The sequence below is a fragment of the Oncorhynchus mykiss genome, chromosome 8 (genome assembly GCF_013265735.2).
Source record: "Oncorhynchus mykiss isolate Arlee chromosome 8, USDA_OmykA_1.1, whole genome shotgun sequence".
Lineage (NCBI taxonomy): Eukaryota > Metazoa > Chordata > Actinopteri > Salmoniformes > Salmonidae > Oncorhynchus > Oncorhynchus mykiss.
The window spans coordinates 78,805,712-78,876,657 of NC_048572.1; the positions used below are offsets into that span (position 1 = coordinate 78,805,712).

The 70,946-nt window shown below is 45.2% G+C and overlaps 4 protein-coding genes across 5 annotated transcripts in view; 2 read left to right on the forward strand and 2 right to left on the reverse strand.

Moving 5' to 3' along the window:
• LOC110530999 (potassium/sodium hyperpolarization-activated cyclic nucleotide-gated channel 2-like) overlaps positions 1-1,691 on the reverse strand; it is a 98,233-nt gene extending 96,542 nt beyond the window's left edge. The window contains exon 1 of the mRNA XM_036986365.1: positions 466-1,691. Within this exon, the coding sequence (XP_036842260.1) occupies positions 466-1,634 (1,169 nt within the window). The 5' untranslated portion in view covers positions 1,635-1,691. The remainder of the gene's footprint in view (positions 1-465) is intronic.
• A 4,433-nt stretch (positions 1,692-6,124) lies between these two features.
• Positions 6,125-11,199, reverse strand: LOC110530705 (E3 ubiquitin-protein ligase RNF126). 2 transcript variants are annotated; one of them, XM_021613952.2, is made up of 10 exons: positions 11,182-11,199; positions 10,386-10,471; positions 9,077-9,135; positions 8,830-8,890; positions 8,473-8,711; positions 8,143-8,211; positions 7,967-8,036; positions 7,772-7,865; positions 7,259-7,374; positions 6,125-7,137 (listed from the first exon to the last, which is right to left on the reverse strand). In XM_021613952.2, the coding sequence occupies exons 2-10, from the start codon at positions 10,458-10,460 to the stop codon at positions 6,985-6,987; spliced, it is 936 nt and encodes a 311-aa protein (XP_021469627.1). In that variant the 5' UTR covers positions 10,461-10,471; positions 11,182-11,199; the 3' UTR covers positions 6,125-6,984. The 2 variants fall into 2 exon arrangements, with proteins under 2 accessions (XP_021469627.1, XP_036842261.1); XM_036986366.1 differs by lacking the exon at positions 11,182-11,199 and adding an exon at positions 11,002-11,081.
• LOC110530704 (SURP and G-patch domain-containing protein 1) lies at positions 10,409-18,611 on the forward strand. The gene is made up of 14 exons (XM_021613951.2): positions 10,409-10,644; positions 11,299-11,470; positions 11,601-11,710; positions 11,877-12,143; positions 12,350-12,473; positions 12,590-12,693; positions 13,206-13,329; positions 13,512-13,879; positions 15,535-15,641; positions 15,904-16,081; positions 16,750-16,856; positions 16,986-17,131; positions 17,316-17,445; positions 17,534-18,611. The coding sequence occupies exons 1-14, from the start codon at positions 10,626-10,628 to the stop codon at positions 17,558-17,560; spliced, it is 1,983 nt and encodes a 660-aa protein (XP_021469626.1). The 5' UTR covers positions 10,409-10,625; the 3' UTR covers positions 17,561-18,611.
• A 6,362-nt stretch (positions 18,612-24,973) lies between these two features.
• LOC110530706 (serine/threonine-protein kinase STK11) lies at positions 24,974-56,198 on the forward strand. The gene is made up of 12 exons (XM_036986367.1): positions 24,974-25,128; positions 26,507-26,627; positions 26,779-27,485; positions 32,327-32,410; positions 34,150-34,239; positions 37,540-37,672; positions 38,327-38,463; positions 38,747-38,874; positions 45,513-45,570; positions 47,010-47,203; positions 48,608-48,823; positions 55,617-56,198. Exons 3-11 carry the CDS (start codon positions 27,202-27,204, stop codon positions 48,799-48,801), a joined length of 1,302 nt encoding a protein of 433 aa, XP_036842262.1. The 5' UTR covers positions 24,974-25,128; positions 26,507-26,627; positions 26,779-27,201; the 3' UTR covers positions 48,802-48,823; positions 55,617-56,198.
• Positions 56,199-70,946: the final 14,748 nt, after the last annotated feature.

Sequence of the window (70,946 nt, forward strand, 5' to 3'; positions counted from 1 at the left end):
GAATGCGATCGATGCGAATTTGTTCACGGATTGAAACAAACGCGAGGCTTGGTTTGGTATCCAGGATATTCAACAGACTACCTAGTGTTTACAACCTTGAAAGGGCACGATATCATCGTTATTCATAAAGCCTATGCAGAGAGCTTTGCGCACAGGTTGTCTTTGAAATCCTCTAAAAAGCATTTCTAAAAAACCTGCTTTGTCAATGGCCCCTTGTTTAATGAAAATCACTGCATAGATGGGCTTCATTCATTAAAATGTGATATACATGTATTGGCTAAAATACCAGCCAGAACTTATGGAACAAAAGGGGTAAATGTATATTTTATAATAACTAATGACAATGGATGTGTTACACAAAGTACAATGACAATAGCATTCTACTGCTGGGCTCCTGGATTCTCAGTATAACTTGTTGATGAGACATTGTCAACATGCACATACATACATAGCATCATTTTTTACCTGAAATCACTGTAGGGGTGGATAATCCAATTGCCCGCTGATTTAACCCGCTCTTGCTCCCTCTCCACCGCCTTTTGACTCCCATACATGCGTAAGGAGAATTTGTTAACTCCAGGCTGCAGCATGGCACTGAATTGTCGTTGCATGAAGGTGCTTCCGTCAGCATCGGCATCCTCGGCCTGGATCTGGGGTCCATCCTCCGGCTTCTGGAAGGTGACAGAGTTTCTAGGCTGCTGGGTCGTCTGGGTCTGGGTCGATCCGTGCAGCGATGAGGAGGCTTTCCTGCTTGGCGCGTTGGAGAAGGACACCCTGGAGTCCTTTTTCTCGGGGACGCCGGTGGAAACAGGGGTGACGCTGGGGTTTGCGCTACCTTCCCCCTGGCCCTGCGTCATGGAGCCTGTCGCGGAGCCATCCATGCTGGCCCTGGCTGAGTTACAGGCACCACGCCTAAGGGACGCGTCCTCGGCCCTCCCCGCCCCGGCAGTCTTGTTGGAGATGATCGAGCGCAGGCTCCCGGTGCCGGAGTCCCTCCTGCATTCTCCGTTTTTGTTGCATTTCATTCTTGAAATTGGAGCGGTGCTGTTGTTACAAGCATCACCTGCTGTCGCGTTTAAAACCTCTACTGCGACCGCTGCTCCAGACGCCTCCGCCCCTGCCGCTCTGTTGGTCTCGCAGCGCCCGGCAGCATCTCCCGGACAGGTTGTAGTATCAGTCGCTTTGGATGCTACAGTGGGCTTAGTAGCAGCAGGCGCACCCTCTGTTTGCAGTAGGATGGGCTCGTTGTTGGTGGAGTTCTTTCTGGTAGCCGTGGCCGCGGCTCCCCCTCCTGGCGTAAAGTTCTTCATCCTGATACTACCGCCTCCACCACCACCGCCACTGCCGCTCCCCCCGGTCCGGCGCAGCCGCGGATACTGAAACTTGGACTCGTCCTCACCGTCTTCCGCACCGTCTATGACAGCGTTACTGGCCACGCCGGGCTGCTTCACATTCGGGGCGCTCTGGCTGGCAGCTGCAGCGGGGGCAGACTCAACACAATTGCTGCTTTTGCTTCTCGTACAATTGGACGTGGCAGCTTTGGGCGCGCTGATGTGGCTACATCCGCTACCGCCTGCCGCCTTCTTTTTCATGGTCGCAGCAGATGAGCCTGGTGAAACCTCATTCTTGTCCATATCAAATGTTGCCTCCAATTATCTTTAGTGAAAACCGATCAGGACAGAGGAGTGGGGGAGAGAGAGAGTGGAGAGAGAGAAAGGAGAGAGAGGAGGGGGTGGACGTGACTTCTTTGCAAACTACAAGAGTAGGTATCTGTACTCACTTTCAGAGATCATGTAAGCTTCACTTCCCCATTGTTTATATTTTATCACATCTAATAACACGTTTAGTGGCAGTTGCTCTGTGATTAAGTCCCATTCAGCAAATAATAGGCTAATGTAAACCTATTGCCTTATTAAATTAACTTTAAATTACATTCTAATCAATCCAACTCCCAAAATATTCAACAAGATATCATCTAAATTCATGTGAAATCAGGTAGGGTCAATGACTCATACAGCTTTCAAACGCTCAATTAAAACGGCATGAAAGTAATGAAGCAATGATGTCATTTTTTAGAGGGTGTTTTCAATGACAAGATGTCAAACAGGCGTGTATAGCGCCCTCTACTGTCCATACAGGTGGAATACAGAGAATGAGATCTCAAAGCAATAGTCTGTTTCCTTTACCTCATCATCTGCACTGATGTGAAATAGCTGAGCAGGTAAACTTCCACAGCAACAGTAACTTTCCAATAGGCATCCACCATACTCTCCCCTGTGGCATTTTTCCATATCAGGGGATGACAATGAAGATATGAAGGGAGGAGGCCACAACTATCGAAATGGACCTTTTATAAGCATCATGTCCTTGAATCGAACTGTTTGGATTTTCATCAAAGATTCTCCTCAAAGATAGAGCTTTCAATTTACACCAAACATTCCAAGAATTCAAATGGGACTGTAATAAGGATCAAATTATGTTTTGGAATTGTTGTCACCCAAAAGTTAGATTAAAATATTAGACAACAGATACAGTAATGTGTGCAGGTAAGCACCAAATGATTCTTGCTGGTAGGGTTCCATTCTATCTCCGGTTTTAGTCTGCTGTTACCTCCATCAACAGGTACATGTAACTTTTTGTAACCACATGCTTATTTCAGGACCCCTTTACAGGACAGAAACAATGTTTAATCCATCACTAAGTGTACCCAAGCATTTGCAACCGGTGAGCATACTGAAATTGAATCAATTGAATCAAATCAGACCAGCAGTAGGATACATACGAACAGCCCTGACAAAGGACCCAAAGTCCCAGACACACTGTTGGATCTGATATAGGACAAGGATGCATTTGGTTAGGAAAAACGTGCCTAGTATTTTTTTATTGCCAAGTCCTATTTCAACCATATCTACGTCATACACATGATAATCCAGGCCAAACTGTATAAATGATCTGATATTTTACCTTGTCCACTGAACCAGTGAGACCTACATGAGGACACACACACACGCACGCACACGCACGCACACGCACACACACACGCACGCACGCACGCACACACACACACACACACACACGCACGCACGCACACACACACACACGCACACACACACACACAGCCTTCAGAATCACTGACGCTGATTGCACAGTCTGTGTCAATGACATTCAGAGGTTGTCTGCAATCACTGAACTTGTCTTAAACATCCATGCAGCAATGTTAAACTACGTTTCCCAGGGGTCAATGGGGTTGTCGTGACTGTTCTGAGTCTCCTTGCCGCAGGTCTCTTACCTTTTCACAGTGAGATGCCGGGTCCAGTCTGAGCTGGCAGATGGAGTGTGTCTCTCGCTCTGCAGAGGCTGCCTGCCTCAATTCCACTTCCTGGTATGATGACACATTAGAAGAATGATGCTCTGGGTTCATTTGCATAAAAGGCAGAGTTCCAGTTCCAAAATATAAAAAAGGCTAATTGATCTTGGACGAGGTCCAACGAGCTACGAGGAACCCCAGAGAGACAGGCTGGTTGAACAGATGCTGCTGTTGGGTGGTCTGGTGGAACTAACCTGAGAGCAGCGTATACTGGCAGTGTCAACATTCATCATTGCTGTATGAGAATTTGAAGTTGCAGCTATAACCACTTACACAGGGTCAGTTATTCGTTCAACCCTCTAATGGTTTAGGTTAAAATTGGGGTTAGCGTAATCTGGTCCTAAATCTGTGGTTGTCAACCTTATGCTAAAACCTCAGCTACCCTTTTACCACAATGACATCCCAGGTGTATGTGGAATGGCTATAACATATTTATAGGGTAACAATAAGCATTTCAGTCATGCACAGAAGGTTTAGTGAAAGATACACAGTAACCGCCTGTTGTTCTCAGAAAGCTAATCAACAAAGCCAGGTTGTCTCTTTCTCTGTTTTGGTTCTCTCCCCCACCCCTTTCTCCCCTCTCTTATTTTCTCTCCCACACACACACACACACACACACACACACACACACACACACACAAAGACAAGGCAGCTCTAAATGGGTCCTAATGTGTTTAGGCTGATAGGGCTGCAGCAGTCGAGAGAGAAGGTCCAGTGACACTGATGAGTCTCACCAGCAGGACTGATAAGGACATGACTTGGGTGAGGGCCCCACATAGACTAGAACAGAGTAGAACATACATTTCATGTCATCTGACCAAATCCAAGTGCCAATGCCGTTTATCCCCCAAAAAACTATTACTTGTTAAACAAAATATTTTTCTCTGAACAATTGTATTAGTATAAAATAATATAATTTCCCCATGTTTTGTAGCTCATTATTTGTATTATTTATTTTATATAGTTTTTTTGCCGATCTTTATCAAGCATGCCAATACTTTTGGACCTGACTGTACATGACTTGGGTAGGGGCCACACAGACTAAAACATGCTTGAACCTTAACTATCGGCACATTGCTTGGGATGAAACACATTGAAATGTTCTAATGATCCCTTCAGTGACATTGGACCCTTCAATGTTCCAATGATCCATTCCCCTAACCCTAGGCGTAGGGGTTAGGGGAATAGTTAGGCTGGACTACACAGAACACACCCTCCATCTTCCTACGATGCACATAAAGAATTAATAGAACAACATCAGGTACCATATTTGAAAAGGCGATAAAATATGAGTAGTGAAATGGAGTGTGCATAGCAGGGTGAGAAGTGTACAACGGCCATCTGTCTCCAGAGCCTGCTGCCTGAGACAGTGAGAAGTGTACCACGGCCGTCTGTCTCCAAAGCCTGCTGCCTGAGAGAGTGAGAAGTGTACCACGGCCGTCTGTCTCCAAAGCCTGCTGCCTGAGACAGTGAGAAGTGTACCACGGCCATCTGTCTCCAGAGCCTGCTGCCTGAGACAGTGAGAAGTGTACCACGGCCGTCTGTCTCCAGAGCCTGCTGCCTGAGAGAGTGAGAAGTGTACCACGGCCGTCTGTCTCCAAAGCCTGCTGCCTGAGAGAGTGAGAAGTGTACCACGGCCATCTGTCTCCAGAGCCTGCTGCCTGAGACAGTGAGAAGTGTACCACGGCCGTCTGTCTCCAGAGACTGCTGCCTGAGACAGTGAGAAGTGTACCACGGCCGTCTGTCTCCAGAGCCTGCTGCCTGAGACAGTGAGAAGTGTACCACGGCCGTCTGTCTCCAGAGCCTGCTGCCTGAGACAGTGAGAAGTGTACCACGGCCGTCTGTCTCCAGAGCCTGCTGCCTGAGACAGTGAGAAGTGTACCACGGTCGTCTGTCTCCAGAGCCTGCTGCCTGAGACAGTGAGAAGTGTACCACGGTCGTCTGTCTCCAGAGCCTGCTGCTTGAGACAGTGAGAAGTGTACCACGGCCATCTATGTCCAGAGCCTGCTGCCTGAGACAGTGAGAAGTGTACCACGGCCGTCTGCCTCCAGAGACTGAGACAGAATTCTCTCTCCATTTCCTCCTTCAGGACAGGGCTCCAGAGGGAGCAGAGCTATGATTGGCTCCTATGCTGTGCTCATAATTAAACTGTGTTGATTGGGTTATTAGGTGATTACTAATCAGCATGGCACCACTTAGCCGATAGTATATAATAGTTTGACATAATGGTTTTCAGCCCCTGCTTATTGTTCAGCGCCCGGTTTAAATACTTCAGAATTCCACCGTTCCTAGTTCCTACCTACCTTCCTTGAAGTAACTAACTACTGAGCTGACATGACTATACTGGTGCTACTGTAGCACTTCACCTCTCCCATCGGGAATAATTAGTGAGATTGTTGTACAAGGGAAGGAAGGAAGGGTGCAATTCTAAAGTATTAGAACAAGGCAGATAATTCCAGATAATTCCTCATATTTCACCATTCAAAAAAAAAATTCACACAGCAGAACGTTCTAGAATTGTCCAGAATGAATCCATGTTCTACTTACTTACTGTCATAGTATAGCGCTATCATCAAAACTGCAGTATAGTCCAGGTTTGGTGTTGTATTATTATTTGACCCTAACAAATGATTAACTTACAATAGAATAGGTATATAAAAATGTATTGAACTGAAATTCATTGTATGGGACATTCGAGGAAACTGAGTGAGAATGTTTGCCACTTTTGATAGTAGCAAGAAATTAGAGAATACCAAATTTTTTGAAAAATGCTGATAAATTGAGACTTTAATGTGAGAATCACAATATGAGCATTAAAATGAATGAGGAAAAGTTCAGAGATGCAATAACATTTTTGTTCAGTTGTAGTTTCCCCAAATTCCCAATCCTGAAACCAAACAGAATGTAGTGCAACAGAAAAGTGCAAATAAATAATTCTAAAATCAGATGCATACACTCAGTTCTCTCTTAGTTCTCTCTGTATTCTTCAGTTGGCTGTACAGTGACTGACCTGCTTGTTAATGTTCTTAAATATGAATACCTCTATGTACACATATCTCTCTCCTTCGGCATGGAAGTCTGTACCACCACAGTTGAGTAAAAAAAAAAAAAAAAAAACTTAACACTTTCTCTTTTAAATATAAAATGTGTGTCCCCATCTTATGGCAAAAAGACATGACAATGTCTCAGTCAAGTCGCAGTCCACTGCGGTTCAAACGTGGATACTATTATACACCACAACCTGTTCGGATCCTTCTCCAGTTTCATCTTCACTCTCTCCTTTTACAGAAGCATCGCAACAATACTGGTGACGGCATCCACTCCAGTCCTCACACATGGGAAGGAATGATCGTGTGTTCAAAGTTCACAATAGAAAGGGGCTAAAATAAACTAAAAATAACATCTCATAGTCCATATTGTGTTTATCGTTTCACCTCCAGAGTAGAGTCATCTCCCCAGCAGCTTCTCCCAGTGGGCCTTAAAGAGAGCACTGAGAGGGGCGGCCCTCCAGACTCCCCTGAGCCAGTGGTAGAGTGGGGGTGAAAGTCTGCCTGGGGTGGGGGTGAGGTGTTGTTTGTGTGCAGGTGGTGTGATCGAGGTATGATGGTGATGGAGATCTAGGAGTTGTTGGCAGCGTTCTCGTTACTGGGGGAGCTGGAAGAGGATGAGGAAGAGGAGGAAGGGGAGAAGTTCATTCCTGAAAGTCCCGGGGGGTCCGTGGCTGTGTTCTGTCCACTGAGGCTCTTTCTGCACACTGGACATGTGTCGTGCTGAGGGAGGGAGAGATTGTCACAGAAACGAGGTTCAGCTTATAGCTTAGACAATGAGAACACATTAACATGCAAACCACTGCATTTAAAAGGAATTAAACGAAGGTGAAAACGCACATACCTGTTCCAGCCATGGTACTATGCAGTCATTGTGAAACAGGTGATTGCACGGAAGTTGCCTCACAGTCTCCCCTACACTGTAGTCTTCCTTGCACACAGAACATTCTAAACTGGAACCTGCAATAAAATACAATATTTTGTGGTTGAGTGATCAGTCCCTCCAAAATTCCACTTGATTTTGCTGTGGCAATTCTGACATTTTGCATGGCAAAATGCAATGATTTTGTCCAATTTGTTGTGACAATGCGCTGACATGGGGAAAAGTTTGTTGACGTGTGGCTTGATTGAAGCATATTATACAGTAGATGTGCAGTGATTGGTTGAAATTGCGAGCCCTCTTTCTGTAATGCGATAATATGCGATTATTTGACTTTTTTATGTGGAAATAGTGCAGTGATTGGTTAAATTTGCAAGCCCTTGCATAATATGCAGGGAATTGTTGCTTTTGCACCCCAAAAAAAATATGATCCCAGAATCCTGGAGGGACTGTGAAAAGTTGTTGTTGTTGACTCACCCACATGTTCCTCTGTGATCTGGATGCTGGGCAGGTTCTTTATCCTCTCTCTGTCAGCAGGAGGAGGACCAGTGTTCTCAAACTGATTTAATAACTACAGAGGAGAAAGGTAAAGTTGTTTCATTAGATAGTGCAAATGTGTCACCAGAATTTGTAATTGAATCCCTTGTGAAGTGTTAGAGGATTTGGGTATACCTGGGTAATGATAGAATCAAGTCCATTGGCACCCCAAGCGTAGTCCATTGGATTTGAGTGTAGCATGCCCCTATCAAGAGAATTCCAAGAAATGACTAGAAACACACAGTAACTAGTACGTTTACAGACACAACATCTATTTTCCTGGTAATTATATAATAACACTGTGCACATACCATGGTCCCATTGCAATGTTCGGCATGGCTGTGGGTGCTATGATTCCATTCACTAGCTGCTGGATGATTCTGCAGAGGGACAATGAGAAATATCTCAGTCACTTAAGCATTTCACTGTAAGGTCTGTTACCTTTACCGATTGATTACCTGTTGTAATCGGCGCATGTGACAAATAACATTTGATTTGACTTCCTGAATTATTCCTGAAGAAAACTGAGTCATGTCACTACACAAGTAGTGTATGAATTCCTTTCATAATTCCTTTTTCATCTCTTTCCTACAGGGCAAACAATGTTTCATTGGGCAAGCAAGCTGGAAAGTGTTCCTTACCCCTCTAATGTGGGCACTCCTTCGTGTCTCTGTCCCGGTCGCCGTGGCATGTGTCGTCCCTGTGGTTGCCGAGCGCTGTACCGTTGCCGTGACGCCATCTCCCGTTCCCGTCGGTTCTCCGTCTCGCGGTTGTCTTCTGCTGGCAGCCCCGCTCGGAGGTCAAAATTCTCATCAAAAATCCCCAGAGCAAACTGGCCGTATCCGGGCGGAAATGTAAACATGTGCTGGTGGTCCATACTCTTAGGAAGGACAAAGAGTGAAACATATACTGTCACTAACTTGCAGTCCAACCAAGGTGCATGAGTTCATGAGGACCAACTGTTGAGTTGAGGAACAAAGGAGTTCTGTGTCACTAACCTCAAAAGTCGGACGGTTCTGATCGCTGGTGGAGGCAGTGGATGTGGACCCATTTTCAGTGCTGGAAATAAATAAAACACAAAAAAATGGCAGGTTCTTATCTTATCTTCAACTATGAACCAATGTGATAGAAATGAGCCTAAACACCGACAGCCTGTTTCCCAGACACATATAGCATTGTCAAAGGAGAAGTGCTGCTGAAAGTACTTTAAACTCTGATAGACAGGCAGATGATACTGTAGGCTACCTTCTCTCCACTGATAGCTCTTCAATGAAGCCAGATTCACACCGCGGACATGTGTACTCCTGCAGGAAAGCAGAAATACATCTAATTTATAACATAATCATAATTGTCATCTGTCAGTCTCATAAACTTGAATGTTTTCATTTGTTCTGAAGCAAAACAAAACAACAACCTTGCCTATGTAGGCTATGTATGTACCTGGGAATTAAGATTGTTAGATAGCTTCAACCAGTTGTGGCTTGAATTCAAAATCAAACAAGTTAGCTATTGACCTCACACTTTGACCCGCTGTAGCTCCATTCCCAGAGTTGATCATTTTAACAATAGCTGATGATCCATTCAATCCATTGCTATTGAGAGATCGTTGAGTACCATTAGCTCTTTGCAAAGACTCTCCATGCAGGTAGATATCTGAAAGCTACTGCACTGTACAATTCAAGAAGCTTCCTATGAATGACCATACAACAACAGGCATGTTAAAACAGGTTGTTGCAGCTATGGAAATGAGTTGGTGGTGTACATAGCCTAATGATTGTGTTTTTTGAAAGTCACACTTTGTGAGATCATAGCTTAAAGGGGTAATCAGCAGTTGCTACATCCATTTGTGGATGTATAAATGAATTATATGTACCCATTGATTCTTGAAGAATATAACTTATAACTCATAACTCATTATGAGCTTAGTTCAACTGTCCTACCCCATCAGAGCCCAAAATATAATCTTATTTAATCCACTGTTTGTAAACAAAGTAAATGTAAAAAAAAATACTATTTATCCTAAAGGCATGGTTAAACTATTATTTTGATATCATGGATGGTAATTTCTTGCATCTATAGCTTTGAATTTGAGAGTGGCTACATTTCTCCAGACATGAAACAGTGGTGGAGAGTCGCTTTGTTATTGTTTCAACTGCTGATTTCCGCTTTAAAAGTTAGATAGCTATCTACCTTTGGAGGTGCTATGGGCCGGCAAGCTGTCATTATCATGAACAGGTCTCATATCACAAAAAGAGACAGACACGCTGTCACTGTAAAACATGGGTAACTCCTTAGCTAATCCAACAAGTCACAGAGGCATGATCTCGAAACATCCTAACAGGCAAACTACAAGCTATTTTGGTAGCTGGCTAGAATGCAAACGAAACTATAGCTGTCAAATGAATGGCAACGTGAACGTTCCACTAGCTACAAGCTAACGTTAGCTAGCTGTCATGCTTCAGCCAGAGGAAATCGTGGATAAAATAATACAAACCCCACTTAGCTGGCCATGGTTTCATTTCGTGAACAACAAAAACCTCTCTGGAATGCTTACCGGGAGACGAGGGTTGATCTCTGCTGAACATCGGTGACAGAAAAACCGGCAGGGCCGTGGGGGAGCTTCAGCCATCTTCGGATTCTCTACCAGCAACCGAGAGGGAACGTGTACGGGTAGCGACAAACAACAAAATTAATCGATTTGCGAGACGAACAGGAAGCGGAAACTAGCGAAGCGCTACCTAGCTTAGCAACAGATAGCTCGTATCAGGGAATACAGATCTGGTTAGCTGCAACTATGGAGTCCGGAAATACAGGTAAACGCTCGAAATAATTTAAATGGCATACCTTAATATAGTAACTATTTTAAAATGCTTAACAATAAACTCTTGCCTCATGAAATGTGGTTATTTGCGCTAGTTAACTACATAACTAACGCGTTAGCTACTTAGCTAGCTAACGTTAGTTACCACCGCCCATCAACAGGATTTGTAGTTGTTGATACATCAAAATTCATCAAAAAAATCGGTAACCACAATCAGAATAAACCACATAATGTCAAATTCATTACATAATTAGTTGTAGTTTTGTATTTTAGCTATTTATTGCTAACGTCTTGATGCCACCTTGCAGCGAGCTAACTAGCCAGTTTTAGAAAAACATGTTTTACCAACCCTGGCCTGCTGGCTGCTTCTCAAGTCTGTGGCAACAAAGATAATCAAAGGGAATGGAGACATCCTCAATGCAGCAAGATATAGTCCCTGACATGTCTACACATTCCTATCATTCAGGGTAGTTCACTCTTCATAATATATAGATAGCTAGTCACATACGACTTTTACTAAAATACTCACGAAGATAGCTAGAGCAATTACAAACGAGATCACCTCTTGTGACTAACATTATTGGTAGTAGGACACCAATAACAACTGCACCCAACTCTTCCACTGTTTGTTTTATTGCCACTGCAGGGAGAGGAGGCTGGAACAACAAGTTCCGGCCAGCCCAGAAGAACAGGATGAGTGTGAACATTCTCCGTCAGGAGGAGCTGATCGCCCAGAAGAAGCGGGAGATCGAGGCTAAGATGGCAGAGCAGGCCAAGAAAAAGAGCCTTCAGACTCCCAACAAGCCACTGCCACCAAGGTACAGTATATCCTAGTCTTCTGAAACACTACAAATACCTCTCATCAAAACTCTGCTCAATCCCTGCTGGAAGTACTTGATTCTGGCCCACTTGACTGTAGCCATTGATTTTGACTTCTTATCCCCACAGTTTACACAGTTTACAGGGACACTCTTCGAACAACAACAAGTATGTGAACGATGGAAGCTTCTTGCAGCAGTTTATGAAGCTTCAGAAGGACAAACCCAGCTCTGACTCTGGTGAGATAGCGAGCTCTTTAATTGGTTTCAATAGAACTTTATTTTAATGGTACAGAAATGATTAAATAAAATGGTAATAACACAATAATAATTTATTAATTACTTTTTTCTTCTCGATTCATTAAACAATGAATGTGAGATTAACCCAGTTGTGTACCCTCTACAGGCTCCAGTAGTGACACCAAAGCCCCGTCCTCATCCACCCCCAGTCCGTCGTCAGGAGTGTCTCAGCCCCAGATGAAGAGCATTCTCATCGGCAAGCGCCCCGGTCTAGGGATCAGCAGCATGCTGAACCAGTTTAAGAACTACTCCCAGTCCAAGAAGAACCCACTTCGTCCCCAAAGACCTAGCATATTCAGCTCCCCAGATGAAGATGATGATGATGATGATGATGATGAGGAAGTTGATGACTCAAGCTTCCTAGAAATCAAAGGTAATCATGATCTGTGTTTTTAAATATCAAAGAACTGCCAGGAGCCAAGTCAGATTCTGTCCTATTCTACATGTTGTCGTTTCACCCATGTCATTGACTGTGTATTTCAGTTGCAGAGTAGCTGCTTCCTGAGACTAATGCTTTGCCTGAATTCTCATAGCCTTCTACAGTACAGTAAAGGTAATGTACTCATAGTCCTCTTAAAGTCTTTCCCCCAGAAGACCGAGACACACGACTTATTCTGGACAAGATGGCGGCCTTTGTGGCTGAGGGAGGGCCTGAGCTAGAGAGGAAGGCCAAAGAGGACTACAAGGACAACCCTGTTTTCTCGTAAGTCTGTATGGATGTAGCTACTAACAGCATGTTAAATCTATAGCTAGTATATAGTGTATGTAATGGTGCCTCTTTTAGTCCTGATATAAAGATCTTTTACCTCCACCTTACAGATTCTTGTATGATAATAACAGCCGGGATTATCTTTATTACCGAAAGAGAGTTGCTGAACTCCGAAAGGATCACTCAAAACATGAGACACCATCACGTTCTCATGGTAAGATTACCTATATAAATTTCTCTCTCACTCTATCTGTCTCTCTCTCTCTACCACACACAGTTCCTCACTCTCTCAAAGACTGATGGTGTTCTTTTAATCAGTAATCTATATTTATACATGTGAATGAGTCATATGTGAGATAAATATAATTGCCCTCCTTGGAGAGTATTAGTTGATGTTGAAAGTAACCATTAAAACAAAAACGATGAGGATCGAAGATACACAATGATTTACTGAATACTTTAACCATGATACAAGTCATTCACGACACATTATGATTACCCAACGTTTCATGGTGTTATTTGTTCACCAATTTTAAGATTAGGTCTGTATTCCATTATCAAATCCATACAATCCACTTCCCCAATCACCACCGTGTCCCCCTGCTCCTCCTCCTCCTTCCTCCCTCTTCTTATCCCCTACTGGCTGTAGGCAGGTGTTTGAGGGCCAGTTGAGTACGGTACGGTAGTAGTGTGAGTTGAGCCCCAGTACTGATAGGCTGCTTAAAGTCTCCCCCCCAGTGGACGAGGAGACACAGAGGGTGGCTGAGAAGCTGGCCATGTTTGTGGCCGATGGTGGCCCCGAGGTGGAAGCCATCGCCGCCCAGCACAACCAGGAAAACCCCACCTTCAGGTTAGTGACAGTCTCAGATATTGTAACGAGAGCGTTTAATGTATTCATCCAATTGTATTTTATTGTTGCTTAAAAATACATTGATTTGTCATAAGCTTTGAATAAAATAAAGTAAGTAATGCTAACATGTAAATTGGATAAAGTACCACAAAAGACAGCATATTTCTTCTTCCTTTTCTCAGTTTTCTATATGACCTCCAAAGCCCCGCCCACCGTTTCTACAAGGAGAAGGTGGAGGAGTACCGCCAGGCCAAAAATGCCCAGAGCCCCCCTCCAATGATTAAGCAGGAGCCTGGGGTGGAGCTCAAGAGACCGGCCGCCCCTCCCCTGACCTATCCTCCCCCTCCTCCGCCCCCTCACTACCCCTACCTGGTGGGTCAAGTAAAGCTGGAGCCGGGTCTGGGGATAAAACAGGAAGTGTCAGGTCCGCCCGTGGTGAAGAGGAAGAGGAAGAGCCGCTGGGGGTCGGAGGACGACAAGGTGGATCTGTCACTGCAACCCATCATCATCCCCAAGGAGGAGGAGCCAGAGCCCAGCCCGTGTCTCTCTGGTAATCAAACACACATACACGGAGTGTACAAAACATTAGGAACACAATCCAAATATTGAGTTACACCTCCCTTTGCCCACAGAACAGCCTCAATTTGTTGGGGCATGGACTCTACAAGGTGTCAAGCGTTCCACTGGGATGCTGACCCATGTTGACTCCAATGCTTCCCACAGTTGTGTCAGTTGGCTGGATGTCCTTTGGGTTGTGGACCATTCTTGATACAAACGGGAAACTGTCGCACATGAAAAACCCAGCAGCCTTGCAGTTATTGACACCCTGAAACCAGTGTGCCTGGCACCTACTACCATACCCTGTTCAAAGGCACTGAAATATTTTGTCTTGCCCATTCACCCTCTGAATGGCACACATACACAACCCATGTCTCAAATCTTAAAAATCCTAATTTAACCTGACTTCTCCCCTTCATCTTTAACCTGTCTTCTCCCCTTCATCTTTAACCTGTCTTCTCCCCTTCATCTTTAACCTGACTTTTCCCCTTCATCTTTAACCTGTCTCCTCCCCTTCATCTTTAACTTGTCTCCTCCCCTTCATCTCAAACCTGTCTCCTCCTCTTCGTCTTTAACCTGTCTCCTCCCCTTCGTCTTTAACCTGTCTTCTCCCCTTCGTCTTTAACCTGTCTTCTCCCCTTCGTCTTTAACCTGTCTTCTCCCCTTCGTCTTTAACCTGTCTTCTCCCCTTCGTCTTTAACCTGTCTTCTCCCCTTCATCTTTAACCTGTCTCCTCCCCTTCGTCTTTAACCTGTCTCCTCCCCTTCGTCTTTAACCTGTCTTCTCCCCTTCGTCTTTAACCTGTCTTCTCCCCTTCGTCTTTAACCTGTCTTCTCCCCTTCGTCTTTAACCTGTCTCCTCCCCTTCGTCTTTAACCTGTCTCCTCCCCTTCGTCTTTAACCTGTCTCCTCCCCTTCGTCTTTAACCTGTCTTCTCCCCTTCGTCTTTAACCTGTCTTCTCCCCTTCGTCTTTAACCTGTCTTCTCCCCTTCGTCTTTAACCTGTCTCCTCCCCTTCGTCTTTAACCTGTCTTCTCCCCTTCGTCTTTAACCTGTCTACTCCCCTTCGTCTTTAACCTGTCTTCTCCCCTTCGTCTTTAACCTGTCTCCTCCCCTTCGTCTTTAACCTGTCTTCTCCCCTTCGTCTTTAACCTGTCTTCTCCCCTTCGTCTTTAACCTGTCTTCTCCCCTTCGTCTTTAACCTGTCTTCTCCCCTTCGTCTTTAACCTGTCTCCTCCCCTTCGTCTTTAACCTGTCTTCTCCCCTTCGTCTTTAACCTGTCTTCTCCCCTTCGTCTTTAACCTGTCTTCTCCCCTTCGTCTTTAACCTGTCTCCTCCCCTTCGTCTTTAACCTGTCTTCTCCCCTTCGTCTTTAACCTGTCTTCTCCCCTTCGTCTTTAACCTGTCTTCTCCCCTTCGTCTACACTGATTGAAGTGGATTGAACAAGTGACATCAATAAGGAATCATAGCTTTCACCTGGTCAGTCTCTCATAAAAAGAGCAGTAGTTCCTGATTTTTTTTTGTTGTTGTCCATTCAGTGTATGTTCAGCCTCTCTTGTATAACACACACAGAGACAGACGTTATAGTATAAGACTAAAAACAGTGTTTGTAAGGTATGTCCTGTGTTTGTGGTGTGTGTGTTTCAGTTAATGAACTGAGGGATCTGGGCTACAAGAAGGGAAAGCCTATGGGCCTGGTGGGAGTGACTGAGCTCTCAGATGACCAGAAGAAACAGCTCAAAGAGCAACAGGAGGTACTACATGACCGACAGACAGACAGCACAATAGACTATGGCAGCACATTGTACTTTCCCAGTTTGAATTGTCGGGGACTGGGCGGTGTTAATCCTTGGTTTGGTATGGGGGTACATAGCATACTTCAAACCTTTAACAAAATCAGATGGGCTCGGTTGCGTTTGTTCTCAGCCACCTTGCAATCTGTCCCTGAAACCTTGCCTGAGGTGTGTGTCCGGCCTGCACATGCGTGTGTGTGGTGTGTCTGTGTTCCCACCGCAGATGCAGGAGATGTTTGACATGATCATGAAGCATAAGCGTGCGATGGCGGAGATGCAGGTGATGTGGGAGAAGGCGGTGCAGGACCACTCCCACGAGTACGACAGTGACGAGGAGGTGGACCAGCAGGCTGGCACCTGGGAGCACCGCCTCCGGCACATGGAGATGGAGAAAACACGTGGTAAGATTCATGAAGTGTGATGTATCATGGGTAAATTATGACTGACTGACTGATCTACAAATCATATTGAGTAGTTATTTATGATGCAAGGTGATTTGTAGATCAGTCGGTCTCAACTCGCCTTTCAAGTCAGCTGCAATGTGGAACGATTTGCTTCTGTTCAAGTGAAAGGGCTCCAAGGGATTTAAAAAAATAAAATCCACCTTCATATTCATCATCTCCAGCACCACCCCAACATTGTGCATTTTAATGTTCTGTAGTTAAAAAGATAAGTGTTTACAATGACATCAACCAATTAGTAGGCAATGCCTCCTCATACTTGGTTAAAATGACACGATGCACACCAATGATGACATTGGAAACACTTATATTCCTCTATCTGTTTTGCTACAAAACATAGAAATGTTAATGTTGGGGTGGTGCTGGAGATGATGAATATGAAGGGAATTGTCAACATTTTTCAACTTCACGTCCATTTGAATGTGAGATTTCATTATTCAAAAGATCAGTTTGTTACTACTATAATTCATTAATCTTCTCTGAGATGAACTCTGTCATAATAACCTGGGCCACGTTTAATCTGAAAGTTCCAATACATTGTGTCCTGCTGGCCACGGCCCTGAAGTGATTTGGTGTTTATGTAAATGGCTGCTTGTGTCTTCCTCCAGAGTGGGCGGAGTCGCTGACTGACATGGGAAAGGGGAAGCACTTCATTGGTGACTTCCTACCTCCGGAGGAGCTGGAGAAGTTTATGGAGACCTTCAAGGCACTCAAGGTCGGTCCACTCCCCATCTGTTCTCTTCACCACTTGGTCCTTGACCCCTTTGTTGTCTAGCCTCTGCCCAAAAGGAATTGCCTGTGAAACACATATTCTATTCTCATGTTCTTGCCTTGTGTTCTGCAGGAGGGCCGTAACCCAGACTACTCGGAGTATAAGGAGTTTAAGCTGACGGTGGAGAACCTTGGTTTCCAGATGCTCATGAAGATGGGCTGGAAGGAGGGCGATGGGCTTGGCTCTGGCGGACAGGGCATCAAGACTCCGGTCCACAGGTTGGGGGCTGTCCAATACTCACAGACACATAGTATACACATTTGTACTCGGACATGGACACAAACACTTCACATGAGTACACACACTATTGTCTGATACAAGGTCTTCTACACAGCTTACACACACACACACACACACACACAGACATACACCTAGCCAGCTGATGTGGTGTGTTTGTTCCAGGGGAACCACGGCTGTTGACGGGGCAGGGTTTGGCGTGGACCGGCCCTCTGTGCTCTCAGGACAGGACGATGAGTATGATGCTTTCAGAAAGAGGATGATGCTGGCCTACCGCTTCAGGCCTAACCCACTGGTAACTACTACATAACATGTAAGCTGTTCTGTTTAGATGACCTTGCATCAGCAAGAGTTTGGAGTAATACGCCTGTCTCTCTTCTCAGAACAACCCGAGGAGGCCATACTACTGAAGAAGAGGTCCGAAGCTTGGCTGACTTCGTCGACTTTTCATTTTTTAAACAACCAACAGTGGCGTATTGATATCTCTTTGTTGTGGAAACAAACTGTAGGACACTCAGTTCAAGTAATCTCCTCTAGATTGTGTGGAATTGTATGGTTGGTGATAAACTGTTTAGGCTGGAGATTAAGGATGGATTTGTCTGATCTAAAGTTTTCTAAGAGTCAGTTGATGTTCTTACTGAACTGCAGAATGAAAGTTTCCTATTTGATCAATCGGACAGCTAGGGTAGCGTTGTGATGGCTCGCTATCATGATCTGATTTCACAGTCACGACTCATAACACAGAACAACCTACACACACACACATACATAAATAGTGGTGGAATAAGTACCCGATTGTCATACTTGAGTAAAAGTAAAGATACCTTCATAGAAAAGGACTGAAGTGAAATTCACCCAGTAAAATACTACAAGTGTAAAAGTCTAAAAATATTTGGTTTTAAATATACTTAAGTACATGTAATTGCTAAAGTAATGTAATTGTTTTGGTTTTTTTTTTTACAAGTAGCCAGGGGCACACTCCAACACTCAAGACATAATTTACAAACGATGCATGTCTGTTTAGTGAGTCCATCAGATCAGAGGCAGAAGGGAAGACCAGGGATGTTCTCTTGGTAAGTGTGAATTTCACAATGTTCCTGTCCTGCTTGCTAAGCATTCAAAATGTAATGAGTACTTTTGGGTGTCATGGAGACTGTATGGAGTAAAAAGTACATTATTTTATTTAAGAATGTAGTAGAAGTTGTCAGAAATATATATATATATACATATATATAGTACAGATACTTATGTAGTACTTTAAATAATTTTTACTCAAGTATTTTACACAACTACACAAACAATTCTAATGAAGATTTTTTTAAATCAGTTTGAAGGTAATGAATGGCTTTGAAATGAGTTATTTCAGTACATGGTTTTGCTATGGTTGTTGTACATCGTAAATGCAACAAATGGTGTAAAATGCTTCACTGCAAACAATAAAAATATATACACTGAACAAAACTCTTTCAACAATTTCAAAGATTTTACTGAGTTACAATTTATCAGTCAATTGAAATAAATGCATTAGGCCCTATTGGATGGATTTCACATGACTGGGACTACAGATATGCATATGTTAGCCACAGATACCTTAAAAAAAAGATAGGGGTGTGGATGAAAACCAGTCAGTATCTGGAGTGACCACCATTCATTCGACTCATGCAGCGACACATCTCTTTCGCATAGAGTTGCTCAGGCTGTTGATTGTTGAATATTGTCCCACTCTTCAATGGCTGTGCGAAGTTGATGGATATTGGCGGGAACTGGAACACCCTGCCGTACACGTCGATCCAGCGCATCCCAAACATGCTCAATGGGTGACATTTCTGGTATGGATGTCGGCCATGGAAGAAGTGGGAAATTTTCGGCTTCCAGGAATTTTGTGCAGATCCTTGTGACATGAGGTTGTGCATTATGGTGAAACATGAGGTGATGGCACGACGTTGGTCCTCAGGATCTCATAACGCTATCTCTATGCATTCAAATTGCCATTGATAAAATAGAATTATGTTCGTTGTCCATAGTTTATGCCTGCTCATACCATAACACCATGGGGCACTCTTCACAACATTGACATCAGCAAACCGCTCGTCCATTGTCGTGGAAATTTCCTCTATTTACCAAATCATGGGAGCAAACCACACACACAAGTCAGAGTTAGTTATAAAAGTCCATCTTTAATTATATGAGCTCTATCACAACCCTGTGACTCTCAGATCGATTCAGTGTCAAACCATGAATTCTCTGAGAGCCCCCTTACAATACAACTGAGTTCCTTTAATAGCAAAGACACACAGTCAGACAGCATAGACATAACTCATCGTTCAGCTTTGTCTCCTTTCCCAAACCCAGAACCATAAACCAATCCTCTATTACAACAGGCATATATCAAATTGTCATTTAGATACAACCCACTCTAAATACAAACTCCTGGACAAACTCACGGAGAGGAGGGTGAGGCTATAGTTTAAGATAGAAACAACACTGCAACCCTTCTTTCCCCACTAGAAAAGGTAGGGAGTAAAAGATATGTTTACACATGATGACACTTTGACCTCTCCCCTCTCAGTGGCCATGCAACTTAGTCTTGACATAGAACAGATACTTCAACCCTGCCCACAGTATTATACAAAAATACCATTCTGATGAGAATTAACTTACACACATTTGATAAATATAAAACATCTTACATATGTTACCAACAAATTCTGAATCTTCCCTAACACCATACGACGCCATACACAACGTCTGCGGTTGTGAGGCCAGTTGGACATACTGCCAAATTCTCTAAGACAATGTTGGAGGCGGCTTATGGTAGATAGATTGATATTCAATTGTCTGGCAACAGCTCAGGTGGACATTACTGCAGTCAGCATGCCAATTGCATGCTCCCTCAAGACATGAGACATCAGTGGTGTTGTGTGACAAAAAGTGGCCTTTTATTGGCCCCAGCATAAGGTGCACCTGTGTAATGATCACACTGTTTAAACAGCTTCTTGATATTCCACACCTGTCAAGTGGATGGATTATCTCGGCAAAGGAAAAATGCTCACTAACAGGGATGAAAACATTTGTGCACAAAATGTAAGAAAAATAAGCTTTTTGTGCATATGGAACATTTATGAGATATTTTAAATGAAACATGGGACCAACACTTTACATGTTGCGTTTATATTTTTGTTCAGTATATCTTGATTGTGTAGTAGTGGAGTATTTTTGTAGCTGATCAGTTCCCTCTGGTGTTGACTTGTGGAAAAACAGATTTTAGTCTAAGATTTAAATTTGTGTAAACTCCAATTCCACAGTGTTGATCAGATAAATATATATTTATTTACAAGATAAACTGAATGTCCATTACACAGTATGTCTAAAACACTTGTTTCTTTCAACGAGCAAATAGCAAGTTTGTACTTGCAAGTAGCACATTTACATTATTGTACAGCATTGCAGGGGTGAAAGGAGAAATGGTTTAAATAAATGTTGTATAATTAAGTAATAAGGCCCGAGGAGGTTTGGTATATGGCCAATATACAACGGCTCTCTTTTTGTTTCATCAGACCAGAGGATATTTATCCAAAAAGTACGATCTTTGTCCCATGTGCAGTTGCAAACCATGGTCTGGCTTTTTTATGGCGGTTTTGGAGCAGTGGCTTCTTCCTTGCTGAGCGGCCTTTCCGGTTATGTTGATATAGGACTCGTTTTACTGTGGATATAGATGCTTTTGTACCTGTTTCCTCCAGCATCTTCACAACGTCATTTGCTGATGTTCTAGGATTGATTTGCACTTTTCGCACCAAAGTATGTTCACCTCTAGGAGACAGAACACATCTCCTTCCTGAGCGGTATGACGGCTGCGTGGTCCCATGGTGTTTATACTTGTGTACTATTATTTGTACAGATGAACATGGTACCTTCAGGCATTTTGAAATTGCTCCCAAGGATGAACCAGACTTGTGGAGGTCTCCAATTTTTTTTCTGAGGTCTTGGCTGATTTATTTTGATTTTCCCATGATGTCAAGCAAAGAGGCACTGAGTTTGAAGGTAGGCCTTGAAATACATCCACAGATACACCTCCAATTGACTCAAATGATGTAAATTAGCCTATCAGAAGCTTCTATAGCCATGACATAATTTTCTGGAATTTCCTAAACTGTTTAAAGGCACAGTCAACTTAGTGTATGTAAACTACTGACCCACTGGAATTGTGATACAGGGAATTATAAGTGAAATAATCTGTCTGTAAACAATTGTTGGAAAAATTACTTGTGTTATGCACAAAGTAGATGTCCTAACCGACTTGCCAAACTATAGTTTGTTAACAAGAAGTTTGTGGAGTGGTTGAAAAACTAGTTTTAATGACTCCAACCTAAGTGTATGTAAATTTCCGACTTCAACTGTATACAGTATCAGTCAAAAGTTTGGACACACCTACTCATTCAAGGGTTTTTCCTTATTTTTACATTGTAGAATAATAGTGAAGACATCAACACAATGAAATAACACATATGGAATCATGTATTAACCTCAAAAGTGTTAAACAGATCTAAATATATTTGAGATTTGAGATTCTTCAAAGTTGGCACCCTTTGCCTTGATGACAGCTTTACACACTCTTGGCATTCCCTCACCTGGAATGCTTTTCCAACAGTCTTGAAGGAGTTCCCACATACATATATTTATATCTGTTTAATTGGGATCGGTGTCCCGCTAGCGTTCCACTACGACAACATGAAATTGCAGAGTGCAAAACTTAAAATACAAAAATTGTAATATTAAACATTCATGAAAATACAAGTGTCTTACATTGTTTAAAAGCTTAACTTCTTGTTAATCCAACTGCATTGTCAGATTTCAAAAAGGCTTTACGGCGAAAGCATACCATGCGATGATCTGAGGACAGCGCCCAGCATTAAAAACATTTTTCAAACCAGCAGAGGCGTCACAAAAATCAGAAATAGCGTTAAAATAAATCACTTACCTTTTAAAGATCTTCCTCTGTTTGCAATCCCAAGGGTTCCAGCTACACAACAAATGGTTATTTTGTTCGATAAAGTCCTTTTTTATATCCCAAAAAAGTCAGTTTCGTTGGCGTGTTTGATTCAGTAATCCACCCTTTCCACTTGTTCAACATGCAGACAAAGGAATCCCAAAGGTTACCGGTAAACTTTGTCCAAACAAGTCAAACAACATTTCTAATTAATCCTGAGGTACCCTAATATGTAAATAAATGATACAATTTAAGACGGAATGTAGTATGTTCAATACCGGAGATAAATAACGAAGTGCGCGCACTCATTCACGAGCGCATCAAGACTGGAGTCCTAATGAGGGACACCTTAGAAAAACGACAAATACTTGCTCATTTTTCAAAAAACAAGCCTGGAACCCTTTCTAAAGACTGTTGACAACTAGTGGAAGCCTTAGGAACTGCAATCTGTGAGGAATTTATTTGAATATCCCATAGACTAGCATGGAACTAGCCTGTGACCTAAAAAAAAATATCTGGATGGATTCTCTTCGGGTTTTACGCCTTAAATATCAGTTCTGTTATACTACAGACATTCTTTTTAACAGTTTTAGAAACTTCAGAGTGTTTTCTATCCAATGCTACCAAGTATATGCATATCTCAGCTTCTGGGCCAGAGTAACAGACAGTTTACTTTGGGCACGTCAGTCATCCAAACTTCCGAATACTGCCCCCTAGCCCAAAGAGGTTAACACTTTTGTGGTTACTACAGGATTCCATATGTGTTATTTTATAGTTTTGATGTCTTCACTGCTATTCTACAATGTAGAAAATAGTAAAAATCAAGAAAACCCTTGAATTAGTAGGGGTTTCCAAACTTTTGAATGGTACTGTATGTATATATATATATATATATTATTTATTTTATTTTTTAAATAATTAAATGTATTTTTTGGGGGGGGGGGGGTTGTTTCTCTGTAATACTACTAGCCACCTAGCAATTTAATGAAGTTTGCTTTTGCTAGCCCGTATAGGTTCCCAGTCTCCCAACCTTATAACTAGCTACCAAGAAGCCATTTAAGGCTATCAATCAAGTTAGAGGGCTCCCGAGTGGCGTAGCGGTCCAAGGCACTGCATCTCAGTGCTAGAGGTGTCACTACAGACCCTGGTTCAAATCCAGGCTGTATCACATCTGGCCGTGATTGGGAGTCCCAATCTGATTTGCCTAGTTAAATAAAAATAGAGTAGCTTGCTTGTCTATCTTAGCTGGCAAGGTTGGTAGAACTTAGAAAAGCAAGCAACAACTAAATGTACTGAATAAGACAGTCTATTACCCAGAGATGCAGAGGGTAATAGTCACCAGTCAGGAGGATACAGACCGCTCCAGAGGTATGCTTAGTTATGCTGAAAAATACACTTTTTTAAAACATAGAATTAACAATAGTGTCAAGTACTTAAGTAGATTTTTGGGGTATCTGTACTTTACTATTTATATTTTTGACTACTTTTACTTCACTACATGCCTAAGGAAAATGTTCTACTTTTTACTCCATTCATTTTCTCACCCAAAAGTACTCATTACAAATCATCAATAATCAAGAGAACATCCCTCATTATCCCTACTGTTTCTGATCGGGCGGACTCACGAAACACAAATGCTTTGTTTGTAAATTATGTCAGAGTGTTTGAGTGTGCCCCTGGCTATCCGTAAAAAAAATGAACTAGGGAATTTTAAACAATTTATACTTTTACTTTTGATACTTAAGTATATTTTAGCAATTGCATTTTTTTTATATACTTAAGTATATTTAAAACCAAATACTTTTAGACTTTTACTTAAGTATTATTTTACTGGGTGACTTTCACTTTTACTTGAGTTGTTTCTATTTAGGTATCTTTAATTTTACTCAATTATGACAATTGGGTACTTTTTCGTCCACTGAGAATTAAGCATAATGATTATGGATCTAGATTGCAGGAAAAAGCTGTTTCAGGTGTTTTAAAAATGCCAAATGATCCTACTTCCGGACCACCCCCCAGCCTTCCTCAAGTACTTTATGCCCCCTCAGATTTTTGGGGTGCATGACACCCCTGACCTCATATGTACCCCTTACATCCAGGTATGGGGGGTTATCCTATAACTTCTAATTGATCAGCCCCAGCATTTGGCAGCCACGGTGGTCCTCTAATGAGGAGGGTAACAGATATGTGAAATCAGAGCTTCAGTTTGATATTCCCTGGGGTTTACACCGGTTAAAAATAACCCAGATCGGTCAGCTAAGCAAAAAAGGGTTGGCCTCTGAGGCTGTGGTAGCTGGATACTTGTGTAGTGGGACAGGGTTGGCCAGTATGCAGTCAGTGCGGAAAGCAGGTCAACACCACTGACTGCACTGCTGTGACCTGAAATAGGGCTGTGTTCAGGATTACCTAAAACTGAACATTAAGAATGACATCAACAACAATTAAAGCACCCCTGGGTGCAAATAGTCCAGGTGGCCATTTGATTAATTGTTCAGCAGTCTTTTGGACCTAGACTTGGCACTCCGGTACCGCTATCTTTTATTTGTGATATGTTTAGAAGGAATAGATTACACCCTTGCAGAACACATGAACATGTGCAATTTCTTTGGGAGGTTTTATTTGTGGTGACTTGATATGTGCATATTTGTGTCCCTAATCTGGCCTAGGTTGTTTAATTTCTCTAACCCCTAACAGTAGTTCTAGGACATATTAAAAGGCAAAGTACATTTTGTGAAGGCTGTGAGTGTGAAATAATAATACATTTAAAAAATAGTCTGGGACAATGTAGACGAGATGTTGGCTTTCATTCAACTGGAGCATATATTCAGTACCTATTGATAGTCAATGGCCTGGAGAGAGGAGAGAGGGGGAGGTAAACAAGATGGCGGCAACCTGATAGCAGCTGCATCAATAATAGCAAACCTCATATTTATGCAGACAGAGACAAATAAAACACTACATAACATCTGTCGATAGAGTCTGGATGTTAAGGTGAGACCCTTTACCACAAAATGCTGACATTTGGCTAGCATATCTACAATCCACTTTAATTTGTATTTAGCCGTTAGCTCCTGCCGGGTAGCTAGGTAGAAAGGATATAACGTCGTTACTGTACTTCTTACTTGCTAGTAACTTTATCCGATTTTGAACATAGCCTAACTACATAGCTAGCTAACGAAACACTCATTGCATACAGTTAGACGAGTTATCTGGTTAGCTAGAATGAAATTGTAAATTCGTGCGAGTTTCGGGAAGATTGGAGTTAAGGTTTGACACCTAGATGAAATTAGTTTTATATAGGATATTCGGGGTTTTCTCTCGTCGATAGCAATTAAACCCAAACATGCCATGACTATGAAGATGGTATATTCTGAATCGGATGGATGAGAACAATTCACATCTTTAAAAAAATAATAGTATGACTTTGGATTTCAATCTTCAATAGCTCTTCCACAAAGCGTGCCATGACTGATAATGATATATTCTGAATCATGGGAGGATGGTCAAAAATCCACAGCTTTTTGGGCTCCTGAGTGGCGCAGTGGTCTAAGGCATTGCATCTCAGTGCAAGAGGTGTCACTACAGTCCCTGGTTTGAATCCAGGCTGTATCACATCCGGCTGTGATTGGGAGGCCCATAGGGCGGCGCACAATTGGCCCAGCGTCGCCCGGGATAGGCTGTCATTGTAAATAAGATTTTGTTCTTAACTGACTTTCCTATTTAACTTTTTTATTTATTTATTTGGGGGAGGATTGAAAGCCTGAAGATAAAATAAAACTGTCCATTGTCCCCCGACTAATAGGGGGAGACCTATTGAAATCTGAAATAGTCTAACAAGAAAATAGAGGTGTGGCTTGTTCTCAGTCCATCCCTGATTCAGAATATATCATTCATGCTCGGTTCAATAACTATTTACGAGAGACCCGAATATCCAATATAAAACACATTTTACCTCCCCTAACGTTGAGGTGTCAAGCGTGTTAGCCGGTTAACGAGTTGGGGAAGGTAGCAAGCTAGCTACTGAAATAATCGGCAAATGGCAAAATACCTGAGGCTAGCTAGCTAACTCCGCTTGGTTGCAAGCTTCTTTTTTTTAATGTGCGACAGGCATTCACTGACTGAGTCGTGCAACAGAATCGGCTGTGACATTCTCGATTAATTCTTGTTTACTGGCGTCGTGAAATATTGATCTTATGGTTTTAGTATTTTGACACCAGACCAGAAAAGTGTCCTAAAATGCATAACCAACCTTGTGGACCTGTAGCTGTCACTCATTTCCTACTAAATTAACATTTAAAATGTTAGTAGGCAAATATTCCTTGATTGCTGAAAAATTTGACTGTTGATTAGCTACATTTTTGACCCACAGGTTCTCTGGAGCAGTATCCTGAGTTGCCAACTGGGAAAGACTAGTGAACTCCATAGAAGAGCTGACAATACATCTAGGACCCAGAGCATAACCATACTACAGACTGAAATAACTAATTTAGGTGTGTTTGAGTATTTAATGCGTCTGCACTTAGATCAAGGCAAACCAATGGTGACCATGGATCGTTACAAGGTTCTATGGCCGTCATGCTTTGCTTGGCTTTGAAACAGGACTGGTTACCTCTCCGTCTGCATGTCGCCATCTCATATCAGATCACAGATGGAGGTGACATGGAGCTAAGCAGCGGAATGTAAACTCAGCCAGACGTCCCACTCTGCTCAGTAGCACCTGTCCCACAGCCTGAACTCTCCACAAATCTTTTCACCCTGGACCTTGGCATCGCTGGGTCTTAGTTAACTACCCCACACCACTCTGGAAACGTTTACAGCTAGCCTACATCTTGTTCCCACGAACTTAAACTAACCTCTGTGTTTACAGACCTACTCTATTACAAGGTAAACTGTTTCTCTCAATGCCCATGCCTGGCTACACCTCCAATGTCACTTAGTGTTTTCTAATTGAACTGTGTCCCTGAGCCACCAGGATACACAGCCCAAGCCAAAGGTTTGAGGCCACAGTCCACTATATTGGACTGTCTGGACGCTACACGCTACAGTAACTAAGTTGATTTAACCATGAGTGTCGGGGAGCTGCGGCACCTGGACTATCTGACTGAGAATGAGCTGATGGGCATGGACACTTTCATCCACCGCATCGACTCCACAGAGGTGATCTACCAGCCGCGCAGGAAGAGGGCCAAGCTGATCGGGAAGTACCTGATGGGAGACCTGTTGGGGGAGGGCTCCTACGGTAAGGTGAAGGAGATGCTGGACTCTGACACGCTGTGTCGCAGGGCCGTCAAGATCCTCAAGAAGAAGAAGCTCAGAAGGATCCCCAATGGAGAGGCCAATGTGAAGAAGTAAGTAGTGATGTTTTGGGAGGGACGGACGGTGGAAGGGAAAGCGGGACGGTGGGAGGGATGGAATGGGGGGGTGTGATGTGGTGGGTTGCTCTCGTGTCAGTGTGTGATTTTTCACTCGGTCTTCATTTCTCTTTCTTGCTCCCTCTCTCTTCCCTCTGATTTGCACTCTTGGTCATGCATCGTCAAGCACAATTGATTAACGACTAATGTCACTGCTATTGGATGATTGTCCTGGTGTAACGCTTTAGATTGTCTCTGATTTCGCTTAAGCGGCGTGCATAGCCTAGTGCTGTATTCACGCCTACAGTGCAGGTTTTTCCTACAGTGTCTCCCTATGGTTTTTCCTACATATGACTGACTATCGTCCCCCCTGTTAAAAGTTAACAACACTTTGGATCTTTGTTTGCATTTCCCTCTTCCAATACATCCTCTTCCAATACATCGCCCCTCCTCTTCCAATACACCAAGGAACTTGTAACTCTCGACCCGCTCCACTACAGCACCTATTCTTTTACAATGAAGTGCTATCTTTTATTTGTAATATGTTTAGAAGGAATAGATTACACCCTTGCAGAACACACTCAATTTCTTTGGGAGGTTTTATTTGTGGTGACTTGATATGTGCATATTTGTGTCCCTAATCTGGCCTAGGTTGTTTAATTTGTTGCAGTGCTCAATTCGTTTTTCTCTAACCCCTAACAGTAGTTCTAGGACATATTAAAAGACAAAGTACTCTCCTCTTCCAATTCAGCCCTCTCCTCTTCCAATTCAGCCCTCTCCTCTTCCAATTCAGCCCTCTCCTCTTCCAATTCAGCCCTCTCCTCTTCCAATTCAGCCCTCTCCTCTTCCAATTCAGCCCTCTCCTCTTCCAATTCAGCCCTCTCCTCTTCCAATTCAGCCCTCTCCTCTTCCAATTCAGCCCTCTCCTCTTCCAATTCAGCCCTCTCCTCTTCCAATTCAGCCCTCTCCTCTTCCAATTCAGCCCTCTCCTCTTACAATACAGCCCTCTCCTCTTACAATACAGCCCTCTCCTCTTCCAATACAGCCCTCTCCTCTTCCAATACAGCCCTCTCCTCTTCCAATACAGCCCTCTCCTCTTCCAATACAGCCCTCTCCTCTTCCAATTCAGCCCTCTCCTCTTCCAATTCAGCCCTCTCCTCTTCCAATTCAGCCCTCTCCTCTTCCAATTCAGCCCTCTCCTCTTCCAATACAGCCCTCTCCTCTTCCAATACAGCCCTCTCCTCTTCCAATTCAGCCCTCTCCTCTTCCAATTCAGCCCTCTCCTCTTCCAATTCAGCCCTCTCCTCTTCCAATTCAGCCCTCTCCTCTTCCAATTCAGCCCTCTCCTCTTCCAATACAGCCCTCTCCTCTTCCAATACAGCCCTCTCCTCTTCCAATACAGCCCTCTCCTCTTCCAATACAGCCCTCTCCTCCATACATGGCAGAGCCATAGTCGACTATTTAAATGCCTGCATCAGTGCAACCCTTCTTCCCATGATGAAAACGCAGTAATGTTCTCCATTACTGTTCACTCGTCTCATGTTTGTTTTGTTGATCCGAACTCACACGTTGCTCATTCATATTGGGCTTTCATTCTTACAGTGTAGGACAGATCCATGTGTTTAAAAATATGGTTTTGGTATGGGCTTAACCCTCAGCCCTCCACTGGTTCTATTCCCAGCATCATTGTGACCCAGAGACACATACTTAAACATCCCCTCTAATGGAGACTGAAGTTGTACGCCCATTGTTTATTTCCTTGATTCTCTTTCTCCTTTCTCAATTCAAATGGCTTTATTGGCATGGGAAACATTGTCAAAGCAAGTGAAATAGATAATAAACAAAAGTGAAATAAACAAACACTACTCTCACAAAAGTTCCACAGGAATAGACATTTCATGTTCTCTCTCTCGTCAGTCTCTTTCTATAAATAGTTGTCCTCCATCCTCCCTTTCACATGGACAGCCAAGGTTTTAATCACACAATGGAGTTGATTTAATGTTCTTCTGTGATGTGCAAGCTAACTGTCAAATGATTTGCCACCGAGGGGACGTGTTAAGAGATGGATGAACAACTTAGTTTAGGTTGCTTTACTGTAAATCGCAGGGTCTCAGTACATATGTGAGGCTTTTGTAGAAAACCTTAGCTTAACGGTGCACGTTTTATTGGTTTGGGTTGCTTGTTCTGGTTTGGTTTGATTCAATTACGCTTTTGAATGTGATTACACTGACTTGATTATGTTAAAATGTTGTCTAGGCTACCCACTGCCAGTGTTATGGAGAATGCAATGCTCTGTCTTGCATCATACTCACACCCTCTTTATCTAAACAAAGCTTGGCCTAATACTAAGCCGCCTCCTGTGCGTCAGGGTGTGAGTTGTTGTGTAGCCGACATGCTCGAGTTTCTCACACTGTTTTGGTGGAAACAGACTAGTACGCATGTAATATGTTTGTGCATGTCTGTGTAGGTGGGCCCTATCCTATGGGTTTGAGCCTGTGTGAGAGCCTTCCCTAGCCTTATAAGACTCTGGATGCCACAACAGTACTACCCTTAGCCCCTCTCCTCTCTCTACACTCACAGCAGCCATCACTTAGCATTCCTGTTTGCCAAACACTTCCTTCTTACACTGCCCGGGGTTGCCACAGGGATAGGTACACTCACACTATGACCACTCCTGTTGCTTGGGCAACGCCTCCGGAAAGCTGAGCCCTGGTTTGGAATGCCACACACACACACACACACACACACACACACACACATATATATATATATATATATATATATATATATATATATATATATATATATATATATATATATATATATATATATATATCACACACACACATCCCTCTGGACTAGAACTCCTGAGCGGGGGAGGTGTGTTCATTGAGTGATTTCATTGGACGACGAGCATGTAAAATTCAACCAGTTTGTTGTCATAATGAATTAACCGAGAAGGTAATGCAGCTGTAGAATGTAGCCGAAGCCATGGCGAAGCTATTTTTGTAGTCAGTCGATAAATAGTAAACAAGTTTTGTAAAAGTGCAAGTTTCCGTCCTCCTGGACCATCCCTCAGAGGGATATTGGATCCACTGCAGATAGACTCTCTCTATGCAGCAGACACGGTGCTTTTAGACAGCAGAAAGCTGACACTCTGATTTCTGTATTTTCTTAGAGAACAGCAGTGCTGCTCACTCTTGTTGAATGCAGAATGTTTTTACCCTTGAATGGGATAGATGATGCCGCAAACGTTTATCAATTGCCTTTTTAGTACTAGGAAGTGAAGTGACCACAATTCTCATACGCATAGGCTTATATTTACAGCACCGATGGTAAAGCAAAACAATAACTCATTTTGATTGGTCGTGCTGCTCTTTACTAGTATGACTAAAGTTGGTTTTGTTTTCCCTGACTTTTCCATGTTCTCCACGACGTGTGCAGTACATTTTATTTAGTGTTAGTCCATTTTGATGTGTGTGGCAGTGTGCATGTGGGATGTCTCTCTGACTCTCTCGGTAGTGATGCAGTAGTAGTGTGTAAAGCAGAGGACTGGGCCTGCCTGTGACTGCAGGCTAAGATGACATAAACGGGCACCGTACAGAGTGATCTACAGTACAGTGTATAGAGACTGACAGTTCAGACTAGAGAAAGAGGGTGTGTGTGTTTGTCCTACAGTGGGGTGCGGGGACCCCCCCCCCTCATTATTATTTTAATGGAACTCAGTCCGGCTTTAAACTTACTCTTGAAAGTTGTAATAGTAGAATGCACAAAGTGCAATATAGAAATTGTGTATCACCAGTTCCTCTTGTCATGTCCATCGTTACAGACCTCAGAGAGAGATTTCTAATCCGAAAGGTGCACATCAACTAGCCCATGTTAGCTGACATTTTAATTATTCTTTTTTTAGCCCATAGATATAGTTGTAATTTTATTCACTGAAATATCCCATGAATACACATTAGACATGGCAATATTTATAGAATTGCAAGAAATTAGCTTTAAAACTGCAACATTTTCTTTGTGTAGTATTGCAGGAAATAAGCTTTAAACCTGCTAAATTCTCTCCACCAACGACAAGGGTGTGAACAGTGAGTCATGAACGGGTGCTTGTGCCCATAGAAATAGATGTGGTGCGTACAGGGGGTGTTCCCTAATGCTGGAAGGGGGCCCCGAGTGGGAAAGTTAGTGAATCCTTGCCCTACATGGTGCTTCAATACACCGTGGGCATCCCCATGCTGTGCAGTGACACGCTGGCTTAATTCACTTATTACAAGATGTAAGATTACCCTAAGAGGAGAAAATGTACTCATGAAAATTCCCTTTCAAATGTAGCTGACATATCCTTCCTTCCCATTTGAATGGCATGGTGAATTTAAACACCTAGAGGATTTGTTTTAAAAACCAGGCTGCTATGGGGATGTTCTCTGTGATCTTGACTAAAACATATACACACTGCCGTGTGTGTGTGTGTGTGTGTGTGTGTGTGTGCGCGTGCGCCCCCTTCATGCACTGGCTGTATTCATTAGTGGCAGGCAGTAGCAGCTCTCAGATGAATGTGGAGTCTCCTGGGGGTTTGTCGTGGTGGTGCTGGGGGGTGACTCTAAGCTCCCTTTCCAAGGTCAGTTCACAGATATGTGTCTATACTGACCTTGTTGCTATAGCCACACTAATGCGTCATTCCCCTTTCCTTTCTCATTTATTTTTCAGATTTGTGATATTTAGGCAAAGACTAAAGTCACACTCTGTTTATCTTACAATGTGATTTTAATTAGTTTTATTTCACCAATGTTTTAGTTGTGATGGATGGTTGAATTTGTAACTTGTTTGTGTTTCAGGGAGATCCAGCTGCTCCGGAGACTTCAGAACAAAAATGTGATCCATTTGGTGGACGTGTTGTACAATGAAGAGAAGCAGAAAATATATTCTTTCTTTGTGTGTGTGTGTGTGTACATTTTAAGCACCATTAGTGTGTGTGTGTGGAATGTTTGTAAATTGATGAGGGTGGAAAGATTTCCTTATGAATTGTCTACTCCCCTACTTCCTCTCTGTTGAAGTGAACTCTGACACTGCAGGCTCTCCTAGCTGTGTGTGTGCCCCTCTATCCTGCAGCAGTGGAGAGAATCTTGATGCAGACATAACTAAGCAGCTAATACTGTCATGCCCAGGCATTGCCTGTCTGCAAACGCTCTTTCTCCTCCTCTCTCTGTCTGCACACACTCTTTCTCCTCCTCCTCTCTCTGTCTGCACACACTCTTGCTCCTCCTCCTCTCTCTGTCTGCACACACTCTTGCTCCTCCTCCTCTCTCTGTCTGCACACACTCTTGCTCCTCCTCCTCTCTCTGTCTGCACACACTCTTGCTCCTCCTCCTCTCTCTGTCTGCACACACTCTTGCTCCTCCTCCTCCTCTCTCTGTCTGCACACACTCTTGCTCCTCCTCCTCCTCTCTCTGTCTGCACACACTCTTGCTCCTTCTCCCTATCTTACATGGGTCATAACCAGTAACCAGTTGAGCCCTTCCACCCATGTTTGGTTTTCTTGGGAGTAATAGACGGCATATTTTACACAGAGCTCAGTGTACCGACACAAACGCTGGCATGTTGTATAGGATACATGTTAGTCTTTTAACAGATGCTCTCATCCAGAGTGATTTACTTAGTGCATTCATCGTAAGGTGGCTAGGCGAGACAACCACATCAGTGTCACTATTCTGAATCATCCCACTTCTCTTACCCTACCATATCTACCTAGAGGTTTTCTTGCTAAGATGATGTCACATTGATTATGAGCCAAACGATTATACAGCTGCGGCCAAATATATTGGCACCCTTGCACTTTTCTTAAAGGGATACTTCGGGATTTTGGCAATTAATTATATACTTCCCCAGAGGCTCTTTAGTGTAATTACTGAAAGGCTATCGACTTCCAGTCATTTCTCTAATGCTAGTTAAAATTTGAGCTAATGCTAGATAGCGACTTCTTTCAAACTGCAAGTGACATAAAAATGTAATTTAAGAGTTCCTCTGGGGAAGTAAATAAGCTTCAGTGCCACAATCCAGAAGTATTCCTTATGATAATATGGTCACCACACCTTGTTAACGGATTTTCAACATGGCAGAACCACCTTTTTCTAAACTTTGATTGGCACCCCAGAGATAGTACTTGGTTGCACAGCCTTTTGCCAACATATAGCTGCCAACAAATGCTTCTTGTAGCTGTCAATGAGCTTGCTGTGTAGCTTTTCTACTCTTCAGCAGCAGATTGCTCTGCTCTAGTTCTTCAACGTTTGAGGCTGTTTCCAGATCAGATCTCGACAGGTTATGGACAGGATTGAGATCTGGACTGTCACTGGCCACTCCAGAAAAGTGCCAATGTTTTTGTCCGTAACTGTATCTTGTTTTTGCCTTTTTATACATTTTTCTTGTTCAAAGAACTCACATTCCTACTTGCTTAAAGCCTTGGAGAAACCCACCTAAACTAAATAAAACCAGACATATTTAGTTGATTTCCCACTCTGAGCCAGTAACTTTAAATGCATTATGTACAAGAAAAATGTATTTCCTTTTCTGTTGTGTTTTAATATGGCAGTTTGTTTGTTTAGTGTGTAAATGCTTTTCATTAGTGTGTTGTTTTGAGTATTCCCTTGACTCCCTGTCTCACGTATATGGTGATGGAGTATTGCGTATGTGGGATGCAAGAAATGCTGGACAGCGTCCCAGAGAAAAGATTTCCAGTATTTCAAGCTCACGGGTAAGTTTCTCGCCAGCTCGCTCTATCCTCTCGCCCCTCTCTCGCTCTATCCTCTCGCCCCTCTCTCGCTCTATCCTCTCGCCCCTCTCTCGCTCTATCCTCTCGCCCCTCTCTCGCTCTATCCTCTCGCCCCTCTCTCGCTCTATCCTCTCGCCCCTCTCTCGCTCTATCCTCTCGCCCCTCTCGCTCTATCCTCTCGCCCCTCTCTCGCTCTATCCTCTCGCCCCTCTCTCGCTCTATCCTCTCGCCCCTCTCTCGCTCTATCCTCTCGCCCCTCTCTCGCTCTATCCTCTCGCCCCTCTCTCGCTCTATCCTCTCGCCCCTCTCTCGCTCTATCCTCTCGCCCCTCTCTCGCTCTATCCTCTCGCCCCTCTCTCGCTCTATCCTCTCGCCCCTCTCTCGCTCTATCCTCTCGCCCCTCTCTCGCTCTATCCTCTCGCTCTATCCTCTCGCCCCTCGCTCGCTCTCGCTCTATCCTCGGCCCTCGCTCGCTCTCGCTCTATCCTCGCCCCTCGCTCGCTCTATCCTCTCGCCCCTCGCTCGCTCTCGCTCTATCCTCTCGCTCTCGCTCTATCCTCTCGCCCCTCGCTCGCTCTTGCTCTATCCTCTCGCCCCTCGCTCGCTCTTGCTCTATCCTCTCGCTCGCTCTCGCTCTATCCTCGGCCCTCGCTCGCTCTCGCTCTATCCTCTCGCCCCTCGCTCGCTCTCGCTCTATCCTCTCGCCCCTCGCTCGCTCTCGCTCTATCCCCTCGCCCCTCGCTCGCTCTCGTTCTTCGCTCGCTCTCGCTCTATCCTCTCACCCCTCGCTCGCTCTCGTTCTTCGCTCGCTCTCGCTCTATCCTCTCACCCCTCGCTCGCTCTCGCTCTATCCTCTCACCCCTCGCTCGCTCTCGCTCTATCCTCCCATTCACTCACTCTATCGTCCCATCCGCTCGCTCTCGACTCTGACTCTATCCTCGCCATCGCTCTATCCGCCCGCCCCTCGCTCTATCCGCCCGCCCCTCGCTCTATCCGCCCGCCCCTCGCTCTATCCTCTCGCCCCTCGCTCTATCCTCTCGCCCCTCGCTCTATCCTCTCGCCCCTCGCTCTATCCTCTCGCCCCTCGCTCTATCCTCGCCATCGCTCTATCCGCCCGCCCCTCGCTCTATCCGCCCGCCCCTCGCTCTATCCGCCCGCCCCTCGCTCTATCCGCCCGCCCCTCGCTCTATCCGCCCGCCCCTCGCTCTATCCGCTCGCCCCTCGCTCTATCCTCTCGCCCCTCGCTCTATCCTCTCGCCCCTCGCTCTATCCTCTCGCCCCTCGCTCTATCCTCTCGCCCCTCGCTCTGTCCTCTCGCCCCTCGCTCTATCCTCTCGCCCCTCGCTCTATCCTCTCGCCCCTCGCTCTATCCTCTCGCCCCTCGCTCTATCCTCTCGCCCCTCGCTCTATCCTCTCGCCCCTCGCTCTATCCTCTCGCCCCTCGCTCTATCCTCTCGCCCCTCGCTCTATCCTCTATCCTCTCGCCCCTCGCTCTATCCTCTATCCTCTCGCCCCTGGCTCTATCCTCTATCCTCTCGCCCCTGGCTCTATCCTCTATCAGCTCGCCCCTGGCTCTATCCTCTATCTCCTCGCACCCCTCGCTCGCACTCGCACCCCTCGCTCGCACTCGCTCTATCCTCCCATTCACTCACTCTATCGTCCCATCCGCTCGCTCTCGACTCTGACTCTATCCTCGCCATCGCTCTATCCGCCCGCCCCTCGCTCTATCCGCCCGCCCCTCGCTCTATCCGCCCGCCCCTCGCTCTATCCGCCCGCCCCTCGCTCTATCCGCCCGCCCCTCGCTCTATCCGCCCGCCCCTCGCTCTATCCGCCCGCCCCTCGCTCTATCCGCCCGCCCCTCGCTCTATCCGCCCGCCCCTCGCTCTATCCGCCCGCCCCTCGCTCTATCCGCCCGCCCCTCGCTCTATCCGCCCGCCCCTCGCTCTATCCGCCCGCCCCTCGCTCTATCCGCCCGCCCCTCGCTCTATCCGCCCGCCCCTCGCTCTATCCTCTCGCCCCTCGCTCTATCCTCTCGCCCCTCGCTCTATCCTCTCGCCCCTCGCTCTATCCTCTCGCCCCTCGCTCTATCCTCTCGCCCCTCGCTCTATCCTCTCGCCCCTCGCTCTATCCTCTCGCCCCTCGCTCTATCCGCTCGCCCCTCGCTCTATCCTCTCGCCCCTCGCTCTATCCTCTATCCTCTCGCCCCTGGCTCTATCCTCTATCCTCTCGCCCCTGGCTCTATCCTCTATCAGCTCGCCCCTGGCTCTATCCGCTCGCCCCTCGCTCTATCCGCTCGCCCCTCGCTCTATCCGCTCGCCCCTCGCTCTATCCGCTCGCCCCTCGCTCTATCCGCTCGCCCCTCGCTCTATCCGCTCGCCCCTCGCTCTATCCGCTCGCCCCTCGCTCTATCCGCTCGCCCCTCGCTCTATCCGCTCGCCCCTCGCTCTATCCGCTCGCCCCTCGCTCTATCCGCTCGCCTCTCGCTCTATCCGCTCGCCCCTCGCTCTATCCGCTCGCCCTATCCTCTGGCTCTATCCTCTGGCTCTATCCTCTCGGAGCTCGCTCTATCCTCTGGCTCTATCCTCTCGGAGCTCGCTCTATCCTCTGGCTCTATCCTCTCGGAGCTCGCTCTATCCTCTGGCTCTATCCTCTCGGAGATCGCTCTATCCTCTGGCTCTATCCTCTTGGAGCTCGCTCTATCCTCTCTCCCGTCGCTCGCTCTATCCTCTCGGAGCTCGCTCCATCCTCTCTCCCGTCGCTCGCTCTATCCTCTCGGAGCTCGCTCTATCCTCTCGCCCCTCACTCTATCCTCTCGGAGCTCGCTCGCTCTCGCTTTATCTTCTCGCTCTCGCTTTATCCTCTCGCCTCTCGCCCTGTCCCCCCCTCTCTCTCGCCCTATCGCTTCTCTCTCTTCCCACTGCTATTATTAGTGTGTGCTTCTGTGCAGAGTCTACTCCCAGACTAAGTTTAGGGCCAGTATCTTACAGGACTGCAAAGCTCTCCATTGCAGGAATACCTGGTCAATGGGCAAATCCCCAGCTGTTAGATGACTGGTGCAGATAGGGAGTTTACACTGATTTATAGCCACACATTTGAATAAAACACGTTAAATTGCTTGGATTGATACGTCATGTATGGCTGAATTCACACTCTTCTCACTGATGTTGAGGGATTTATGCAAAATAGAAACGTATGCACAGATCTCAAGTTAGACTACATTAGCTCTATGGTGAATCCTGTCTGTCGTGTCTCTGTCTTTCTCTGTCTGTGTGTTTCTCTCAGGTACTTTTTACAGCTGTTAGATGGTCTTGAATATTTGCACAGCCAGGGAATCGTTCACAAAGACATTAAACCAGGGAATCTGCTGCTGACCACCGACGGCACGCTCAAGATCTCAGACCTGGGCGTGGCAGAGGTGAGAGGTCAAATATAATTTACCTGTATTACCAACTATTAGGGACATACAGATAACTGCCAAAATAAAGGCTCTGTTCAGGTGTGGGGTCTGTTTTCCTGGCATGGTTAAGGTCCACTCAACCCCTTAGAGGGCAAGGTAAACGCCAATAAATACACAGACATTCTGAGTGATCACCTTCAGCCCTATGGTGATTAGTTTCTATCCTGATGAGTGGTTTCTTCCAGGATGACAATGCCCCTACAGGGCACAAGTGGCCACTGAATGGTTTGATGAGCATGTAAACCATATGCCATGGCCGTCTCAGTCACCAGATATAAACACATCTAGGATATTCTGGAGCGGCGCCTGAGACGGCGTTTTCCATCAACAAATGATGGAATTTCTGGTGGAATAATGGCGTTGCATCCCTCCAATAGAGTTCCAGACACTTGTAGAATCTATGCCAAGGCATATTGAAGCTGTTCTGGATCTTGGTGGCCCAACGCCTTATTGACACTTTTTAGGCGTTTCCTTTTATTTTGGCAGTTACCTGTTCTTAACTAATGTGTGCAGACAGCATTCTTCACTCTCTCTGAGGGTTCATGCTGATTGTGAGCTTATTCTTTCTCCCTACCTCGCTCTTATATATATTCTTCCCCCTCTCTCCGCCAGGCTCTGCACCCGTTTGCGAAGGATGACACGTGTCGTACAAGTCAGGGCTCGCCAGCGTTTCAGCCCCCCGAGATCGCCAACGGCCTGGACACGTTTTCAGGGTTCAAAGTGGACATCTGGTCCGCAGGCGTCACACTGTGCGTAATGGCTATTGCACTGTCCACACCCCCCTCTGACCATGACCCCCAGCCCCCCCTCTGACATGACCCCCAGCCCCAAAAGACTTTGTGTTGATCTGAAAGGATGACAAATGATAACAGCCTTGTGTCGTCTAGTGCTTTTGATTATCATTATGTTGATCTTCTTTTCAACATCATCCTTTGTGTTCTTACTCATAGCTTGTGGTCCATATAAGATAACATGAAGTCTCAAACTCATGGTGTGTAATATCGTGCCTGTTTTCACTTTTCCCTGCCGTAGATACAACATTACAACGAGTCTATATCCGTTTGAAGGGGACAACATCTATAAGCTATTTGAGAACATTGGGAAGGGAGACTACAGTGTTCCTGAGGAGTGTGGCCCCTCCCTGTCAGACCTATTGCAAGGTGAGGCTGGCCATGATGACTGACTTAGCTGTTCATTCAGCTCATCACTTTACACTGCACTCTGTCAAAGTGGATCACTCCGGTCATGGAGAGCTTTCTTCCAGGTCAACTTCAACGACCCAATGCAGTTCCTCATGGTCTAAATGGAAGATCGTCTGAATGTTACTGCTGGGCTGGAGGGGAAAAAACAGCACACTGCTATTTATCCATCCTTCTGCGTTAGTCAGGGGAGTCACTGGACTAGACTGAGAAATGCCCTGTGGCGTTGCCTGAGCTTGTCCAGTAGATGGCACCATGACGTTGACTCTGTCATAATCGGAGGCCTGTAATCTATGCAGAATGCATTAGTGGAAGATTTGGGGTTTCTCAGGGCAGGCTTGGTTACAGCTAGATATGTTCACGTTTTAGTTAGCCTAACGCTTTTCTTGACCTAATTCTCCTAACCTGCCATGTGAATTGTCCTAACCTGCCATGTGAATTCTCATAACCTGCTGCAAAGAGTTACTTCTGCTAGTCTAAACTGGTGTGCCTGCCCTGAGAAGTGTGTTCAGAATAACGCGATACTCCACAACCTGCACTCTAATGAAATTCTTCTGCACACTTTCCCATTGATATAGGAACAGCAGTGGACTATTAAAATGGCCTCGGCAAAGGACGGATGTGTATTCACCTAACCTCTGCAGTCACTAAACTAGGTCCACTGCTTGCAGCCCTGCACTTAAAGTTGTGACTATGCATGGGCATACTGTACAACCACAGACAATGAGATTTGGCCTTGGGGACTTCAGTGATAAAAGGGATATATTTTATTCAGAGAAGAGAAATATAAGGACACCTTGTGGTGCAGACTAGATGCATCAAAATGAAATAAACTAGAAATGGTACGCTGGAAACCGAGAAATCATATTCTAATTTTTGTATTGGTGTTCAGTAAGGTTTTTGTTCATCCTTGTGACATGTAGAAGTGTGTGTGCACAGTAGTATTTGTATTACATTAAAAGCCTCGAAGTAGTGATTATCTAGGCATTCTAGAAAGTACTGAATCACTTTCTAACCACAAAGGCACAGTTGATCTGATTGGTATTGAAGGGATTAGGGCATTAGGTTAATAGCAATGGGTAGCGTAGGACAGGGCAAAGGTTTTCCTCTGCAGTAGAGCCTTGCCTGCAACGCCCATCATAGCTTTCCAATAAGACCCACACACATCTTGTGAACGAGACTAGATTCAGAATGGAATCGTTTTCATCGTCAAACTTCTTTGTAGTCAAAGCAATGCTTGATCTACAATGAAAGCTTATCAATAGTCGTAGAAACGGGTTTCTGTTGCTTTAGGCAGCTCTGTCATTGACTGCGGCGGTCCATTTTCCTCTTGATGTGTGACGTATAGATGTGTCTGGAGACGCAGCCCAGGTCTGAGAGCTAGCCTGCAATTACCGTCTCTAAAATAAGCTCCCTGCCTGGCACAAAAGGTGTCCTTCAGCACCCCCATGAATAGCATCAGCACGCATGGCGTACTTCAAATGTACATCGCGTCATCAGTGAAGCAGCGCTTAATGCAAAAGTGTTGATTTTTTTTTTGCCCCTTTTTCTCCCCAGTTTTGTGATATCCATTTGGTAGATAGTCTTGTCCCATTGCTGTACGGACTCTGGAGAGGTGAAGGTCGAGAGCCGATCGTCCTCCAAAACAAGACCCTGCCAAGACGCACTGCTTCTTGACACACTGCTCGCTTAACCCGGAGGCCAGTTGTATCAATGTGTCGGAGGAAACACCATACACCTGGCGACCGTGTGCATGCGCCTGGCCCGCCACAGGAATCGCTAGTGCGTGATGGGACAAGGACATCCCAGCCGGCCAAACCCTTCCCTAACCCGGATGACGCTGGGCCAATTGTGCATCGCCTCATGGGTCTCCCGGGTCGCGTCCGGCTGCGACACAGCCCGTTATCGAACCAGGAGCAAAAGTCATTTTTGAAGATGTGAATTACTGCTTTAGTGTAGGCTAGGGTTGAATATTTTCCCGGTATTTTAGAAATGTTCCATCCCGAGAATAAATGTCCTCCGAGTATTTCCCGACAAAACCGGATGTGTCATTCAAAAGCATATAAATACATCTGGATTTGATTAGAGTTTTGATCAACATGAACATTCAAGCCGGGTGCTAGTTGAGCCTAATGAACCATATATTAAATACATTTTATGAGCCCTACATTAAATTACATTTTAATGAGCACAAGCCCAAATGATTGTGCAGTTATCAAATAATATATGATATAGGCTGCTGCACATTACGCACGACAGAAAAGCCCATAGATGTAGCTGGTTACATGCTCTCTTGGGGAAATAAATGAAACTAGCTCCAGTAGGCTAATCTTTTTGAGTGTGAACTCTATTCTATGGACTGAAATTAGACCCATCATTCAAACCATAATAAAGTAGGGAGAGAACATGTGATTCTGGTGCAGCAAATTTACAAGTATAGGCTAGCAAATTTGATTTAGATTTGGAAATATATGGCCTATTTGTATAATTAGTAGGCTGACCCATATTTCCCCTAATGTTATTAGCTACCTCTTTCTCTCTGTTGCTTCATTCCTTCCTCACTTTCAACAGTTTAAATTAAATATGTTTTGTCGTCCTTATCTTAATTATTCTAATGACATCAATGAATAATATAATTAGATGCAGAAGGCTTTCACTTCTCATCACGAAGATTGATTGAATGGTTATGGGTCTGAACAAATAACTGCTATAGCCTATACCCATCACGCGTCCGCTCTTCTTTCAAACTACCCGTGAGTTCTATTGGCTGCTGTATTCAACTTTCAAACTACCCGTGAGTTCTATTGGCTGCTGTATTCAACTTTCAAACTACCCGTGAGTTCTATTGGCTGCTGTATTCAACTTTCAAACTACCCGTGAGTTCTATTGGCTGCTGTATTCAACTTTCAAACTACCCGTGAGTTCTATTGGCTGCTGTATTCAACTTTCAAACTACCCGTGAGTTCTATTGGCTGCTGTATTCAACTTTCAAACTACCCGTGAGTTCTATTGACTGCTGTATTCAACATTCAAACTACCCGTGAGTTCTATTGGCTGCTGTAGTCAACATTCAGTGAAAAAGAACTTGTGTCCCCGTTCAAATAGTCTTGGTGTAAGATATGCAACAACAACAAAAAGTCAAGCAACCTATTCTAGTCTAGCTTTTCTTACATGGGACTGCAAGAGCTAAGGAGAGGCCATGGGAGAACACGCATGTTGCGTTAGAGACACAGGCTACAAGTTAGAAGCATATTATTCATAGCCCATTATTAATTAGCTAAATATAAGGTTAATACTGCATAGAATGTATTACCTGAAATGGGTAGGCTAGGATCTCTCTCGCACTCCTATACACAGTCACAAGTTTGGACACACCTAAGTTTTTATTTTATTTAACATTGTAGAATAATAGTGAAGACCTAAACTATGAAATAACACACATGGAATCATGAAGTAACCAAAAAAGAGAAAGAAATCAAAATATATTTGAGATTCTTCAAAGTAGGCACCCTTTGCCTTGACAGCTTTGCACACTCTTGGCATTCTCTCAACCAGCTTCATGAGATAGTCACCTGGAATGCATTTCAGTTAACAGGTGTGCCTTGTTAAGTTAATTTGTGGAATTTGTTTCCTTATTGCGTTCGAGCCAATCAGTTGATGTGACAAGGTAGGGGTGGTGTACAGAAGATAGCCCTATTTGGTAAAAGACAGAGTCCATATTATGGCAAGAACAGCTCAAATAAGCAAAGAGAACCGACAGTCCATCATTACTTCAATCCGGAAAATTTCAAGAACTTTGAAAGTTTCTTCAAGTGCAGTCGCAAAAACCATCATGCGCTATGATGAAACTGGCTCTCATGAGGACCGCCACAGGAAAGGAAGACCCAAAGTTCATTAGAGTTAACTGCACCTCAGATTGCAGCCCAAATAAATGCTTCACAGAGTTCAAGTAAGACACATCTCAACATCAACTGTTCAGAGGAGACTGCGTGAATCAGGCCTTCATGGTTGAATTGCTGCAAAGAAACCACTACTAAAGGACACCAATAAGAAGACTTGCTTGGGCCAAGGAACACGAGCAATGGACATTAGACCGGTGGAAGTCTGTCCTTTTGGTCTGAGAACAAATTTGAGATTTTTGGTTCCAACCGCTTTGTCTTTGTGAGACGCAAAGTAGGTGAACGGATGATCTTCGTATGAATAGGTCCCACCGTGAAGCACGGAGGTGGGGGTGCTTTGCTGAAGACACTGTCTGTTTATTTAGAATTCAAGGCATGACTACCACAGCATTCTGCAGCGATACGCCATCATATCTGGTTTGCACTTAGTCCCACTATCATTTGTTTTTCAACAGGACAATGACCCAAAACACACCTCCAGGCTGTGTAAGGGCTATTCTAAAGTTTTTTTATTAAATTGTTTTATTTCCTCATCAATCGACACACAATACCCCAAATGGGTTTTAGATTTTCTTTGCAAATTTATTCAAAATAAAATACCAATACATTTACATTTACATAAGTATTCAGACCCTTTACTCATTATTGTGTTGAAGCACATTTTGGCAGCAATTGGGTATGATGCTACAAGCTTGGCACACGTATTTGGGGAGTTTCTCCTATTCTTCTCTGCAGGTCCCCTCAAGCTCTGTCAGGATGGATGGGAAGTGTCGCTGCACAGCCATTTTCAGGTCTCTCCAGAGATTTTCAATCGGGTTTAAGTCCGGTCTCTGGGTTGGCCACTCAAGGACATTCAGACTTGTCCCGAAGGCACTCCTGCGTTGTGTTGGCTTTGTGCTTAGGGTCGTTGTCCTGCTGGAAGGTGAACCTTTGCCCACAGTCTGAGGTCCTGAGTGCTCTGGAGTAGGTTACTTTGTTCTTGCCCTCAATCCTGACTAGTCTCCCAGTCCCTGCTGCTGAAAAATATCCACACAGCATGATTCTGCCACCACCATGCTTCACCGTAGGGATAGTTTTGGCCTGGTGATGAGCGGTGTCTGGTTTCCTCCAGACGTGACACTTTTGGCAAATTCCAAGCCGGCTGCCATGTGCCTTTTTACTGAGGAGTGACATCCATCTGGCCACTCTACTATAAAGGACAGATTGGTGGAGTGGTGCAGAGATAGAAGGTTCTCCCATCTCCACAGAGGAACTCTAGAGCTCTGTCAGAGTGACCATCGGGTTCTTGGTCTCCTCCCTGACCAAGGCCCTTCTCCCCTGATTGCTCAGTTTGGCAGGGCGGCCAGCTCTAGGAAGAGTCTTGGTGGTCCTAAACATCTTCCGTTTAAGAATGATGGAGACCACTGTGTTCTTGGGCACCTTTTTTTAATACTGCAGAAATGTTTTCGTACCCTTGCCCAGATCTGTGCCTCCACCCAATCCTGTCTTGGAGCTCTACGGACAATTCATTTGACCTCATGGCCTGGTTTTTGCTCTGACATGGACCCTTTTTATATAAAGGGGTGTGTGCCTTTCCAAATCAAACTTTATTTGCCACAAGTGTAGACTTTACTGTGAAATGCTTACTTACAAGCCCTTAACCAAGAAGAAAATATTTACCTAGTAGGCTAAAATAAAAAGTAACACAATAAGAATAACAGGAATGAGGCTATATACAGGGGGCACCGATACCGAGTTGGTGTGCGGGAGTACAGCCTAGTTGAGGTAATCTGTTGAGTCTCATAGCAAATGGTCTGAATACTTTCAGTTTTTTTATTTTAACTCTGCAGCTGCAATTAAAATAAGAATTATCTTTACAATTTAAAAAAATAAGGTGACCCCCGACATCCAGATGGAGATTGGTAAATTAGACACACATTCGGTCTTCATAGTACTGTAGCATCAGCTATGCTGCAGCAAATGTAGGCCTACCTGTCAAAAAAAGGGAAAAGAGACCATGATAGGTCTACATGCGTTGTGAACTGCGCTCCATAGTGAAATGAGCTGACTCCCCACCCTGAGCGTTGATTCACCATACAGAGGCTGTAGAGAAGCCACATTTAGACAGAGCATAACATTTAACAGTTCCATTTCACGCCATGCTGTTCATACAAATAATTGATTATTATTTATTGGTTTCTGGCAGTTATTTAACCCGGGAAAAAGGTTTTGGGCGGTTAATCTCGGTAGAAGGGTTCCCGCCTTTCAGGCCTAGTGTAGGCTAATCAATATATGAGAGAGATCACATTTATTATTTCTTTGCTGCAGCACTGTGGGAACCTTATTGTGGCATTTTACGATGCTCTAGTGACATTTTGTTATTGTATTTGTATTGTGGGCAGTTCATGTCTCCATTGTCTGTCCTGGGATAGCCTCCACCTTGTCTTTGCAGCTGGCTACGGCATAGTAAGTATGGAGAGAAAGATGGGCTGTAGTAAGGATGGGGAAATGCAGATCCTTATAGGGCTGTTAGTGCTTTGATTCGGCGTAGAGGGTTTAATTCGGCGTAGGTGATAGGTTCCCTGTTTCTTGCCGTCTCCTAACAGATGTGGTATACAGTGAAATGTTTTCTCTTCCTCTATAGAATACATTTATTCCCCCCATTTCTTATTTTCTCCACCGTTCCTCTGTTCTTACATTCTGCTTGTTTGTCTTTACCAGGAATGCTTGAATATGATCCCGTCAAGAGGTTTTCCATACAGCACATCAGGCAACACAAGTAAGTGACTGAAGTAATCCATGTTGAAAATAGACCAAAGTCTTTACTTTAATTTCTTTCATCTTCTGATTCGATTGAACTTAAATGGCCGTCACCCTGACCATGCCACAGTCCATACAGAAGGCTGTGCTCTCTTTGCCCTTAGCGATGCTGTGAACCCTGTCACTGTTAGTATCAGACTGATCTAGAGTTCCACACAGAGTTAGAATGACTGTGGTGTGATTCTCTGGTTCCACTGCTCTTCCAGCATCGGGGACAGACCGACTGAGACATGAGGTAGCAGATGTAGCCACACTGTGTTCATATTAATGGCTGAGAGTGAATGTAATGGGATCGAACACATGGAAATTATGTTTATGATGCATTTGATAAAGTTCCAGCTATTACTATGAGCCCTACTATGAACCCTACTATGAGCCCTAAGGTGCCACCAGCAGCCTTCAACCTCAGAAAATAACAGAAAATGCCTTGGAGAGACTTCAGATTACTGATCTGTGTGTGTGTTCTTCAGAAAATGGGTAATTTAGCATACCTTGTGGTGCAGTCTAGCTGCTTCAAAATGAAATGGTACACTGGAAACGGAGGAACCATATTGTTTTTTATTGGTATGCGATATTGTCTATTTCATTATCCATTGTGACATTAAAAGCCTTAATTACTAAACCCCAACATGTCCCATCATAGGCTTAATATTATTATTAGTTACACTGTCCATTTCTGAGGCTCACTGATACTGACGTGGTGCTCCGATGACGTCAGTGGATTAGAGGGAGAATGGAGGGGGAGGGGGAGAGAAGCTGTTCAAAGCATGCTGAAATCCATTTTCTCCCTTTCTGTGTGTTCAAGGAGAAGGAGACTGCAGTTTGAGAGGACTCTCTGGGTTTTAACCCTCTTAACTAAAACGAGCTCCAACGACTGCGATGAGACTTCGTTTCCATGGTTACTAATGACAGAGGCATCCTTGTGCAACAAAGGGGTTCTTGACCCTCCTGCAATTTGTGGAGCGAATGAGAGAAAAAGAGGGTGAAAGGGAAAGAAATGAACTTGAGGGATAGAGAGCGGGAGAAAAATAACCTTAATCACCCTCCTCGGCAGCCCTTCTACTGAAAGACCCTCCACAGCTGTCTCTGCTGCCTCATTTCAACTCTTTATAGCAGCACGGTGCCGTGAAGGAAAGAAAAGCAGGAAGGCAGAAGTAAACCAACCCCATTCGTCACGCTCTGAAATACACACTCCGTTTCCATATCTGGTTGGGTTGCATTAAAATGTAGCTAGGTGACGCCATATGAATACTGACTTCAGTCATGATACAAACCACTGTGGGTCAGCGTATTGGGTCGGTATAAGGCTAACCAACTGGCTTACCTAAGTAAGATGTTGTGCCAAGACTAGTTTAGTAACTACTAATACAATACCCCCTCCCTTCCATTCTTCCCCAGCTGGGTACGTAAAAAACACCCACCAACGGAGCCCCCGGTGCCCATCCCAGCCAGCGCGGAGAGCCGGGACGTGTGGCGCAGCATGACGGTGGTGCCCTACCTGGAAGACCTGCACGGCTACACCGAGGAAGAGGACCAGGAGTTCTATGACCAGGAGGATGACATCATCTACACTCAGGACTTCACTGTGCCAGGTAGGCACAGAGAGAAATACTGTGTGTGACACACACACACACACACACTAAAATATGAGTGGGAGCGAAAGAGAGAGAGAGAGAGGGACATACATACATACGGGGTCAGCGAGAGGAGTTGATATAGAGGGAGGGTAGACGTCAGTTCCATTTAAAAGGCTTGAGGAAGGAGTGTTGCAGTCTTGACAGGATTCAGTTGTCCTTTAATAGTGTATTCCACTTGTAGGTGACGTAACCAGTCTAGACTGTTAAGTGTTGTATATCATACAGCTCTGGGAAAACCCTTCTAATGGAAATGTAACATTTTCCCTCAGTTGTTGCACTGTAGACATTTTTGTCGACAGTTGCACTTCTACATCAATAAATAATCCTCTTTGCTGAGTCAGTTGGTTATAATGGCTTACGAGGATTTAAACATTTAACATGTTAGTCATTTAGCAGAGGCTCTTATCCAGAGCGACTTAGTAGTGAGTGCATACATTTTCGTACTGGTCCCCCGTGAGAATCGAACCCACAACCCTGGCGTTGCAAACGTCATGCTCTACCAATTGAGCCACACGGGACCGCCATCCGTGCAGAATTCTGAACTCGTTAGCTAGTCTTTCCTTCTTTCATAAATGTGTTGCTAGGCAACAAGGGAAATGATAACATAATGGCAGTAGTCCTTGTCGCTTTGAAGCTTGATGACCTACAAAAAAAAACATTTTCAATGGCACCACAGAGAGCTTGAATGGCAGTGGGTGAATGCATCTAATAATAGCTTACAGTGTGGGAGTATGAATGGTGATTCCAGGCACCACTCTCCCACCCACACACACGCACTCACTCAACAGTCAACACTAACTCATAACATTAGCTCAGAGCCACAATCTCTGTCTGTCTGCTAAACACACCTTAAATAAGTTGACATTTCAAACTGATTAGTTGGCACACAGCTTTGGCCTTCTGCTCTGGTATCTGTAAATGTATTGAGAAAAAAACAACTTTAAAAGGGTTTAACTGTGCAGACACAACTCCATTACCACTCTGATTGGTTGTCTCTTCTTACCATCTGCTCTCACTGGCCCAATCGCCATTGATCTTTTGACCCGACTGGTCAGAAAGATCAATAGATGAAATCTGATGAAGCAGTCAGTCACTCAACCCCACCAGAAAATCCATTTTCTTTTGACAATGTTTTGTCCCCCAGTCTCTATCTGCTTTGATATTTTAGTGCTATTGAGGAGGAAGAGTTTTATTCTAAAGGTCTCGTCTCTCTCAAAACATGTTTTTATAAATGCGCTTTCTACATGATGAAAGCAGTAGATTATCTGAAGGTGGTGTGTGATTGCCTCTGCAGATGTTCATGGTGTTTGTCTCTGTGTTTGTGTTGACCGGCCTATATTCTCTCTCTCTGTCCTCCAGGGCAGGTACCAGAGGAGGATTTGGATGAGGCTGAGGTGGATCTGAGCCGGGCCCAGGCCAAGCCTGTGTGTGTAAACGGGACGGAGAGCAAGGCCAAGCCAGAGCGCAGGTCCTCCTCCTCATCCAATCCCTCCCGCAAAGGAGTCTCCACAGCCAGCAAGATACGCAAGTTCTCCACCTGCAAACAGCAATGACCCCACCTCAACAACCCATCTGGTGAGAAGGGTGTGTGTGTAGGTTTGTGTGTCGCAAGGTTATTGTAGGAAATTAAAACTAATCCTGATTTTTTTTTTTTTCGTAAACTGAAATAAAATAATTAACAAACCCGTTTTGAAAAACTACTGGACTACTTTGACTCCAACTAACTAAAATAAAAACCATCATGAATTATGTTCGGTTGAAGTTTCCCCTGAACTTCTGGGAAACATCCAATGGGTTTTCAAGCTATTAAAAACATATATTTTTTTAAGATTCTGAATCTGGTGGGTAAATGCTGCCAGGTGATAGGCCTATTTGAAACATCCCTATCTTGTGCATCACTCACTAGCTGTTGCGTGCTAACGGGGAAGTAATCTGCTAGCCAAAGGGCTGGCGTGGAGTGTGAACAATGGCGACAGCAAACCCTAAACCACCAGTGGGTCAGTTGACCATATTTCTATTACCAGTCTCGGCGCTAATCCTTTTAAAGTCCCATTGAGATTGACTTTCTCATTTAAACTAGGGCTGTCAAAGTTACCACATTAACACGGGAGCGGTTTATCAGCGGAAACTTTTTTCTTCAATGCACGGAACCTTTTTTTAAGCGCACATGTTTCCTCACTGACCCTTTTAAGCGCAGAACGGATCACAGCTTCAGCACAGATGGAACAATGAGCCAGATATTTCACCGGATGTATACATGTGAAGCATCTAGTTGGTGTTTCCACTCACTACCAAATATGGTAATGAAAGGAAGCCCAGTGGGAGAAGATGGAGCGAGATGGATTTTGGCCGACGTTCTGTGAATTTTCTCATCGATTAAACATATCTCAATACAGTTTTCTGTTTCCAAAACTAGAATCCGTTAGAATCTGAGTGGACTTAAGTTTTGTAGATTTTACCCTTTGCCAAAGTAATTTTAAAAAATGCCGTTCTTTAGGAGCGCACGGGCGAATTTAGTTATTGGCGTTCCCTAACGGAAATATGCAAATGCATGCTAGAACGCACTAATAGGACCTCGCTAGCTCTTGCTTGGGTCTGCCCACTATGATTAATTTTCTCCCATTGGAAATGACTGGCTGTGATCTACACTATACATCCAAAAGTATTGGGACACCCCTTCAAGTTATTGGATTCGTCTGTCCTCGGTTGCAGCACTCACTACCAAGTTTCAAACTGCCTCTGAAAGATACCTCAGCACAAGAACTGTTTGTCGGGAGCTTAATGAAATGGGTTTCCATAATTTTGGAATGAGTTGTTCGGTGAACAGGTGTCCACTTACTTTTGGTCATGTAGTGTACCTTGGGCTAGTAATAAACATTTGGCTTCAGTCAATGTTTGTGTCTTTAAAAATCTAATGTTATTGGTCACATACACATGGTTAGCAGATGTTAATGCGAGTGTAGTGAAATGCTTGTGCCTCTAGTTTCCACAGTGCAGTAAAATCTAACTAGTAATCTAACAAATTCACAACAATTATACAAATGTAAAGGGATGAATAAGACTTAAATATATGGATGAGCGATGACAGGCAGATGGTGTAGAATACAGTATATACAGTTGAAGTCGAAGTTTACATACACCTTAGCCAAATACATTTAAACTCAGTTTTTCACAATTCCTGACATTTTAATCCTAGTAAAAATGCCCTGTCTTGCCCTGTCACCGTGATACAGTGAAATAATCTGTCTAAACAATTGTTGGAAAAATTACTTGCCTCAAGTACAAAGTAGATGTCCTAACCGACTTGCCAAAAATATAGTTTGTCAACAAGAAATTTGTGGAGTGGTTGATAAAGGAGTTTTAATGACTCCAACCTAAGTGTATGTGATCTTCCGACTTCAACTGTACATGAGATGAGTAATGTAGGATATGTAAACATGATTAAAAGTGGCATTATTTAAAGTGACTAGCGATACCTCTATGTGAACATTATTAAAGTGCCGTTATTAAAGTGACTGATGCCTTTATTAAGTCTGTTTATTTAAGTGGCCAGTGATTTTAGTCTATGTTGGCAGCAGCATCTCTGTGTTAGTGATGGCTGTTTAACAGTCTGATGGCCTTGAGATAGAAGCTGTTTTTCAGTCTCTCGGTCCCGCTTTGATGCACCTGTACTGACCTCGCCTTCTGGATGATAACGGGGTGAACAGGCATGATGATTTTACAGCGCTAAAGACCGTGTGCCTCTAGCCAAAATCATGTCAAAGTTAAGGCCAATATTACCGGGGCGCTTTCTTTCTGCCACGGATTCGTGCGCATGTCGCTGGCCGTTTTAAACTACTCACGAGACGCTATTTTTGGTGTTTCATAAAACTACATTGGTTTAGCTAGCTAGTCATGTTACCTACCTAGCTAGCAAACTGAGAACTTGATCACTGACTAGGCTTTGCACTAATTTAGATGGCAAAGGAAGAACTGCAAAGGCAATAGGCTACTCAGAGATCCGTTTAAAGAGTGGGGTGTGTGAGAGCGTGAGTAAGTGGGCGAGTTCGTTTTGCATGGCCCGGTGCCCCGGGTGGGTGGAGATTTCACTTAAGGACCAATTTGAATGGTCTAAAATGTGCCAACTCCGCCTACCCAGTGCACCAGTCCATGCAAAACGAACTCACCCAGTTAAAGGGTTTGGGTGGGAGAATGTGTAGGACTGTATGTGTAAAGTTTATCTGAACAGTACATATGATTAGAGTAATTCCTAACATTGGTTGGACAAGTTATTTTTTCCCCCTAGTCGCTCATTTAGAATGCTTTAAGTGTGTGTGTGTGTGTGTGTGTGCATTCAACTTCAAGCACATTCATAAGAGGGAGAAGGCCTACTCAACATTGGGTGCTTCAATGGCTTTCTGTTCGTAACCTTTGTGTTTATGGTGAACTAGAAGGCAAGAAGTGACATCCCAAAAAACAACTATTCATCACATAAATGGTTGCTAGCCTCCCATGTATATGCTACTTTCTGTCCTTAACACTAAAAATAAACAAAATAATAGAAACAAATGAAATAAGAATGTTTTTCTCAAAGTAAATAAACTAGTAAATCAGGTCAGAAAGCTAACAAACTAAACAATTTAAAAAATATATATTATCAACTATAATAACCGTGTGTGTGTACAGTCGTGGCCAAAAGTTGAGAATGACACAAATATTCATTTTCAGTCTGCTGCCTCAGTTTGTATGATGGCAATTTGCATATACTCCAGAATGTTATGAAGAGTGATCAGATGAATTGCAATTAATTGCAAAGTCCCTCTTTGTCATGCAAATGAACTGAATCCCTAAAAAACATTTCCACTGCATTTCAGCCCTGCCAGAAAAGGACCAGCTGACATCATGTCAGTGATTCTCTCGATAACACAGGTGTGAGTGTTGACGAGGACAAGGCTGGAGATCACTCTATTACGCTGACTGAGTTCGAATAACAGACTGGAAGCTTCAAAAGGAGGGTGGTGCTTGGAATCATTGTTCTTCCTCTGTCAATCATGGTTACCTTCAAGGAAACACGTGCCGTCATCATTGCTTTGCACAAAAAGGGCTTCACAGGCAAGGATATTGGTGCCAGTAAGATTGCACCTAAATCAACCATTTATCGGATCATCAAGAACTTCAAGGAGAGCGGTTCAATTGTTGTGAAGAAGGCTTCAGGGCGCCCAAGAAAGTCCATCAGGCGCTAGAACCGTCTCCTAAAGTTGATTCGGGGCACCACCAGTACAGAGCTTGCTCAGGAATGACAGCAGGCTGGTGTGCGTGCATCTGCACGCACAGTGAGGTGAAGAGTTTTGGAGGATGGCCTGGTGTCAAGAAGGGCAGCAAAGAAGCCACTTCTCTCCAGGAAAAACATCAGGGACAGACTGATATTCTGCAAAAGGTGCAGGGATTGGACTGCTGAGGACTGGGGTAAAGTCATTTTCTCTGAAACCCCTTTCCGATTGTTTGGGACATCCGTAAAAAAGCTTGTCCAGAGAAGACGAGGTGAGCTCTACCATCAGTCCTGTGTCAAGCCAACAGTAAAGCATCCTGAGACTCATTCAAATAAAAACATTTTTTTTTTTTATTCATGTGTGGGGTTGCTTCTCAGCCAAGGGAGTGGGCTCACTCACAATTTTGCCTAAGAACACAGCCATGAAAGAATGGTCAAGAATGGTACCAACACATCCTCCTAGAGAAACTTCTCCCACCATCCAGGAACAGTTTGGTGACGAACAATGCCTTTTCCAGCAAGATTGAGCACCTTGCCATAAGCTAATAGTGATAACTAAGTGGCTCGGGGAACAAATCATCGATATTTTGGGTCCATGGCAGGAAACTCCCCAGATCTTAATCACATTGACAACTTGTGGTCAATCCTCAAAAGGTGGATAGACAAACAAAACCCCACAAATTCTGACAAACTCCAAGCATTGATTAAGCAAGAATGGGCTGCCATCAGTCAGGATGTGGCCCAGAAGTTAATTGACAGCATGCCAGGGTAGATTGCAGAGGTCTTGAAAAAGAATGGTCAACACTGCAAATATTGACTCTTTGCATCAATTTCATGTAATTGTCAATAAAAGCCTTTGACACGTATGAAATGCTTGTAATTATAATTCTGTAGTAACATCTGACAAATCTCTAAAGTCACTGAAGCAGCAAACTTTGTGGAAATTAATATTTGTGTCATTCTCAAAACTGTTGGCCACGACTGTAGGTGTGATATTTTAAGCACTCTTGCAAAAATATTTACCCTCACCGGTCCACCTGTGTGGGAAGGCAGGGAGAAGGGGAAGGGAGGGAGACTGGGAAGGCAGGGAGAAAGGGAAGGGAAGAGATGAGAGAAACTGATTCAAGGCTTCTCTGAGTCATCTCTACGACATCACTGCTCCCCAGGCATCCTCCTAGGGACTGAGGTTCACGCACACTCGCACACACCGTCTTTCCACTGGCAATCATAAAACACACGCACACACTGCAGAGCTACTTGGTTGGATATGCAGCAGTCTCTGTATTAATGTGTTATAGGGATGACTCACACTGGTCTAGATGGAGTGGGCTGCAGGCAGGATATTGTCTCTTGCTCGCTCCTGCTCGTGCTCGCGCTGCACCTCCCTCTCTCTCGCTGCATGTGCTCGCGCTGCACCTCCCTCCCTCTCGCTGCCCCTCCCTCTCACTGCCCCTCCCTCTCGCTGCCCCTCCCTCTCGCTGCCCCTCTCCCTCTCGCTGCCCCTCTCCCTCTCGCTGCCCCTCTCCCTCTCGCTGCCCCTCCCTCTCGCTGCCTCTCCCTCTCGCTGCCCCTCCCTCTCGCTGCCTCTCCCCTTTCTCTCTACCCCCCCCCCCCCCCTTTTATTCAGCTGCTTTCTGTGCTTTGCGCCGGAGGCAGAGGGACACACTGTGTGCTTTGCGCCGGAGGCAGAGGGACACACTGTGTGCTTTGCGCCGGAGGCGGAGGGACACACTGTGTGCTTTGCGCCGGAGGCGGAGGGACACACTGTGTGCTTTGCGCCGGAGGCAGAGGGACACACTGTGTGCTTTGCGCCGGAGGCAGAGGGACACACTGTGTGCTTTGCGCCGGAGGCAGAGGGACACACTGTGTGCTTTGCGCCGGAGGCAGAGGGACACACTGTGTGCTTTGCGCCGGAGGCAGAGGGACACACTGTGTGCTTTGCGCCGGAGGCAGAGGGACACACTGTGTGCTTTGCGCCGGAGGCAGAGGGACACACTGTGTGCTTTGCGCCGGAGGCAGAGGGACACACTGTGTGCTTTGCGCCGGAGGCAGAGGGACACACTGTGTGCTTTGCGCCGGAGGCAGAGGGACACACTGTGTGCTTTGCGCCGGAGGCAGAGGGACACACTGTGTGCTTTGCGCCGGAGGCAGAGGGACACACTGTGTGCTTTGCGCCGGAGGCAGAGGGACACACTGTGTGCTTTGCGCCGGAGGCAGAGGGACACACTGTGTGCTTTGCGCCGGAGGCAGAGGGACACACTGTGTGCTTTGCGCCGGAGGCAGAGGGACACACTGTGTGCTTTGCGCCGGAGGCAGAGGGACACACTGTGTGCTTTGCGCCGGAGGCAGAGGGACACACTGTGTGCTTTGCGCCGGAGGCAGAGGGACACACTGTGTGCTTTGCGCCGGAGGCAGAGGGACACACTGTGTGCTTTGCGCCGGAGGCAGAGGGACACACTGTGTGCTTTGCGCCGGAGGCAGAGGGACACACTGTGTGCTTTGCGCCGGAGGCAGAGGGACACACTGTGTGCTTTGCGCCGGAGGCAGAGGGACACACTGTGTGCTTTGCGCCGGAGGCAGAGGGACACACTGTGTGCTTTGCGCCGGAGGCAGAGGGACACACTGTGTGCTTTGCGCCGGAGGCAGAGGGACACACTGTGTGCTTTGCGCCGGAGGCAGAGGGACACACTGTGTGCTTTGCGCCGGAGGCAGAGGGACACACTGTGTGCTTTGCGCCGGAGGCAGAGGGACACACTGTGTGCTTTGCGCCGGAGGCAGAGGGACACACTGTGTGCTTTGCGCCGGAGGCAGAGGGACACACTGTGTGCTTTGCGCCGGAGGCAGAGGGACACACTGTGTGCTTTGCGCCGGAGGCAGAGGGACACACTGTGTGCTTTGCGCCGGAGGCAGAGGGACACACTGTGTGCTTTGCGCCGGAGGCAGAGGGACACACTGTGTGCTTTGCCTGTGCACATGTGACAAATAAGCCTTTGATGCTCAAATAAGGCAAAGCCCTTTAAATAGACTTCAAGTCTGTACGTCATAAATCATCCTATTTGTCATGCAATAGTTGTACAATGAAATGAACTATAATAAAAGCTTGCCTCTCTCTCCTCCTAGGTTTATCTTTCCCATCCTTGGCAAGGGTGAGAGAGAACTGCTGATGTTGTTCCTCCTGAACCATTTGGCTACAAACTATTCAAGGATGTCATGCGGAGAGATGGACAGAGAGCAGCAGAGAAAGACTGTACCCTCAAGGGTCTTTGTGTGAAGTGGCTCTTTGTGTTTCCGTTCCCCCCTCTGTTCTTTTGCTCCCTCCGTCCTCCCCTCTCAGGCTGTCCCAGAGGAGGTATGGCTGGCCGTGCAAGTCCCACCTTCGTGAACTCTGACCCCATTGGTTTTAGTTCTTAGACAACCTTTTATTTGACAGAACCTAAAGATACACGTTGTAAAAGGAATTAGGTTGATAAAGAATAGCTCTTCATTTTAACTATGAGGACAGTGATACTGATATAAAAACTGCATGCTGGATTGAACTTTGAGAAAGGGAAACTGCTGAGTTAAGGACAGACAAACAGACTGAAACCTTGGCCTCCACCCCTGGTGTGTTGGGAGGGGCTTTATTGTGTTCATTAGGTTTTGTTTATTTTTTCCAATAAATCTTTTTTTATTATTATTTATATAAAACACGTCCCAACCAAATCCTGTGTGTTGTCTGGCTCCCATTTTATTTTATATTCTGAACATACACTGAGTGTACAAAACATTAAGAACACCGTCTCTTTCTTTTAGACTATCAAGGTGAAGGCTATGATCCCTTTATAAATGTCACTTGTTAAATCCACTTCAATCAGTGTAGATGAAGGGGAGGGGATGGGTTAAATCATTATTTTTAAGCCTTGAGACATGGATTGTGTATGTGTGCCATTCAGAGGGTGAATGGGCAAGACAAAATATTTCGGTGCCTTTGAATGGGGTATGGTAGTAGGTGCCAGGCACACTGGGTTGAGTGTGTCAAGAACTGCAACGGTACTGAGTTTTTCCACACTCAGCAGTTTCCCGTTTGTATCAAGAATGGCCCACCTCCCAAAGGACATCAAGCCAACTTGGCACAACTGCAGTGGTGGAAAAAGTACCCAATTGTTGTACTTGAGTAAAAGTAAAGATACTTTTAATAGAAAATGACTCTGGTGGAAGTCACCCAGTAAAATACTACTTAAAAGTCAAAGTATTTGGATTAAAATATACCTAAGTATCAAAAGTAAGAGTAAAAATAATTTCATATTCCATATATTAAGTAAACCAGATGACATGATTTTCTTGTTTTTAAATGTATGGAGAGCCAGGGGTACACCAACACTCGGACATTATTTACTAACGAAGCATGTGTGTTTAGGCAGCAGGGTGACCAGGGATGTTCTCTTGATAAGTGTGAATTGGACTATTTTCCTGTCCTGCTAAACATTTCAAATGTAATGAGTACTTGTAGGTGTCAGGGAAACTGGTGAGAAAAGTACATTATCTTTAAGGAATATAGTAAAGTAAAAGTAGTCAAATATATGAATAGTAAAGTACAGATACCCAAAACAACTACTTAAGTAAAAAATACTTTAAAGTACTATTGAAATGCTGTTTACAGCTGTGGGAAGCATTGGAGTCAGTATGGGCCAGCATCCCTGTGGAACGCTTTCCACACCTTGTAGAGTCCATGCACTGATGAATTGAGGCTATTCTGAGGGCAAAAGGGGGTGCAACTCAATATTAGGAAGGTGTTCCTAATGTTTTGTACACAGTGTATGGTTATTCAACTGCAGGTGTTTAACGACCATGCGCTTTTGCAGTTTATTTCACACCTACACTGGCGTTGGAGTAAACACTTGCCCCAGAGGGGGATGGGGGATTGAGGGTGATTCTTGACTATGAAACTGAAATGAGGGGCTCAGAAAACATGAAATGGGTTTCATCAGACCTCAGGAAAACGGATAATATGGCGTCAGGCATCTTGTATGATTGAAAATGCACTGGTAGCCTTGTGCTGATCACGTCCCTTGAAATTCCTCACCCTATCACTCACTTCTCTCCCTCTCACCTTTTCTGTCGCCTTCCATCTTTTAATTTCTCTCACTCGCTCTCTGGTCTGACTCACCTACTCTCTCCTCTGTTGTCCTGCCCTCTCTCTTTCCTCCGCTCTCTATCCCCTCCTTCCCCTTCCTGTCTCTATGCTCTGACTCATCTGCTCCCCTCCCTCCCTATGCTCTGACTCACTCGCTCTGTGATCTATTCTCAGTGCTGGGCTGATGGAGCGGCGAGGTTGTGTAAAATGGAGACGAATGCTGCCCACGTCAGCCAGGCACTGAGAGAATCTATGCAGAGGCCAGACCAGCAAAACTGGATGAGAAACCTCACATGTACCTTTGATTAATGAAGAATTCCAGCTTTTCTGACCTTATTCTTATTAAATAAATACCATGTTAAGAAATCCTTTTTATTTCTTTACAATAATACATGGTATTTGTATTATTATTATTTTTTTAAAGGTCTGTACACTTTCAAAATCCCAGATGTTTTGTAATGCCTTGATACCTACTGTAGATTGGACCCAAAGTCTCTTTTCTTAGCCGTTGTAATTAGCCCACCCCTATTTCTCCACCATTCTGGTGATGATACTGACTGTTGTGTGATGTGGATGTCTGCATTGCATCCTCTGTTGTTCCCTAGTCATCTCTGCCATCATGGTTATTTTATTCTATTGTTCAGGAAGTGAACACATCTCCTTTCTTCTTTCTTTGCCTCTTTTGATTTATTGGGGGGGGGGAGTAAAAATCCTAAAGGAATATATACATTGGTTGGTCCCTCGACATCTACAGTACGTATCAAGGCATTACAAAACATCTGGGATTTTGAAAGTGTACAGATCTTTTTTCTCTCCACTAAATGACCAGATACATAAACAGGGACCCTTTATTCAAGGTACAACACAACTCGCCCCCTGGTTCCAGTAGGGGTACCAATGGATTTACACTGTTTTTGAGAATGATGAAGTGAACAATGTGATATGTACAAGTACTCAGTGTTTCAAGGTTTAACTCAGGTTTTCAGAAGGTACAACATTGCTTAAGCACAAGGGTCATTAAAGGGTCGTTAAATATCCCTTCCAGTGGTATTAGGGGTCATTAAATAACCCTTCCAGTGGGGTTAGGGGTCATTAAATATCCCTTCCATTGGGGTTAGGGGTCATTAAATAGCCCTTCCAGTGGGGTTAGGGGTTATTGGGTGCTGAGAAGTCACTCAGCGTATGCAGGGTCAAACCACTGTACTGGAAGCATTTAACATTTAGCGTTTTGATCAGTTAGTCAATGATCCTAATTGCAACTCTGATTTCATAGTCCTATGGGAGCTACATCCCCCAGGTCTCCCCCTCCCAGTCCCCTGCTCTCTCTTTCTCCTCTTTCCCTGTCCTCTTTCTCTCCCCTCACCCTCTATCGCTCTCTGTCCTCTTTCTCTCCACTCACCCTCTATCGCTCTGTCTGTCCTCTTTCTCTCCCCTCACCCTCTATCGCTCTGTCTGTCCTCTTTCTCTCCCCTCACCCTCTATCGCTCTGTCTGTCCTCTTTCTCTCCCCTCACCCTCTATCGCTCTGTCTGTCCTCTTTCTCTCCCCTCACCCTCTATCGCTCTGTCTGTCCTCTTTCTCTCCCCTCACCCTCTATCGCTCTGTCTGTCCTCTTTCTCTCCCCTCACCCTCTATCGCTCTGCCTGTCCTCTTTCTCTCCCCTCACCCTCTATCGCTCTGTCTGTCCTCTTTCTCTCCCCTCACTCTCTATCGCTCTGTCTGTCCTCTTTCTCTCCCCTCACCCTCTATCGCTCTGTCTGTCCTCTTTCTCTCCCCTCACCCTCTATCGCTCTCTGTCTTCTTTCTCTCTACTCACCCTCTATCACTCTGTCTGTCCTCTTTCTCTCCCCTCACCCTCTATCGCTCTGTCTGTCCTCTTTCTCTCCCCTCACCCTCTATCGCTCTGTCTGTCCTCTTTCTCTCTACTCACCCTCTATCGCTCTGTCTGTCCTCTTTCTCTCCCCTCACCCTCTGTCGCTCTGTCTGTCCTCTTTCTCTCCCCTCACCCTCCGTCACTCTGTTTGTCCTCTTTCTCTCCCCTCATCAGACCTTTTCACATGAGATCTTTTTCAGAGCGGATTTGATTGGCCTGTGTAAACGTAGACTTAGAGTATTGTGTCAGTCAGGCTTATGGTAAGTGCCCTTCATCCAGCAGACAGCTAGCTGCCTGCGACATGTCCCTGTTCCCTCAGCTCAGGCCTCCAGGGGGAAATGGATTCCCCTACTATAATCAATTTACAGACACAACATGAGAGGATGGAAGGTCGAAGTCATGGAATTGGAATGAGTTGTAGTTATAACTTCTGGTTGCTAGTGCTGATAGGGGTCTGGGAAATTGGAGAGGGAGGACAAAAGAGGAAGAGCATAGACAACCATTTGTTTTCTAGATATGGTAGAACTTTACACAAAATATGCCCATTTTCTAGGGGTTGTTTCATGAACTGTTTTTTTAAACTTTAATATGATGCCATTGAAGATGCAATACAGGAGAGCACATACAATGAGCAAATAGATAAATAACAATGATATATATATATATATATATTAAAAAAATAGAGAATATGAATCAAATCTTACCATGTGTTACTCAAGTAATCTGGGTGCTCATTTGTTTTGAATGCATAAATGGAGCAAACTACCAGACTAGAATCCAGTCAACTCTATGGACAGACACCCATTACCCATACTCAATGATAATCAAGATGACATTACCCATACTCAATGATAATCAGGATGATATTACCCATACTCAATGATAATCAAGATGACATTACCCATACTCAATGATAATCAGGATGACATTACCCATACTCAATGATAATCAGGATGACATTACCCATACTCAATGATAATCAGGATGACATTAACCATACTCAATGATAATTAGGATGACATTAACCATACTCAATGATAATCAGGATGACATTACCCATACTCAATGATAATCAGGATGACATTACCCACACTCAATGATAATCAGGATGACATTACCCATACTCAATGATAATCAGGATGACATTACCCATACTCAATGATAATCAGGATGACATTACCCATACTCAATGATAATCAGGATGACATTAACCATACTCAATGATAATCAGGATGACATTACCCATACTCAATGATAATCAGGATGACATTACCCATACTCAATGATAATCAGGACGACATTACCCATACACAATGATAATCAGGATGACATTACCCATACTCAATGATACTCAGGATGAGAAGGACATTTGAAGACAAGACGTTTTGGAATGAGGAAAATGACAAACATACCATATTATCTTCCCATCAAAGTGCATTTCCTATTATGTAAAACTGTACAGTATTCATTTTCACATTGTTTACACACATATCATGCTGTAAATTACACTAGTATGGCAGAAAAAAGGATGTGAGCAGGGTAGTCAAATCAAATGTTATCGGTCACGTACACATATTTAGCAGATGTTATTGCGGGTGTAGCGAAATGCTTGTGTTCCTAGCTCCAACAGTGCAGTAGTATCTAAAAATACACACAAATCTAAAAGTAAAAGATTGGAATTAAGATTGGAAATATATAAATATTAGGTTGAGCAATGTTGGAGTGGCATTGAATAGAATACAGTATATACATATGAGATGTGTAAAGCAGTATGTAAACATTATTAAAGTGACCAGTGTTTCATTATTAAAGTGGCCAGTGATTTCAAGTCTATGTATATGGGGCAACAGCCTCTAAGGTGCAGGGTTGAGTAACTGGGTGGAAGCCGGCTAGTGATGGTCATTTAACAGTCTGATGGCCTTGAGATAGAAGCTGTTTTTCAGTCTCTTGGTCCCAGCTTGGATACACCTGTACTGACCTCGCCTTCTGGGTGACAGCGGGGTGAACAGGCCGTGGCTCGGGTGGTTGATGTCCTTGATGATCTTTTTAGCCTTCCTGTGACATCGGGTGCTGTAGGTGTCCTGGAGGACAGGTAGTTTCCCCGGTTGATGTGTTGGGCAGACCGCACCACCCTCTGGAGAGCCCTGTGGTTGTGGGCGGAGCAGTTGCCATACCAGGGATACAGCCCGACAGGATGTCCTCAATTGTGCATCTGTAAAAGTTTGTGAGGATTTTAGGGGCCAAGCCAAATTTCTTCAGCCTCCTGAGGTTGAAGAGGTGGCTGTTGCGCCTTCTTCACAACACTGTCTGTGTGGGTGGACCATTCCAGATTGTCAGTGATGTGTATACCGAGGAACTTGAAGTTTTCCACCTTCGCCACTGCCGTCCCGTCAATATGGATAGGGGCGTGTTTAAATGCTAGCAACAATCTAGCTAGGAATTGGATATCTAATCTCCTAGCAAGGATAGCTATCTAATCTCCTAGCAAGGATAGCTATCTAATCTCTCGTAGAACCGTATAATCTGTCACGAAGTGGTGGGCTGCATGGGACAAAGTTCTGGTCTTTGGGTTTTCATCACTGGTTATTTGGAGCATTAGGATTGGGGCGAAGGCAGTACTTAAAGGACAATTCCACCCAAAAATGATATTTTGGTATTTGTTTCATTCCATTGTTGATATAGTCCAAACATATTTTGCATGTCAGTAATCAAGTTTTCAAGATGTAACTTTTTTAAGATATAACTTTCAAAATGCATCATACCGGCTGTATTTCTATATTTTGAAAGTTATATATCTTGAAAACTTGATTACTGACATAGATATCCCGTCGTGACAACTACTGTTGCTCGAATATGTTGACCAATTTACGCAAGGTTTTAGTTCTGGGTTAACCGAGATTAATATCTATCTAAAGCAAGAATATACCGGTAACTATGGAAATCTAAGGTCGCAGATTTCTATCTTTCATAGTCTACCAGAAAAGATGCCACAGCACCTCGTTTCATGGTAACATAAGGCTGTAGGGAATCACACTGGAGGAGAATAGAGTGCAGCCAATAGTCATATTGTCATATCATATGAATTGGGTAAAGTATCAGTCAAGAAACCTGTATCAGAGCCTAGTCTAAACATCTAAACGATATCCTTGGGACGTGTCAACTCTGACATCACCCAATTGAAGTTGAAATGTAAAACGGTTAAGGTTAGTTAAGGGTTAGGGTTTTGGTTAGGGTAGAGGTTAAGGTTAGGTTTAGGATTGGGACACCCCAAGGACCCCAGATAGCACGAACTATCAATCAAATGTATTTATAAAGCCCTTTTTCTATCAGCCAATGTCACAAAGTGCTGTACAGAAACCCAGCCTAAAACCCCAAACAGCAAGCAATGCATATGCCTATACCTGTACAGGAAGAGATGTAAGTCATGAGGAAGTGTTCAAAGCCAGAGAAAAGGGTGGGTCACTTACATGTGGGGAGGTCTTTTGTTTATTTAATGCTATATAGTAGAAATAGAACAAAATCATCCATTGAATGAACTGAAGTGAGATGACATGGTCCTAACTGGAGGCGTGAAAAGTCAGCCGGCTACACAGGGCTGGAGGGCTCAGGGGAAGAGGAGAGGGAGATGGCTCCAACCACATACTCTGGTCCTCCCTGACCCTGCCCTGTCCTCCACAGCCCAGTGTAGAGCCTGTCCTCCAGGGTCACAGAAAGCTTATCAGACAGGCAAGGGGATGGAGCCTGAGCCTGGGGCTGAGGATGGGGATTTAAGCCTGGGGATTCAGGGTCTTCAATGTGGAGAATAGGGGGATCGATGTGGGAGTCTTTCAGGGACTTAGGGAGAGCCACAGGAGGGTTCTGTGTGGGGACAGAGGAGTAACTCTCTGATAGAGTCAAAGCTTGGCTACTGTTGTTGTTGTAATTGTCTACCCTCGGGTCCATCCCACTGGCCTCAGCCCTCCGTGTGTCAGATGGCAGACCAGTTGTGTCCTGATTGGCTACAGTCTCATTCCCTGTGCCCTGATTGGTTGACTCCTTAACGTCTGTGTTCTCATGCACCGCACCCTCACAGGCCGCACCCTCATTGGTTGCTCCCTCGCTAGCCGCCCCCTCACTGGTCTCCTCGTCGGCTGCGCTGGCGATACGAGACAGCGTGCTGTGATAGCGTGTGTCTAGAGGGTATCCCGCACTGTCGCCTCTCCGTAAGGGTCTGAAACTCTGCCTCTCCAGAGAGGGCGAGTAGCGCCCCCCAGCACCAGACCCCGGGTCGCTGTACTGCTTGTGGCGCTGCCACTGCTTGCGAAGGTGGATGCGCGAGCGGTGCCGGGAGCGCAGTGGCGACTCCTGCTGGTCGAAGCGGGGATCGTGACGCAGGAACTCGTTGAACAGTGCGTCCGTCTTCTCGTCTATGCTGTAGTCACGCCGACGGAGGCGTACGGGCCGTGGCGAGGGAATGGGTTGGGGCGGTTGTTGCAGTTGTAGAGATTTTAGTGGTGATACTGATTGGGACGGTTCTTTGAGAATAAGCGTCTTTCCTCCATTAGTAGACCTTGGGGACCTCTTCAAAGGTTTCTCTTCCACCTCAGTACTCTTTCCCATCTCATCCTCCAACTCCTCCTGGAACACCTTGGCCTCGAAGCTCTCACACACGGTGCCCTTCCTCCCAGAGCTGGTGAAGAACAGCCTTCTCTCCGACGCCGTCTTCCCTCGAGGGCCTACAGGGGCCCCGAACAGCCTCAGCTCCTCAGGGGCCCTTATCGGAGCCTCAATGGACGTGTACCCACTGTCCATCTGCAGGAGCTTCCGGCTGCACACCTCCCCTTCACCTCCTCCTCCTACCCCGGTTCCCCCTTCTCCTCCTCCTCCCTCACTATCTCTCCTTTGGACTCCCCTGTGACCAATCTTTCTTCCAGTGTCCCTGTATTCCCCCTCTGTCTCCCTATGTCCTCTGTCTCCCCCCTCCCTTCCCGTGTCCCCATACTCCCATTCTTCCTCCAGTTCGTCGCCAAGGTCCTGGGAGAGGCAGGCAGCAAAGCCGGACCGAGCTGCAGCGCCTCCTAGTGAACACACGCTGTCGGCGTCGCTGCGTATGGACTCCCTGTCCGTGCTGCTCTGGTCCGAAGAGGCATACTGCTCCAGAGAAGCTCGCAGGCTCCAGATGTCTCTGTACAGGGAAGGCTGGGTCTCAGAGCTCTCCTGTCGACTGATACACACCCCAGACCCAGACCTTGATCGAGGCCCTGGATCTTCCCATAACCCTGGCCCTGCTCCAGCACTTAGCACCCCTTCTAACCCTGATCCAGAATCTGCCTTTATCCTCACCCCTGATGCCCCTAGCCCTGCCTCAATTTCTAATTCTGCCCCTGTTATTGCCCCCACCTCTAACGTTGACTCAAACCTGTCTTCTGTCTCGACCTCTCTTTCTGTTCCCAGAACAGCCCCTACCCCTGTCTTGGCTCTTAACCCCATCCCTGCTTCTGTATTTGTAGTGGCCCCCAACCCATCCACAGTCCTTGCCCTTATCCTTGCCTCAGCTCCTAGCTCTGCCTGGAAACTTTCTCCTCCCTCTTGGGCTTCGTCTGCACACAGACCTTCCATTATCTCTGATCCCATACCCACCCTTTGTTCTGTCCCTAAAATATCTGTCTCTTCCTCTTCATCTTCGTCTGACTCTTCTCCTGGCCCAACCCATTCATTCACCTCCTCTCTTGCTTCTTTTCTTGTCCCTGTCCCAGCTTCTCTCCATAACCCTGTCCCTGTCCCTGTCCCTGTCCCCGTCCCCATCCCCGTCCCCGTTCCCGTCCCCGTCCCTGTCCCTGTCCCTGTCCCTGTTCCCGTCGCTTCCTCCCCAGGCTCTTGCCCTCTCTCTTGGGTCTCAGGGGGCTCTGGTGGTGGGTGAGTTGCGTTTCTCTCTGTCCTGCTGCTGCTGGCAGCCTCTACCACCGCCTCCACCTCTAACCTGCAGAGAGACAGAGAGACATCAGGTAGATTCACCATCAAACAACACCCACGTGTTTAATTTCTCACCCACCTCTCTTATCTGTCTTAACACACTGCACTTAGTTACGGAATGTATCATTTATTCAGATTCAATGGGTACCCCTATGACCGATATGAGTATAATACTGTGTGTTAGAAGTAAGAGTCTGTGAATGGTACCTGCTGAGACAGGGTGAGGGTGGGCAGGTGGGGGGCGATAGCGACCCTGCAGAGAGATGCTGGAGGCCGCTGCTCTGGCTGTGTGCGGAGGGGAGGGGCTGGATGATGTCACGGCGGAGAGGGGGAGAAGGGGGTGAGTCCTCTTCAGTTGGGTCTGTGTTATCACTGGCTGCTCTCTGTCTCTGGAACGGACGTCTCTTAGGAGAGCCTGGGGGAAACACACACACACACACACACAGTGTTCTCCTCTCCTCTGTCTTCATATCGATTCCAATGCAGTTTAGGACTCGATTCAATCAGTAGTGCAGAAAATCTGCGTTATGGTGCCACTGACATTGTTTCCGCATTCACGGAGACGGCATTCACGGTAAACGCTGCATACACTGCATTCGGAAAGTATTCAGACCCCTTGACTTTTTCCACATTTTGTTACGTTACAGCCTTATTCTAAAATCGATTAAATAAAAAAAAAAATTCTCATCAATCTACACACAATACCCCATAGTGACAAAGCAAAAACAGGTTTTAAGAAATACTTTATTTACATAAGTATTCAAACCCTTTGCTATGACACTCAAAATTGAGCTCATGTGCATCCTGTTTCCATTGATCATCCTTGAGATGTTTCTACAACTTGACTGAAGACAGAGTCCACCTGTGGTAAATTCAATTGATTGGACATGATTTGGAAAGGCACACACCTGTCAATATAAGGTCCCACAGTTGACAGTGCATGTCTGAGCAAAAACCAAGCCATGAGGTCGAAGGAATTGACCGTAGAGCTCTGAGACAGGATTGTGTCGAGGCACGAATCTGAGGAAGGGTACAAAAACATTTCTGCAGCATTGAAGGTCCCCAAGAACACAGTGGCCTCCATCATTCTTAAATGGAAGAAGTTTGGAACCACCAAGACTTATCCTAGAGCTGCCCGCCCGGCCAAACTGAGCAGTCGGGGGAGAAGAGCCTTTGGTCAGGGAGGTGACCAAGAACCTGATGGTCACTCTGACAGAGCTCCAGAGTTCCTCTGTGGAGATGGGAGAACCTTCCAGAAGGCAACCATCTCTGCACTCAGCACTCCACCAATCAGGCCTTTATGGTAAACAAGTTAATACATTTTAGAATAAGGCTGTAACGTTACAAAATGTGGAAAAAGGCAAGGGGTCTGAATACTTTTCAAATGCACCGTATGTTGGCTCAATTGGAAATTACCTTTAAGTTGCGAAAAAGTTTAACTTAATAAAATCAGACGTATGCCTCTAGCCTAGCAACATGACCTCTCACCTTTGGTGTCTAGACTGGCGGCGCGATGGCTGCTGTCAAACTTCCACTTCCTGAAGTAAGGCCCGGCCCCCTCCAAGCTGGCATGCCGTCTCAGTTTGCAGAAGAAGTGCAGAACGGAACCCCGGTGGACGGGGGCCGGAGACGTTCCCCTCACTCCTCTCGTCCCTGTAATCTCCCCCTCTCCTTCTGTCCTAACCCATGGTCCGTCCCCTACGGCCTCCGCCTGTCAAAGCAGATAGAGTATAAGTAGAGATCGGTAGATAACGTAGATATAGAGATAATGTACATATAGAGAGGGTCAAGGAAAGGGTTTTAAGGACAGCCAAGTGGGGGCTTGAACCCCTGTCACCAAGGGGCATGCAGGGTTCCGAAATAGAGAGTGATACCTCATCAGAGTCTGTAGTGGTGTGTGCATAAAGTAATGTATAATACTCACGGTTCTGGAGCGGGGGGTTGGGGGGCACAGGATTGGTGGACTGTCGCTGAGTCTGGAGTCCAGTAGGATGTAGTGGTGGATGTCGCCAGGGAGGGCACTACCAGAGCTCTGGCCCAACCAGGCGGGCCCAGCCCTCTCAGAAGACTACACAACACACGAGGTTCAGTTAGGATGATCAGGGAAAAGCAATCGCAAGGTTGTATAGTAGGTTGAGTACAGAGGATCCTGGTGGGAGGAGCTATAGGAGACGGGCTCATTGTCATGGTTGGAATGGAATCAATGGAACCGTATCAAACACATCAAACATATTGACTTTGTTCTATCGATTCCCTTCTAGCCATTACAATAAGTCTTCCTATAGATCCTCCAACCATCCTACCAACCACCTCTGGTTGAGTAATTGAGTCAGCTAGATTGTTATCTACCTTCCCTGACACCTGAAGTTCTAATGCCCTTAACCAATAAATGCTATGTTTTTTTTACCATGGAAAAGTAATCATGCTAAATGTAAAATGTGGATGTTTACCTGGTAGAGGGGGTACAGTGGGGGTTTGGGAGTGCGCGGTTCGTTGACGTTGAGGCTGCTGCTCTCTGTAGATTCACACTCCATGATGGTGAGTATCTTCAGGGTAGAGGGAGGGGGGGCCAGGGGGAGGTGGGTCAGACGGGCCTTCTTCAGATGATGGAAGTCCCCTTCTGTGAGGGTGTATCTGAGTAGGAGGAGAGGAAGGAAATGGTATCTAAATTGAATTCAGTCCCAAGTTTCCATTGAGATAAAGAGATTGTTTTCCAAGGAAGCCCTTCCTTCAAAAGACTTAACATTGTATGGAGACGACTCTCCACTTCCACCACCAATCTGTACTTGTGTTGCAACATCAACCTGAGTGATACACAGCAGCCATTTTGTAAATAACATTGTCCTGTACCTGCGTCCTTTGTCCTGAGTCTTGCTCTCCTTTTCGTAAAGAGCTGACTCATTGAAGGAGACACGGCGGCCAGTAGAGCAGGTGGACATGAACCTGTCTGTCTCTTCATCATGGCAGCTAGACGGTGAGAGAGCATCTGATTCATCTAGCCTTATAGTGATGTCTGGAGAGAGGGGAGGAGAGGAGAGGAGAGGAGAGGGTAGGCAACGTGAGAGGAGAGGAGGGGAGGAGAGGTGATGTGAGAGGGGGAGGAGAGGTGATGTGAGAGGGAGCGGAGAGGAGATGTAAGAAGAGGAGAGGAAAGGAGAGGAGACGAGACAAGAGGAGAGAAAAAATGTAAGGAGAAGGTGTCAGTTTCTATGGTTTTAATAAAAACATTCTGTGTCTAAACGGAAGTAGAATGTACATCCTCCTTACCTTGTGTGGGCTGTGAATCCTCCACATAGGTGGTATTAGTCTTCTCTGGATCATCACTGGCCCTGCATACAGAGGACAGAAAAAGAGGGAGAAAAGAGGGAGAAAAGAGGGAGAAAGGAGGGAAAAAAGAGGGAGAAAGGAGGGAGAAAAGAGGGAGAAAGGGAGTGTTATTGGTACTGTCTCTTTGCCCTTTGTGGTCAAAAATAGAACTGTCTCCAGGCATCAAAGATTTAATGCTCATTTTGATTTCACTCTGAGCAGTAATCCATTTCTATCCTAATCACTTCAACACTGTGTCTCCTAATCTCTCTGTGCCGACGTGCCACAGTTTTGTTAATACATAATACACTTAGGGTTAGTCAGAGTTAGAGCCAGGGACATGACCTATAATGCTGTAAGTTGGGTTACTGTAGAGGTGAGAAGTGTGTGGTACCTGGAGTAACGGCGGCTGCCCACAGAGCAGCGGTGACAGAACAGCAACAGCACGGAGAGAAGGATCAGTGAACCTCCAGCGAACACACACAGCAGGACCAGCAGGATCACATAGTTCTCCACCCGTCCTACCGACACTGGCACCTCCTGTATAGAGGGAAGGACCATAAGGGTCAGAGGCCTAGTACCTTACCCTAGACACAACCACTTTCAACCAATGGCAGTCTGTAAAAGTTTCCCAAATAGATCTTTGGTTAAGGGAACTTCTATCTGGAGAAACGGGGTGTGACTCTTCAGGTTTAATTTAGCCTAGCAGCTTACCCTCGTGGCTAACACTTTCAGTGTACACAGATCTGAAATGACTGGATAGGTGACAGAAATATGATAGAAAATCTATTGTATTTCATACTTTGCATCCCATTAAAGGGTTTTGCCTTGCATTACGGTTGTGCCTCATAATGTATTGTATTGTCAATCAATGATTGAATAGATAGCCTGCAGTACAGTATTCTTTTGAAATGCATTACGTTTTCACACCATGTTTGTGTGAATGCGTGTGTGATTCTACTGTGCCGAGCCAACATCTCAGCTACATGACTAGTGCGGCTGGAAAAATGTCATTTTCCTTGTGAAGTCAGAAGAAATATTTTTGTCCCATTACTGTGTCAGCTCAGCAGTGTAATATTTAATAAGGATTTATTAATACAGAAATATGTAAGCCACACATACACACATACAGTAATGTTGCACAACTGCTCTTCTCTGTACTTTGTGATTAACGTGCTCTGTCTTCCCTAAGTGATCCTCAGGATTAGAATCGAAACGTCAATGAGACCTTTAATTCAATTTCCCTGCTCATCTGACTGAGGGGAAAATGAGGACTCTGCATGCTAAAAATGGAAATGGGTGGAGAAAAGGAGGGAAGATGTAAAGGAGAGGGGGAGAGGAGGAGAGAGGGAGAGAGGAGGAGAGAGGGGGAGAGGAGGAGAGACGGGGAGAGGGGGAGATGGAGAGAGAGAAGAGGAGAGAGGAGGGGGAGAGAGGGGAGAGACGGAGGAGAGAGGGAGAGAGGGGGAGAGGAGGAGAGAGGGAGAGAGGGGAGAGGAGGAGAGAGGGAGAGAGGGGGAGAGGAGGAGAGACGGGGAGAGGGGGAGATGGAGAGAGAGAGGAGAGAGGAGGGGGAGAGAGGGGAGAGACGGAGGAGAGAGGGAGAGAGGGGGAGAGGAGGAGAGAGGGAGAGCGGGGGAGAGGAGGAGAGAGGGAGAGAGGGAGAGAGGGGGAGAGGAGGAGAGAGGGAGAGAGGGGGAGAGGAGGAGAGACGGGGAGAGGGGGAGATGGAGAGAGAGAAGAGGAGAGAGGAGGGGGAGAGAGGGGAGAGACGGAGGAGAGAGGGAGAGAGGGGAGAGACGGGGGAGAGGAGGAGATTGAGAGAGGAGGAAAGGAGGAGAGAGGGAGAGAGGGGAGAGACGGGGGAGAGGGGGAGATGGAGAGAGAGAGAAGAGGAGAGAGGAGGGGCGACAGGGCGGCATCATCAGGAGGAGACAGTCAGACCATGGTAAGCGGTGAGAACCAGACTTTTCTGCTGATGTTGTATTATGGACTGATTCTGATAATGGAGGGCCATTAAAAGCCAATGACAAAGCAGTTCTATATTGAATTTCATTTAACACACCCCTCTACTCTAATTACACTATGATTAAGACAGAGAGGACAGTAAGGGATTGGCTGTGATATCAAATGTGCTATGAGTCATGCTAAGATTGGTGATTGAGTGAAAGACCGAACACTCCATACTATGGATGGGGAAGCCCTCT

Coding starts and splice junctions, on each gene's coding strand:
- LOC110530705 (XM_021613952.2), bottom strand. CDS start 10,460: ATGGCTGAAGCTCCCCCACGGCCCTGCCGGTTTTTCTGTCACCGATGT. Junction 9,136..10,385: donor AGATCAACCCTCGTCTCCCG/GTAAGCATTCCA, acceptor GCTTTCCTGCAG/GAGTACACATGTCCGCGGTG. Junction 7,138..7,258: donor TAGTACCATGGCTGGAACAG/GTATGTGCGTTT, acceptor TCCCTCCCTCAG/CACGACACATGTCCAGTGTG.
- LOC110530704 (XM_021613951.2), top strand. Junction 15,642..15,903: donor AGCTCAAAGAGCAACAGGAG/GTACTACATGAC, acceptor TTCCCACCGCAG/ATGCAGGAGATGTTTGACAT. Junction 16,857..16,985: donor AGACCTTCAAGGCACTCAAG/GTCGGTCCACTC, acceptor TGTGTTCTGCAG/GAGGGCCGTAACCCAGACTA.
- LOC110530706 (XM_036986367.1), top strand. CDS start 27,202: ATGAGTGTCGGGGAGCTGCGGCACCTGGACTATCTGACTGAGAATGAG. Junction 27,486..32,326: donor GGAGAGGCCAATGTGAAGAA/GTAAGTAGTGAT, acceptor TTTGTGTTTCAG/GGAGATCCAGCTGCTCCGGA. Junction 37,673..38,326: donor CAGACCTGGGCGTGGCAGAG/GTGAGAGGTCAA, acceptor TCTCTCCGCCAG/GCTCTGCACCCGTTTGCGAA.